At 33.6% G+C, this 72,089-nt stretch overlaps 1 protein-coding gene across 1 annotated transcript; it reads left to right on the plus strand.

Moving 5' to 3' along the window:
* The first annotated feature begins 7,144 nt into the window (after positions 1-7,144).
* On the plus strand, positions 7,145-50,742 carry LOC145241657 (chymotrypsin-like protease CTRL-1). Its single transcript, XM_080104792.1, has 7 exons — positions 7,145-7,213; positions 26,228-26,243; positions 30,315-30,498; positions 35,889-36,013; positions 40,464-40,598; positions 48,831-48,973; positions 50,535-50,742. The coding sequence occupies exons 1-7, from the start codon at positions 7,160-7,162 to the stop codon at positions 50,679-50,681; spliced, it is 804 nt and encodes a 267-aa protein (XP_079960918.1). The 5' UTR covers positions 7,145-7,159; the 3' UTR covers positions 50,682-50,742.
* Positions 50,743-72,089: the final 21,347 nt, after the last annotated feature.

A 72,089-nucleotide genomic window follows, 5' to 3' on the forward strand; every position in this document is an offset into this window, starting at 1 on the left:
GGAAGCCTTCATAAAGAATTAAGATAGTTTTTTATTTTTTTTATTTTATTACATTTTCACCCCAAACAAGGCAAATTGCCACTTTGGTGTAGGGGGCTACTATCAGGGGCAACAACTACTGGGGTACTATGTAGGGATTTGGGCAGCAAGGTGTCGGTTCACGTTACACTTGAACTTCTGCATGTCAGTACTGTTGGGGAAGCAGGGACCTGGAATGGAATTCCAGAGTCTTGCGGTTCTGGGGAAGAAACTATTGGAGTAAAAAGATCTTTTACATCTAGGGACCTCTACAGTGTGGGGGTGGGATCTAGTAGCCTGTCGGGTTTGTCGAGGGTGCTCGGGTCGTGGGGGCACAAGTGATTGCAGTTAGTCAGAGCATTCACCACTAAAATACTTGTAGAAAAGGCAGAGGGATGCAACATTTCGTCGATGGGACAGAGGCTGAAGCTTAGATGCCAGTTCAGGGCCTATCAGGTTTGCGACTCTCTTTTGAACCTTGTCAAGGAGCGAGAGACTAGTAGCAGATGCACCAGCCCAGATGTGGCAGCAATACTCCAAAAATGGGCGAATGGTGGCCTTATAGAGGTACAGGATACTTTCGGGTGTTAGTAGTTTTCTAGCACGGTAGAGAGAGCCTACCTTTCTTGCAGCGGCCCTGGCAATGCCTTCAATGTAATTGTTCCAACTCATGTTTCCTGTGAACGTTAGGCCAAGGAGTTTGAAAGATGGACTCTCAGATAAAGAGTCGTTGGCCATTGCTATGGGTGGTAGAGAGGGTTTCTTGTAATTATTGAATGAAACTAGTTTAGTCTTGGCAGCAGTTTTTCCATTTTTTAAAGAATCTAGAAGTTTTCCGATTTTTAAAGGGTCCAGATTCTGTTCTAATTTTTATGAAGTAGCTAGACGGCTGTACTTGTTAGTTTTTCAGGAGAGGCGTGGTTAGAGGTTGCGCAAGTCTTGCCACACAAATTTCACGCGCAGGCACCCTTACAGTGGGTATCCATAGTCTGTCAAGACTGATGGAAGCCTTCATAAAGAATTAAGATAGTTTTTCCATTTTTTAAAGAATCTAGAAGTTTTCCGATTTTTAAAGGGTCCAGATTCTGTTCTAATTTTTATGAAGTAGCTAGACGGCTGTACTTGTTAGTTTTATGATTCGAATGCTTTTATCTTTGAACATATTCCTAAAATTTCAGAAAAAAATCCAAAGCAAAGCTGGATTTGACTAACTTTTTCAACTATAAGATGTGTTATGCCCTGAAAAAAAAAAACATGTCTTTATTGCGTTTATTTAGATTACCAATATCACGAATGCATTTATTGATAAAAATACACAAATAAAATTACTCCACCCAGTCTACTGGAAAGCTAGCGTGACGATTTTTTTTGTACATTTGACCGTATTTTTAATTTCGGATTTTTTTTATACAATATATTTTTTATACAATATATTTTTTATACAATGTATTTTTTTATAAAATATATTTTTTTTATACAATACATTTTTTTATACAATATATTTTTTTATACAATATATTTTTTATACAATGTGAGAACCTATGATTTTATTACCATAAAACTGGCACGTCTAAAGTTTCAAATAGACAATAGACATTTATGATACAATCTATTTCCTCTCTGTTTGTTGATTTGCGTGTTCGTTCACAATTTGATCAACATATACAAAAGGTGCACTGTTTCACAAATTTATTTTCATACTGAAAACAGGCGCTTATATACTTCTTTTCCTGCATTATTTCTAAATATACTATCTATTCAAAGTTAAAGAAGTTACCTTATTTTCATATTACATAAAAGAAAATCGATTTAGTTAGTAATGATTATTAGTAATATAATCGTTTTAATTGTTTTGTTTAGAAATATTTTTTAAGAATGATTTATTTTATTTATCCCAAAGTTAAATTAAATGTAAATTAAATTATTATCAACTAACTGTACCCGGCCACGCGTTGCTGGGGCTTAGTGGAAATGGAAAAAAAAATGCGGACGGTAATCCACACAGAACACCTGGTTTTCTATTATCACGTTGATCTCATCGATTACAAACGTAACACTTATGAGTTAAAAAATAAAAAAATAAAGAACGTATTTTTTCAAATATTATTTTTACGATTTTCATGTTTTTGTTTTTGTTTTGTCAATGTGCCAACAGGAATACCCCGACCTAATCATCGCAAAAAATACTTCGCGCCTATCAAATTAAAGACCGAACTTGAAACTCGAAATGAAATGAAACGTAAATTATTTATTTATTTATTTATTTTTTTTTATTATTATTATTATTATTATTATTATTATTATTATTATCATCATCATCATCATCATCATCATCATCATCATCTTCTTTTTGCTGCACTGTTCTTTTTTAGGCACGCATTTACCAGAAAAGAACGAATTACTATTCTGTTATCCTTCTTACTGAAACAAAATTGTCATTTCTAGTATTTTTCCATCCGTACCTGCTCGAATTACTATTTCGGATTCTCCTGACCCTTTTTGACTCCAGATTTTTCTTCTGTTAAAATTGTAATAACGTGATTATGTTGTAGCGACAATAAAATAAACCATTCATTTAATTGCCGCTTGTTATAAATTAATCTGAATAGAATATTTAAAATCACTTTATTGGTACTTATGCACTTATGTTACCAGGCTGGCAGGTGTTTTTTTTAATTATTCTGTACTTCCCCCTAACAATTTAATAAACAAAAACGATATCTTGAATTTATATATAGGGATAATTATTTTATTATATATATATTCTTGGGGTGGGAGCGTGCGAGATAAATGACCGTTTGAATAAATTAACAATGATTTAAATTTGTAATTATAAAAAAGAAATCGGGTAAAACTTGCGGAGGGTGCTCTGTTGTACGGATGTTGTAAAAATGGAACGGAAATTTAAATTTCGTTTCGTTTTAATCTGTTTTTTATTGTATTTCCCCTCCCCCAAAAAAAAATGAAAGTAATCGAAAGAATAGCATTCAACAATCGTACTGTTTATATATATATATATATATATATATATATATATATATATATATATATATATATATATATAACGAAAGAGCTGATTTTTATCAAATAAAATCGAAATAGACACCCCCCCCCAACCTTGTCGGTATACATGAAAATCTATAAAAGTTTACATGTCGAATGTGAATGATGAGTTGGATGTACTGTAAAAATACTGCATGGGCAAAAATAAACGAATAAGGATATGGGGACATATAGTTTTGAAAGCCGATTTTTCATATTTTTTTTTTTTTTTGTGTAGGTTTCCGAATACTTTTTGATTGTATTTGAAAGATTAAGGACTAAATTTAATTTCCCAAAGAAAAAAATATATTTATACACGTGAAAAAAAAAAGTTATGAAAAATGTTTGCACGGCGAGCTAACCAATTTTGCTAAATTCAGCTAAATTTTGAAGTTAAATAAATTCATTGTAAAAATCCTTTTCGAGATAAATTAGTTTTCTACTTCAAAGATAATTAGTAAAGTAAAATACTAAGATATTGAATTAAATTAAAATAAACACCTTGTTTGCACAAAAAATAGCTGAATTAGACCTAAAACTGAGTGTTTTTGCCGTTCACAAAACCACAACAAACCATACTTTTGGAAATACAGAATATAATGCGGTCCAAATCTGAGAGAGTCGAAAAGTTTTCTGAGAATGACGTCATGTAATTAAAAGGAAGGAGAGTTGCTGGGTTTCGTTTTTACCCCCCAAACTGGCATCCGTACATTTCTATTGTAAATGTTGGTATAAATTTTACAATTTTTTAATTTAATTATTTTTCTATGTTCCTGTTTTTAAATTATTTTCTTTAATTATTGACCAATATTATATAAAAATTATGTTACGCCGAAAGTTTCACGTTCTTGCGAGCAAGGAAATTATTAAAATCTTGCATATAAAAATTATGCAAAAACACGCACAAAAGCAAACAAAAAAAAAGCAAGCGCACACGCGCATATATGTGCATTAACACCAACAAACGCGCGCCCAAGTTTACGCTGCTTAATAGTTTTATGATATAGACACACACACGTACACGTACACAAACGCACACACACACACACACAAACACAAACACAGACGTGCTGAATCAAATAAAAACAAACACGCACGCATACATGTATTATGTACATATGCACATGTATGTGTCTAAGCACAAACACGCGTGCGCAAGGTTTTGCGGCCTATTAGTTTAATGGCACGCACACACATGCGCAAATACAGGCACCCAAGTAAATAAAAACAAACATACACCCACACGTATGTGTATAAACACAATCAAATACGTGCGGAAGTTTATGCGTCCCACGCGTGCGGAAGTTTATGCGGCCTATCAGTGTAATGGCATACACATAGCAACGCGGTGTTTTTTAATGTGTAAATACATGTGTAATGCGTTGTCGGCGTGGTTAATGTCATTAGTAATAAGCTAGAGGGTTTCTCTTTCGTATGTATGTAGTCTGAAGAGGTCATATTGTAATGTAAGTGTTCGGTTTTGAGGCTGATCCTGGTAATGTCGAATGTAGGAATGTTTATCGGTCAGCCATTCGAAATACGGGGGATACGTCAAGGGAGACGTCACTATTTTTGTAGTTGGAAAGTTCTAAGAGTATGCGATGCGTATTAAATCAGTTGCCAGTTAATGGTGGCGTAGACACAAGAAAGTAGAAAAAAAAACAAATTCACGCGGTGAAGAATGAGACCGTAAGAGGCCTTATGGAATAGAGAAAAAATTAGAACCACTTCCTTTAAAGGTATTTGCAGTAGTGCCGATGTCGCTCCTAGGATGTAATGTACGATTTTTTATGAAGCTTAAATATGTCTGTAATGAAGTTGAAAAGTTACAGAATGTATAGTCTCGACATAATGGATTTGTGTGTGGTACATGTTGTTGCAAAGTTACGGTATTTTGTGCAAAGAGGAAAAACTACGTCGCTTTTATTATATATGGATTATTATTAACCGATATCAGTTGGGCTTCAAAAACGTAAGTACACTTTATTTATTTAAGCTATGAGAGGTGTTTCACCTTGAAGCTATGAGAGCAATTTACAAATGTTACATCGATCGAAGCGTTGCAAAAATCACACCCAGGATGAGTACAGTAGTCCGATGAATCCAAATAATACGAATAACCAATCCTCATTTATTCATGAGTATGTAGCTGGCTGACCGAAACATGCTCATGAATGTGTAGCGACATATAAACGTTTATGTAATATATATACATATATATATATATATATATATATATATATATATATATATATATATATATAATTATAAATATGTATGTAACCCACTTTCCGGTTTACGACATCCGGTTGCGCATGCGCGCATGACCTGCGCACTGATATATTAACGTTATTATTTCGAAATTATTATTTAACATGAAAAGAGTGGGGTTTAAAATACTTAAATGTAATACAGAAATGAATGATGTAAACAAAAAAAGCAGATACATCAAAATTTGAATTTAACTATAATATGTATTATGGTATCTGTTCAGTGCACATTTACCTATAATTATGGCCAACCACTCATAATTCAGTAACTGTAATTTTTTTTTCAAAAATAATCAATTATAATAAACAGAACGACTCATAGAAATCTATCTAGATTCTTTTTTCATTTTAATATACTTTCATAGAAATGTTTCTGTTACGTCAAAAAAAACTATTTTCTTTACGTCACAAGTGTCACGCTCATACATGAATTCTATAGCTAATATAACATACTGACCAAACGGGTCACGGGTAGTCTAGTATATATATATATATATATATATATATATATATATATATATATATATATATATATATATATATATATATACGAGGTGCCTTCAAGAAGTCACCAGGCTTTTTTCGTATAGGCACATGAATATATACTTATATATTATTATTATTACCAGTAGTAGTATTTACTATAATAATTATTAAATACTTACAGACACTAGTGCTTCATCCTTTCGGGAATCATCAGTGCAGGGTATCACGATTAACGCCAGTCGAGAGATTCGAATCCTAACAACAGAAGTCATGTCCGGCTTCATTAGAAAGGGCCCGAGCCACTAGGCTACCGTAAACCGCGAGAGATATAAGTTGAAATTAAATATTTATTATTATTAAATGCTTTTAGTAAGTCAGAGGAATCTTATCATTATATGACGATCTGCGCGTATTAGCTAAATTGATCAACTTTATTACAACTAAAAGTGCTCAATGATAAGATACAAGTTTCTTAAAGGGGCTGACATCATTATTTATTAAATTATTAAATTATTAAATACCTACAGATACTAGTGTTTCATCCTATCGGGAATCATCAGGGCATGGTGTCACGATTAACGCCAGTCGAGAGATTCGAACCCCGACAACAGAAGTCATGTCTGGCTTCATTAGCAAGGACCCGAACGAGCCACCAGGCTACCGTAAACACTACAAGTGACGTTTTGTGATATATATATATATATATATATATATATATATATATATATATATATATGTATATATATATACAGTAATTTGAAGTATCAAAATTTCTCTCCTTCATAGAACATCCCATTTGTATAACAAATTATATCGAGGCTGATTTCCAATTAACTACAACATGTTCATCGTCAATCTAATGTAAGCAAGTGCTTGTTCAGCCATCCTCTTGTATAATCAAGTCCTCTTAAGTAATCTTCTGTCCATTCCACCAATTGTCTCCGCTACTCTCGTGGTGGCGATCATCATTCAAGCCTCATTCTATTTAACCATTATCCTCAAGTGGCTGTCAGGCCTTGACAAGTGAATGACTCACCAGTAAAGGACGACTGCACCTTACGGATTGATATTCGCTTCGCCAATTATCTAAGGATACGTAGCTCCTCATACCTTTGACGAACACGATAAGATGTCAGCTGTTTTCGTTCTCCAGGGTTGATTATAGTAGTATTTGTTTTTATATTTGTCTATTTCATATTATCTAATCAGTGATCTTTATTCAATATTTGTTATCGCTGGATCGGGAGTGACGTGGATACAGAGGGGTAGACTGCGTCTATAAATTGCATGCACAGTTCGATTGCCCATAGAAGAAAGAGACGCCCGGAAATCAACCCTGAATCATGAAGTGGCTCATAGCAGTGTGCCTGGTGGCTTTGGCCTATGCCAACGATATTGTAAGTGATCAATCACAAAAACATACACATGCAAAATTACACACTTTCATGCACATAATCGCATACATATATATATATATATATATATATATATATATATATATATATATATATATATATATATATATAAAAGAATAACAGTATAGTTACATTCCACGATCCAAATATTTATTTTTTATACAAAACAGCTTCCCAAGCATGTTAAAATTTGGGTGCATTTTACAGATCCGTTTCGTTATGCGAAAACAATCGCTTATTATTATGTCAACACCGAATTTTTCGGGCATCTACCCTTCAAAAAATGTTTAAACACATTCTTTGCTTAGAAAAAAAAATGCGGTAAAATATAATGATGCAAAAAGAAAAATGACAGAAGAAAATAGAAATTATATATATATATATATATATATATATATATATATATATATATATATATATATATATATATATATATATATAAGGAGATGGGGGAAAGGAGAGAGAGACTTTTTCATTGTACCACTTCATTGGAAACAGATATTTTTATGCTCATCCGAAAAAGGTTCTACGTATTTACTATACAATCTTACAATAGTTTCTGTTTATATATTTTTGTATAAAATTCTTTGCATATGTGCTGTTTATTTTATTATATTAATAGAGGAACTCATCAGTGCTAAAAATTAATTACTGTAAACATTGAATATTTAATTTGTGTACCTATAAAAAACTGAAAACTTTATTTTATTTTATAAAAAAAATGATTCGTTATATAAGTGTATTTAGGCAATGTATTTTAATTAAGATAAACGTTATAGAACAATACTGAAAGCATTGGCTTTGAAAAATCTTCTTTTTCTGAATTTTGTCGCATGATCCATCTAGTACTTTTGTAAAATTGTCGTACATATGATCTGAAAGTTTTTTGTACGATTTTTCGCAACTACTTTCGATTGATCCATTAATTCGTCTTCAGTTGGGGTAGTAGTTTGTTTTGTTATATTTTCTGTTCGCTGGACGATGTGGCAATGAATGGAATTTTAAACGTAATCATGGCAAATGAAACCTAAAAACCTACGGATTCAACATGCGACAGTTTGACAAAAATACTCGATAGATCATCCGAAAGATCGAAATCGCAAAAAAAGTCTGATTAAGCGGAAACATTCCGTGTTGTTCAATAATGTTTGCCTTAATCATCATCTATCTATCTATCTATCTATCTTTCTTTCTTTCTCTCTTTTTTCTTTCTCTCTCTTTCTTTCTTTCAATCTCTCTCTCTTATATATATATATATATATATATATACACTAGCAAAAGTACACGTCGTTGATTGTGTTCAAAAACAGCCTACAGAAAATGGACTCTGATTTATGAAAATATGATAGGTTATGAAAAGGAAGCGTTGTAAAGAGATAGCTTCGAATGTGGGGGTATCAAAACCAAAGCAAAATATGATGAAAGTAAAAATAAAATAGATAAACCCCATAATTTAGTATACCATACCTGTTCGCACTGAAACACTTATCACAATATTCTGTGGATCTATATTAAAAAACTTTGTTTAACTTTGTGACATATTTACATTCTATGGAGGCAAGGCGCGAACGAACATCCCATAATTTTATTATACCATATTTCTTCAAACTGAAACATAATTATCAAAGTATACTTACACAGATAGATATGAAAAGTCTTTATTAAAGTGTGTGCCTATTTCCATTCTATGGAGGCCAGGCGCGAACACAGACCCCACAATTTTATTATACCATCCCTATTTAAGTTAAAACATAATTATCAAATTATTATTATGTACATCTATATCAAAAACCCTTGTAAACGTTTTTTTTTTTTTTTAATTTTAAAATTTTTTATTTCCATACTTTGTGGACCAGGCGCGAACGCAGACCCCACAATTTTAATGAATCACCGTTCTGCCAGAGCAAACATACCTATCCTTGTGTCTCGATACATCTTCTATCATTATATGTAATCAATTTATTAAAATAGTCAACGATATAGGAGCCTAGTCGTGACCAGACACACACAGGCATTCAGCTTTATATTATATATATATATATATATATATATATATATATATATATATATATATATATATATATATATATATATATATATATATATATATAGGAATAGGACTCATGGAAGGAAATCGATTTGATTTTTAACGGGCGGGTTCAAAATTTTCCACGCATGCGCCAATGTACCTCAATACATTTAACTGCGTAAATTTACAGCACACACCTCTCATAGGATTGTCGTGCCTGCCTTTTTTCATATGATTTACAAAACCATCTTTTGACGAAAGGAGCCAATCACTCCATTTTCTGTTGCATATTCTCTGATATAATATTTTCATTCTGCTTTTTTAAAGCACGCTTTAAGAAAGCAAGATCTACATGCCGCTTTTCAAACTCTTTACATCTTATTGTGATCGTTTTTCTCCATAATGATCAACATTTCTACTTGTCTGTAAATTTTAAAGACAATCTGTTCAGCTGTTTCGGAGTCTATAAGGAACGAACTCACACACACAAACACAGATAAAGGTGCATTTATATTTATCTATCTATCTATCTATATCTCTCTCTCTCTCTATATATATATATATATATATATATATATATATTTACATAACTGTTTATCAATAATAAATTTTACTTGAAAAGACCTCTATAGTGATCCACCGTGTGATACAGTATCTCATAATATATTTTAAGGAAAGTTCTCTATCAAATGGCGAGTGTTTAAAATCTCCTGAAAACCGTGTGAAGTTGAACTTGAGACTGGGTGTAAATGGAATAAGGTTATTTATTTGTTCATTTATATTTTTGTGAGAGGTTTATGTCAGATATTCACTGTGACATAGCTCCCAGTCACAATTTCAGTTACACACGGTTTTCAAGAGATTTGAACCACTTCTGGTTTGACGAGGAAATATATTATGGAACACTGATACACAGAGTAGATCACTGTGTAAAAGTTTAACTTTTCAAGTAAGATATATTATTGATAAAAATTATATATATGTTGCGCAGTCGTCGGTTCATATTTGTCTATCTATCTATATATCTATCTATATATATATATATATATATATATATATATATATATATATATATATATATATTTCTTCGGTGGTGAAAAAAACCCGGACGGGAGTGCTCAATGTGTAGCCAGAGCAGTATATAGGAAATTTATTGCTATGAATCTAGAATGAATTTCAATTTTGTTTCCGCTAGTCGGATCTCTCCTCATCTTCAGAGGATATCTTCCTAGCGCGAACAAAATGCAAATTCATTCTGGACTCACGGCAATAAATTTCCTATATATATATATATATATATATATATATATATATATATATATATATATATATATATATATATATATATATACGTTGTGTGTGTGTTATCTAACGGACTGTTTTCCTTATATCCTTAATATTTATTTCGTGTTTATTTTATCTAACGGCCTGTGACTCGTGTAGCGTTCGTGGGTGCGTGAGTGTATTACATATAATTCGCAGTACATTTATGAACGAGATATCTGTTCCTGCATGGCTTTCTAGAGAAGCTGGGCTCTGCTATAACGAATATATACGCATATATACGCATGCAATTCAGACACAAGACTGTGTATGTTTTATATTAGTTTATTTCAATCCCGGACATCTCATCTTCCACAGCATGGAGTGAAATCGACGATCTCGGACTTGCGGCGTTTCTCTGTATACATTTGAGACCGTCGCTCCTTTATCGGGAGACCCATCTTGCTTCCTCGGCTTCTCGGACCCAACTCTTTCATAAATGGAACCTTGACACGTCAGATCTAGTTCCTGCTTGGCCTACTTCCGTTGTAACTTACAGTTCATCCAGTTTGATCGATTGTCAGCTTCACCCCTTTGGCCTATGCACCTGTGTGTTTGCTTAAACCAGTTGCTTTCTTACGATTCACATTTCCGTTGTTTAATTACCCCTAGCCAGATAGATAGACAGATACACAGATAAATAGACAATAAATGATTGTTACCCGGCATTGACAGGTTATTACCTAACGCACACACACACACACACACACACACACACACACACACATATATATATATATATATATATATATATATATATATATATATATATATATATATATATATATTGCATTTTGCATGCACTTTGGGAGAGGGGTCTATTTTCCGGCTCTTAACTTTAGAAGACTGAACTTTAAAAATCGATACTAAACACCTATAATTATCTATATTGAAAAGGCATGCAGTGTCATATCTTATACCTATATACTATAGCTTATCAAGTGAATAAATACTCATTAGCCATAGTTTGTACTTATATTTAAAGTGATCTATATTAAGTAGAAACTCTTAGATGGACCAAAATTTATAGAAGCTAGAAGTAATTGTAATGAGGAAATAGCGACAGCTAAGCGAGAATATACCGAAACCACTAGAAAACGCATTGAAGCGCAGATATTAGGATCTCGTGATTTCTTTAAAATCTAAAACAGTGTAGTAAATAATGGGCAATCAACAATTCTCCCTCTATCCAACAATTTTGACGTTGTTTGCACGGCAACCGAGAAGGGTGACACGCTTGCCCGTCGGGGTGCCTCAAACTCTACTTTGAACCCAGCAAAATACTTTCTCCCTTATTTTCATTTGCGGACACAAACCACACTAGATGATTTGAAAATCACCCCTTCTCAGGTGCATGATATCATAAAAAACCTACTCACCTCAAAAGCATGTGGACCTGATCTCCCGGTTGTACTATTAAAATAATGCCTCGTTAAGGTTGCTCCAGTTCTCTCCAAACTTTTCAAACAATGCCTTTACGAATCTTGTTTTCCTGACTGCTGGAAAACTGCCAGTTTACAAGAATTCTGGCGAAAGAACTGGCTCATTAAATTATAGCTCCATTAGCCCCTTCCCTCGTTTCACCAAAAATATTTGAGTCTATAATTAATCCAGCTCTAGTCTATCACCTTACGGTTGCTAAACTTCTGCCTGATCAACAATACGGATTTAGGCAAGCACGTTCTATTACAGATATCCTTACTAAACCCTAGTCGTATATACCATGCAATTGATAAGGCAGGCAGGGAGGGGAGGGGAGTCGTCCTAGATATACCTAATACTTTTAACAGAGTATGGCACGATGGTCTTCTCATGAAAATAAAACCATATGGTATTACTTGACGAATACTTAACATAATTATATCCTTCTTAAAAAACGAATCCAAGTTGTCCTCGATGGCGTCCGTCAAATCAATATATATATATATATATATATATATATATATATATATATATATATATATATATATATATATGCGAGTGTACCTCAGGGGTCGATCTTGTAACGTTTATTATTCTTGATATTCAGGAATGACCTCCCTAGTTTCTGGGATGAGTATATTTGATGACGACATCACGCCCTATAAAAGGCACAATGGGAAAACGAATAAACACGTATCCAAGGCAATGACAGAAACCCTAGAGGAAGACCTCGAGTCTATAGTGGAATGTGGACAAAAATGGATGATAACATTTATGATGCCAAGACTAAGCTTGTCTCCTTACAATTAATTACAAGATAACTTCTAAACCGCCAATAGTTATAGAAAATCTAATATAGGGAATTTCTCAGTTAAAGTTTTAGAAGTTGTCCCAGACAGCCGTCAAGTAGTACTTGTATTTATCTTATTTGAGAGAATCGGTATTCGGAAGATATCAGCGACGACAGAACAATCGATAAGCACTTCGGGACAAGTTGTAAGGAAACGATCAAGAAGGTTTATGAAATATCTCTCAGCGTCAGACACGCGAGTAGGTTTCTCAACAATCGGCGTAAGATCATAGAAAAGGGGAAAACATAAAAAAACATACCTTCGTTATCGGTATGTGGACTAATCATTTATCATTGTAATCGTTCAAATCATTACAAACATGGACGCTGGCAAAAAGGGGAAACATATAGGAATATGGACAATTTTCTCAGAGATATTCTCAAAGATAGTTACTCCGTCATTGTGGGTACGATAGAAGGCAAAAATGAATGTTGTTCCGTGAATACGTGCTGCATAGAAACACATATAGGACAATTTGTGGTCTTTTGGGGAGGTGTCTATTTCATATGGAAACTCATCCTTAATAGAGGCACAAATTTTGTGTTCGTGGCGATTCTGGGGGTCGGGTTTTGATACAAAGTTCGAGTAACCTGCAATCATTGTCAGTGGAAGCTAACGGGCTAATGCCCGTTTCGTATTGGGTTTTTTCTCTACCGTGCTAGAAGGTTAATCACACCTGACACTATCCTATGTCTCTACAAAACCACAATTCGTCCATGCACGGATTATTGTTGCTACATCTGGGCTGGTGCCATGTATCTCTCCTTCTAAGACAGGATGCAAAAAACTCTCCAACCTTATAGGCCCCACATTATCAACAAAACTCGAACCCTTGTCACATCGGTAAAATGTTGCACCACTGTGCCTGTTTTATATATTCTTTTTAAAGGGATATGCCCTGACGAACTCATAGCACTTGTCCCCTTCGACCTAAAAACCCTCGATTAACGCGACAATCAGCAAACTAATATTCCTTCAGTATTTATGTCCTAATATGCTAGAAAAACTTATACTCTAAAAGTTTTCTAGACTTTGGGATTACCTCCGGTCTCCTGCTTCGTTAACTGCCCTGATATGCAGAAATTCCAGTGAAATGTGAACATAAATCTCACTGCTAAACTCCCTATATAGTGTCTCTCTAGATATGGTCCTAAAAAGTAGTGTCCAAGTGGCACTGTGCATTGATATGGGTAAATAGGAGTAAAATAAATTTTAATAATTTGGAAAAAAAAAGTTAAAATTAAAATTATTCTCCACCATTATATAAAAGCCACTTCGTGTGTGTGTGTGTGTTCGCATTAGTTTTTTCCACATCGATTCCGAAACGGCTGAGCCTATCTTTTGCAAATTTCACACAAAGGTAATTTACGAGGGGAGGGCAATAAGTAATGCCCCTGACCCACTTCCCATAGCAGTGGAGCAACGAAACTTGGCACAGTTATTAGTCTTTCTCTACATAGGAAGCACCTACAGTTATGCATTTCTCCCATCGTTTGATGCACCTCTGGAGACCGTTTTATATAATACCTCAGCTTGGTCCTCCAACCACGACATAACTTCAGAAATCAAGGCTGTATCATCTGGGAAACGCTTTCCTTTCAAAAACAACTTCATGGCTGGGAAGAGTTGAAAGTCAGAGGGTGCAAGGTCAGGAGAGTAGGGAGAATCATGGGAGGATTTCATAACAACACGCCCGTGCTTCTGGTCGGGCGACATGCCAGTTGTGGACCGGAGCGTTGTCCTGCAGGAGGAGGGTACCTTTGCTGATCTTGCCCCGCCTCTTGATTTTGATAGCTTCCCTTAATTTCCTCAAAAGTGAAGCATAATAGGCTCCTGTAATTGTGGTACCCTTTGCCAGGAAATCTGCCATCACTACTCCGTCCTGGTCCCAGAAGATTGTGCGCCCTTGCCTTCTTTGGAGGTGGTGAGTCCAAGTGCTTCCACTGCATTGACTGGGCTCTGGATCATAGTGATGGACCCAGGTTCCATCCTGTGTAATCAGTCTTTTGAAAACTTTGACTCATCTTCTTGGCACATCTCCAAATTCATCCTCGAGCACTCGATGCGTTCTCGCTTCTGGAATGGTGTGAGCAACCTAGGAATCCATCTGGCAGACCCCTTATGCATATGCAAATGGTAATGAATGATAGTTTCCACAGACTCTGTACTAATCTTGACATTTTGGGCTATTTGGCGAATAGTAATGCGCCGATCTTCCAAAATGGCAACCTCAAATTGACGGACAGATGCTTCATCAATGGCAGAATGAGGGCGACCTGGCGTGGGAGCTGTTCCCACAAACTTCCGGCCATGTTTCAATTCACGCTGCCAGCGACTTACAAGGTCATATGATGGGGCATTATCACCATAAGTTTCTTTCATTTCATCAAAAGTTTCCTGTGGTGTGCGTCCTTTCAAATACAAAAACCGGATCACTGCTCATACATTCAACAGGTTCCATTTCACACCTGACTCAGTTCAAACACCTGTAAAACAGAAACCACAATTAGTTCAGAGCTGTAATTTGCCACATAAGCCTTAGAGATATAAATCATTTCACATGCACAATTTCAGCTAGATCAGACTACTAGAAGTGGGTCAGGGGCATTACTTATTTTACGCCCCTCATATACTTCTGGCAGTATTCTTAGATATGTTCTGTACAGAAATTCATCCGATAAATATCGAAAATCGAAAAAATCCGATCTAAAATATAGTCTTTCTTCTCTTATATAGGTAATAAGAATTTTTACAGGGAAATATTTTACGTTACACCGGTGTAACTTTGGCCGCTGTAACGTAAAATATTCCCCTGTAAAAATTCTTCTCATCTATAAGAGAAGAATGACTATTTTTAAGCCCAAATATCAGCTGACCTGATATTGTAAACGAACACAGAATTTGATGAACGACATTATCATTATTATTTTTTTAATTTTTATTGCGAATTAGTCCACGGGGCAAATTATGCCTCGTAGTATAAAATATTCAATAGAGGATTGATTCTATAATAATACATAGGCAATTTGTATGTATTAAAATATCGTGTTTAAACCTATTATACGACCATGCAACGCCGAGTGCCCAGCTAATAAAAAATACGGACAACACATTTATTTTCTATTATTGTGTCACCATCTATCAAATGGACGCAGCTATTTGTGTAAATAAACTATTATAAGAAAAAGCATTCATGTTTTAATTCAAATCAATTCACGGCAATTTTCGAAAAACTGGTTTCGCCAAACTTGTAATTTTTGTTTCTATGGCATGATATCGCTAAATGCCAAACACTTTTTTAATGTATTAACAAGTCACCGCCTATTACGGCACAAAGGACACTCAAAGACAAGAGTAAATGAGTTTCAAATGGGTGATGAGACAGCACCGTGACGATTGGTACTGATTGTTGAAAGGCGACGGCTCAACAAAAACTTTGAAAAGCAATCCGTTGTAATAAGTATTACGGCCAGGTAGTAAGTTGAAAGAAACTTTGCTCACGATAGTTCTGTTTATATTTATATATCTTGGTTGTCGTGAGAGAAATGTTTTCTCATGAATGCTTACATGGGAAGCGACGTGTGTGTGTGTGTGTGTGTGTGTGTGTGTGTGTGTGTGTGTGTGTGTGTGTGTGTGTGTGTGTGTGTAGGGAGGCACAGTCAAAAACAATTTTTAAGCTAATATTATTCTATTTAGGCCTTATTTATTTAATGTCTATATATTTTTTTCCAATTCTCAGTGTGGGCGACCGAAAAATACAATTACGAATTACTTTTAGTAGGGTTATGAAAAATGGGGAAAAAAAACGTATCATTTTCAAATGGGGGCCCATGGAGTCTTAAAAAACGTTGTCTTTTTTTTTAATACCAAGTAAGAAATCCGAGTACTGATAGTACCTATTTACTATGCCTCCCCACGGGACAGAGTTAGACACCAGGGTCGTTTTTTAACGGGGAGAAAAGGTACAAAAATAAAAATTGTCTCAGTCGTGAAGGATTTCTCCTCCACCGAAAGAGAACAAGAAATAGAAGTGCAGCATCTGAAGAACAGATACTACACTTTGATCTTGTCCCGAAGGGCAAGCCACAAGTTAAAATAAATATTTTCATTCAGACTTTTATAAACTTAAAAATTAATGTGTCTCCATTTATTCGTTTTGACATGGATTCGAACCGACAAATTATTTTGGGAAGATACTCGTACTGAAGAATAAAGAAAGGCATACGAAGAATCAGATTTATAAAAATCTAAATGCAACTCAACTTTTTACTTGAAAAATGGTTTTCTTTATTATTATTTTTATATGGTAGATCAGGGGCCAAGATCACAGTGTAGTATATGCTACACTTCATCTTTTTCCCCCCTCGGTCAGTGGAGGAGAAATCCTTCATGACTGAGGCAATTTTATTTTTGTTCCTATGGAGAGTGCCCCTTTTCGGGAACTGGATTTTCCCACACTAAAAAAACCGACCTTGTATCTAACTCTGCCCTCGTGGAAAGGCAAGTAAATAGGAGTAATGATCGTGGTTTGCTATCGATACTAAAACACTTTATGGTGTTGCTGAAATTTTGAGATGAGGGTTGGTCATTCGTATTATTTGGATTCATTGGATTACTGTTCTCATCTTGAGTGTGGTTTTCACGACGTTTCGGTCGATGTAACCTCCAAATGTCTTTAGGTGTATCTTGTCGAATGTTTCTGTCAAACTCGCAAATTTTGATGGAATTTTGAATGGAACCTTTTATTTACTACACGGTGGAAGCATGCTTTTGTTCCATCAGTCATGATCGGATAGAGGTCCTAAGTAATTCGTAATTATATTTTTCGGTCACCCACACTGAGAATTGCAAATATATATATATATATATATATATATATATATATATATATATATATATATATATATATATATATTAAATAAATAAGGCCTAAATAGAATATTATTAGTTTAAAATTGTTTTTGACGCTGACTTCCTACATACGCGCGTGTGCGTTTTCATTTTTGTCTTTTGTGGATTGTTTTCATGTAGACGCAAAACTTTCAGAAAATTAGAAAAGGTATTATTTCAGGAGGAGATAATTATGTCATTCACTTCTCTCGCAAAAAATATTCTGATAATGAACCCAATCCTAATCTTCAGAAATTAAGCATTCAAAAATGTATTTTATATATGCACATGAAAGTGTGCAAAACTTTCCAATTTTATTCGGATTGCGAATATTTATTTCTATGTATGTAAAAACAGCGCATGACTAGAATGAAATTAAAGATGTAATGAAAAGAAAAAATGTGATGGTTTATAAAAATTATTTTAAAAAAACATTTTCTCATGAAAAAGCTTTAAAAATATGAGGTGAAGTATCGATTTCTCGATTTCTCCGCACATGTATCCGTGTTGATTTTAATTCTACAGGGTAGAAGGATAAAGTTGTCGCCCTAAAAAAAACAACACATTAGCTTTTTTTTTTAAACTTTTTTTTTAAATCAATTCAGGTAACAGTAGAGCTGATATGTATATTCAATCTAGCCGCCTTCAATCTCAATCACAGCCTCGATACGGGTCTGGAACTGGGAGCATGTCTTTTCCATAAGCGCCGGCTTAAGCTCGGCGAATACTCGGCAGATGGCGGCGATCAGGCTGGCTTTGGTAGTGTGGGAAGTCACGTTGGTGATGTTCTCGACATATGACAAAATGAAGTAGTTCAACGGGTTTATGTCGGGGGAGGCGGGGACACAATGAGAGAAGGGTACAAAATCGTAGCACTCCTTCTGAAGACAAGCCTGGGTCGGTACCGAGTCCTGCTGCCAAACCCAGGATCTATCAGCGGCCACGTGATTGCACCAGGGATCACCACACTCTTCAGCACATTTAGGTACACTTTGATGTTGACTTTCAAGCTGATTTCGAAGATGTGAGATAGCATGATGTGACTCTCACTTAAAACCACACCAAAGACCATAGTCGTGGCCGCAAACTTGGTTTTCATCACTCTAGACACGCCCCAGTTTTTTGTGGCAATCCAGCGATGTATTTAGAGGGCATTGGCAATTGTTCTCTTGTCATAACTTGGATCGGTAGAGAGCATGGGTTGTACAGCAGTGTATCTCCGATCTCGCTCGTTGAGCATTGTGTCACTTTCAGATGTGATAGAAGGATCCTATCGCTCTTGGGATTTGTACACAACTGGCCAACTAGTAGATGGTCTGCAGCAACAAAAAAAAGAAAACCGGTTTTCATCAAACGGAAATGGAATCATGGCGTCTTTCTTAAGCGATAATTTTACCGTTCCACCATGCATGTGTTATTTTCGGAAATAAGTCCCCAATTTTATACTTTTAACAATAATGCAGTAATTTTAGAACCTCTGGTATATTTCCTTTTATTTCATCTTTAATTCTATTCTAGTTGTGCGTTGTTTTAACATACATAGATATGAATATGCATAATCCGGATAAATATTTGAAAGTTTTGCCCCCTTCTTTTTTTAACTTTTAAAGGTTAAGACTTGTTTCATTAAAGAATCGTTTTACTATTACACTGAATGACGTCAGAGACATTGATTTATTTTCAAATTATTACGCAAATAACTTGAAAGTATCGCGTTTCGTCGATATCGCGTTTTTAAAAGTTAAAAATGTGCCAAACAACGAATGCGTACATGTAGAATTAAATTAAAGAGGCAATGAAAGAAAAAACATCGTATTGTTGGAGACGCATTTCCATGGGATTTCCATGGACTATCTTATGACGTCACTTCCTCTGGTGACGTCACTTCTGGTAACGAGTATCGGTGCCCGGGAGTCAAAGATTGGTACGCAGCCAACGAGGTCGTGTGCAAACGCCCAACAGTTGAGGAATGGTATTGCTCAAGCCGCCTTGCCTGTAATATATGTGAATACATGTTTGTTTCTAAAAGTCGTGTGTTCCTTTCGTTTTATTACCATTTAACACCATAACAATTATTTTATTACTGTTTAAAGTATTAAATTTGGGGGAATTATTTCTGAAAATAATTTTTTTTTTTAAATTAAAATCAGCACGGATACATTTTCCTAGAAATCGATATTTTGCCTCATATATTTAATAGTTCCGAAAACAATAAGAAGAATTTAAACAGAGAATGTATAGGTAAAACTAGAAAGGCACAGGAGGATTAAACGAATATATCCATGTTAAGCAAATAAAACACATTTCGAAGACATGTGCGGAAAAATCAATATTTCTACTAATATTCATTAAGATTTCCTTAGGAGAAAAAGACATGTAACAGAGAAAAACAATGTATTTATACATGCAAACACGGATCATGTAAATATTCACAGCAAAAACTCTTTTAGCTACAACCACGGTAATTAATTTTCCTTTCTGATTGTGTACCTAAATATAAACAGACCTTGTATAAGAGAAAATTTCTTTCCAAGAAATACTCGTCTGTGGAACAAAATGTCACAGGGTTGCTTTCTAGCTGACTAAAACATGGTCGATTTCGGGTCCAATATTAACAAGTTTATGCTGAGCCATCCTCTTTGATAATCAGGTTCTGCCAAATTTTAACCATCGTTACCAATCCTCACACTGTTGTCTCACCATCTGTCTCATCTGATCGTCATCTTTTTTTTTTTATCTGCTTCTTTCGAATTCTTATGATTTTTTTAATGCGATATTCGTTTTTTTATTACTTACTATTTACACTTTCCAACATTTGTCCGCTATAAAAGGATTTGACTATTTTCATTATTAGCATGATTTCTCTTCATATTATAGTGAAAGCGGTTGGAGGGAACGCAATTACTTGTATACAAGAATGTCATTCTTTTTTTTTTTTGTTCTTTTTTTGCGTTGTCCATAAGCAATAAATATGACAATGCTGTATCACTTTAAAAAAAAAGGTAGCCCCTGTGTCTGAATTACATTTTTTCAGCACCGTAAAACAAGAGAGAGGAATGAGTTGGACAGAAGATACGAAGGGGTTTACGGAGAAAGACGGTAAAAGGATGAGAGGAAAAGAGAGACCGGAGAAAGAAGAAGAGAAATAAATTTTAATATAAAGATGTTAAACATGATTTTACTACTATTTAATTTATATGATCCCAAACAACGCCGACTACTCCTGCTAGTCTATTTTATAAAAGGACCGTTGTATTGTGTATGCATCTATGTTTGTATGTCCACCTAACAGCACAAAACTACTAACCAAAGACCCACAAAGTTAATATCTTCTTGATCGGCGTTGCCTCGGAAGTTAATACCTAAAAAAAAACAGCATTATACATTGTTTGTGTGTCGACTAGGTTTTGTCAGAGTGGGTGATCTGTTTTTCAGGCATTTCCGTTATCTATTGTATGAGCGAGACCTGGGATAGAAGTTGGGAAGAGGTGTGCGGTAGAACAGGGAAAAGAGATAGATAGATAGATAGATAGACAGATAGATAGATAGATAGATAGATAGATAGATATTTTATTATTTTAACCAATTCCATTTTTATTGGCTCCTATCTACGCCGAATAGTTTTGGTAGTATTCGATATACAGCAATTAAGTCTGAAGTTTTTACGTTTATGTTGTTGTAGACTGCGATATTTGACTTATATGGGTGCTCGGCGTTGCGCAGGTGTTTGGAGGTGTGTATTGATCTATCTAGCTGAAAACACTATCAATAATTTCCCCCACTCTTTATCTGTGCCTAAACCTAAACATAGATTCCATGAACAAAGCTTCTTTCTTAGAACTGCACGCCTGTGGAACTCTGTTCCGTCTGCCTGCTTCCCTCCGGACTACAACTTGGATGTCTTCAAGTCCAATGTTAACAAATTCCTAATGAACCGCCCCCTTAAGTAAACACTTCATCCAATCTCCACACTAACGTACTGTACTTGCAATAACCCTTATCCCTAAGTTGCTTCCGGGCCTTGATAAATGATGACCACTGTGTAAAAAAAAAGGGATCAGAGTGTAAACGTGTTTAAGGATAAGCTACAAACATTGACTACTTAAGCCCGGAATTAAAATGTTTTTACCTTTCACAGCATTTTTTCGGACAAAAACGTCATTTGTCGTAATCGTCTGTTCACACTCATTTTTCCATCATTTTACTCCATGTAAGTGCATGCATTGCCCATCAGAATTGTCTAAATCGGAAAACCCTATTAAATAATCTTTATCTCTACCATCCTCATTATCATCCGATCTATCACTCCCCGATAGAGACGAAAGTTCGTCATCAGTATCCAAACATGACGAAGAACATCCTGTTCAGTAACACGATGCTTTTTTTGGAGCCGTCATCCTGTTCACTAAGGGAGTAAGAACTACTGCCAGCTGGTGTTAACTTGAAGAACTAAATCTGTATTTCACGTGGGGATTCCCCAGCTTGACGGAAAAATCGATTTTAGTGTAGGATTTCGCATAGACTTTTGCTGTGTACGTTTTGCGTATACACACGTAATACGGACTGCGGGAACGGTTTGCGTTTGAGTGTATATATATATATATATGATGATTGATGATTGCAACGTCTTGTCAGATGAGTGCCACTCCCTCAGACACTTAAAGTCTATGAGCCCAAAAATGACTTCCATCGCCACAGGACCATTTTAATAGACAAATGCCTCAGGAAGTATCTATACACAGATGATGTTACAGAGTCTTAGCTTTGTACGACAGCTAAATCTCTCTCTCGGTTCAAAATGTTGAGATCCAGCAACAAGCAAGAGCAAGATAGCCGTCAACAAATTAAACTGCAGACCAGCTTAATGCGGGTACTGGTTTCCCATTTTATGTTTTTTTTTTTAATCAGAGATTTTCTTCTCCTAGAAAGGTTGCCTTCACCACGGCTTACGGGAGCCCTCTCCACCCCAATACACACATACATCCACACAAACACACACGGTGCTAGTTGGCTGTTGATCCCGAAAAAGGGTTCATTATATATATATATATATATATATATATATATATATATATATATATATATATATAAAAGTGAACGTGTCTGTCTGTCTGTGTGTCTGTGTATATTTCCCTACGCAATAACTCTGTCAATTTTTAGTCTATAGACTCGAAATTTAGAATACCGGGTACTGAGATTTGGGAAAATCGATGTGACGGGTGTCAGCCAGAAATTTGGCTATTAAGGGGTCAAATTTCAACGATTTGACCTTTAAGAACTCTACCAAACTCCTCCGACAATTTTGGGTCTAGACACTTGAAATTTCAGATATAGGTTCCTTGAACCTGGATCTAACTTAATAAAGTGATTTGAGCCCGAAACTATGAATTTTAAGGGGTCATAATAGGGGTCAAAGTTTTAAAAAATTAACCATTTTTTTGTTTTTTTGCTTTTTTTGCACAGCATACACCTCCAAACACCCGAGCAACGCCGGGCACCCCTGCTAGTATATATATATATATGCATGTAAAATATTTTCCCATGCTTTTTCCACGTAAGGAAAATGGACTCTATACTGTTTATTGTTAAAGTGTTTTTATTCTATACGTCTGACGAAAGGTTGTTCTTGTGAAAATTTTCAAACGACATGAGGTTTGAATTTGTCCGAATAGTCTTGAAACAATTGTAACTAACGATGAAATACACTATTTGTTGCTATCAATCTATTCCTTGATGCCGGGATTTTGTTTACGGGCTTAACTGCATAAAATCGGTTGGGTTACAACGATTTTGGTTTTAACAATCATCGTATTAAAACCGATTTCATAAAAGCTCATTAATTAAATGTTTTAAAGTTGCAGCACCTCCTCCTGATGAGAGTCGGGCAACGGTTCGGTTGTGATGGTCAGAGTAGAGTTGCAACTAGTCCTTTCTTGGGTGCATCCACAAGTATGCGACTACTAGATATGAGAAAATTGTGCTCGTTTGACTCACTAGAACAGATTATAGCAATCCTGTTTATGGAAATGAGAGATCCGAGGATCGTTCCAAAAGTAAGGCCTCCTGTTTTTGTTGACTAAAAAAAATTGAGGATTAATATATCTGCTTATGACGCACAACTATGACAGAGGTTTCTTTCTTAGAGTCTCACACCGTCACTATCTGCAGCAGAACGGTGAAACTTTCCGGTCATAAATGCATACGTTTTATCATTATAAAAATGCAGTTTGATCCATTTGGATGGAATAAAAAAAATAGGAGACATTACTTTTCGAACACTCGTCGTATTAGCAGTAAACTAAAATGTCGCACAGAAGGAAAAAGAAAACCATTTTTAAACAGAACAACGGGAGGGTTTATTTAACTCGAAGAGTTGGACGATCTACATGGCGAGTTAGTCAACAATTGTCTTTACGCTAAGATCACAAACGCTGGAGCATCCAGTGGATATGAACAGGAAAAAAGAAGCGTTTATTTTCTTGTTGCTTCGACTGTGATTCCCAAAGAGACTGAAGAAGTTGTTCAGGGAATAGATGAAATTAATGCACTCAGAAAGCTAATTAGCCAGTGCGCAGCTTTGACTAGCATTGACATTTATCCGCGAGAGAAAATAACTTCTTGATTAATGACCGCTGTGTGTCTACTGAAGTGAGACGACGGAGAAGAACAAGACTCTTCTGGTAGATTAACTTCTCACCGGAGGTTATACAGCAAGTGCCGATTAACACAAATTCATACACAGCAGGTCGCCCTGGACCTGCAAAACACTGTATCTCGCTGTGACCGAGTGACTGACTTATTCCGTCGGTGGAAAAGATAAAAACAACTTTGCTACGTACACTTTCCGACATTCGTGCATGAATCAATAATTCTACTAATATGTTTTTAGTAGAAACGTATTTTATCGCGCCTCAAATTCATGAATAATTAGAAATTATATTTTTATGTCACTTTTTTAGTTGTTTCATTTATATACGTATATCTGCCTAGCTGTTAATATGTACATCTGCCTAGCTGTTAATATGTACATCTGCCTAGCTGTTAATATGTACATCTGCCTAGCTTTTAATATGTACATCTGCCTAGCTGTTAATATGTACATCTGCCTAGCTGTTAATATGTACATCTGCCTAGCTGTTAATATGTACATCTGCCTAGCTGTTAATATGTACAGCTGCCTAGCTGTTAATATGTACAGCTGCCTAGCTTTTAATATGTACATCTGCCTAGCTGTTAATATGTACATCTGCCTAGCTGTTAATATGTACATCTGCCTAGCTGTTAATATGTACATCTGCCTAGCTTTTAATACGTACATTTGCCCAACTTTTAATGCATATACCTGCCTAGATTTTAATACGTATATACGGCTAGCTTTTAATATGAACATCTGACTAGCTTTTAATGCTATGCGTATATCTGGCTAGCTTTTAATGCATATATGTGCCCAGCTTTTAATACGTACTAGCAGTTCAACCTCGTTTTGCTGGGCCCTGTGTACTGTTCATAACTTTATGTTTGACTCATGTCTAGGTAACCTACATCTAAAATTTCAAGTTTTTAGACCTAAAATTGGTGGAGGAGTTTAGTAGAATCTGCACAGGTCAACTCTTTCAACTTTGACCTCTTGGAAGACAATATTTTGCCCCAAAACTGATTAAAAAGCTTGCTGAATGTCTGAATACGTTTTATTTAAAATTTCAAATGTTTAAATACAAAATTAGCTGAATAGTTTGCTAGAGACTGCAAACGTCAAATCTTTTGAACTTTGAACCCTTGGCAGCCAAATTTTCGTTCAAAAAACGATTAAAAAGCTTGCCTTATGTCTGAATACACTTTATGTAAAATTTCAAATATTTAGACCAAAAATTGGCTGAGTAATTTGGTAAGGACCGCAGAGGTTAATTTTTTTAAAACTTTGACCCCAATTTTGACTCCTTTACATTTATTGTCTTGCGCTCAAATCATATTATAAAGTTTGGTCCATGTCTAAGTAACCTACATCTAAAATTTCAAGTGTTTTAACTCAAAATTGGCGGAGAAGTTTGGTAGAGTTTTCAAATGTCAAATCGTTGAACGTTGACCCCTTGACAGCCCAATTTCTGGACAAACCCCGATTAAAAAGATTTCCCAAATCTCAATACCCCTTATATCTAATCTCTAGTTTGTAGACTGAAAATTGAAAGAGTAGATTGATAGGGAACTGTACACACACAGACACACACAGACAATTTCACTTTTATAGATATATAGATATCTGCCTTGCTTTTAATACGTATATTTGAAATGTTTTTAATATGTATATCTGGTTAGCTTTTAGTACGTACATCTAGCTAGCTGGTAACAAATACTTTACCTAGCTAGTAATACGTATATCTGGCTAGCTTTTACTGTAAATATGTGCGCCTATTTACCCTGTTAAGGAGGCGAATTGTCACATTATGAATTGATTTTATGTATGTAATATTTTTATTATTTTAGGACACAGAAACCCTTGGTAAGTATATTTTTCTCTTTTTTTCATTGTGTTGTCTCTTTCTGCATTTTTTTGGCAATGGCCGTTTTCCAGTTTCTTTTTCTTATTTTCATTTATTTGTATGTGTTTTTTTTTATTACTTGCTATTTCCATTTTCCTGCATTTTACTTTACGATATTTGGATGTAATATTTCCTCCATCCCGTTATAGTTTCAATGTTAATATTTTCCCTTAAATATGTGCAATGAGAAACAAACGAGAATGCGATTCTTTGATTTAACATTATTATTAACAACTTGAAGAAACCTTCATAATAGAATCATTCTTTCTCTCGGCAATAAGTGTTCTCTCTCTTACCGGTAGAGTTTGGTTACATACAAAAAATAGCATATGGATCAAATAAAAAATATAATATAGAACAAATAAAAATCTACACGGAGACATTTGCCAGCAAAATCGATAGTTCGCTTCATATTAGTTAAAGCTTCTTCATGATAAAAGGTTGTTTAATATTTTCGAAAGATTAGAGCAGGTGAAAATAACGAGCATATATGTTGAACTAAAAAAACAAACATGGGGATTAAATGAACACCTCTAATTAATCCAATAATCATATAAAAGTTACTACGATGACATGCTTGTATATCAATATTTCTCGTAATATTTAATATTTATGAACGCTTTCTTATGAGAAAAGGGCATGTTATAGAGAAAAACAAGTATGTATATATATATATATATATATATATATATATATATATATATATATATATATATATATATATATATGATGAAAATAATGGAAATAGTATTCCAACGAAATAGAGAAATAAAAAAGAACAAAACCGAGTTATGTGTTCTTCAATGTTTCGTCTTTATTTGGAGATTTCTTCTGGATGAATGAAATTAAGATAACAGAAACACCAGTACAATTTTTTTTGTGAAAAGTGTGACGCTGTTCACTTTTAGAAACGGAAAAAGACATTGGAAATTCAAAAAAAGTGGAGTAGCTTGCATTGTTAAAGAGAGGGAGATTTTTAATAACGTTGTATAGTCGTTAATATATTTTGAGAAGATATGATGCAGTTAATATTCTTTCTAGAAAACCATGTCCGTTAAAATTCAAATATAGGTGTGTAACTGAAATGAAATAAGCGTGTTTTTGTTATGTAATTCATTGATTGAGAATATATGTATTAATTATTATAAGAGTTGTTTCTATGGCGTGAGAGGATTACTTTGTGTCTACAATTAAATTATGTTCTTTTAATAGAAGTGTTCTTCTGAGCTTCAATCTATGGTCCCCCTTCGCCAAACTTACACGAGAAGCATTCGTCTAGCTGAAGACACTATCAATAATTTCCCCCACTCTTTATCTGTGCCTAAACCTAAACATAGATTCCATGACCAAAGCTTCTTTCTTAGAACTGCACACCTGTGGAACTCTTTTCCATTTGCCTGCTTTCCTGCTTACTTCAATATGGTTGTTTTCAAGTCCAATGTAAACAAGTTCTTGATTAGCTGTTCCCCTTAAGTAATCTAATTTGCCAAATTTCCACAAACAATTACTACGACATTGCCCCATTGCCCACTGTACAATTATTAATCCTTATCCTCGAACGGCCTTTTGCCTTAATAAGTGGTGACTCCGCTTCTTTCGTATATCCATTTACCTGTATGCCATGTTCTTTTATTACTTAGTATTTACGCTTTCCCATATTTTACTTTACGATATTTTAATGTCATATTTCCTTTATCTCTTTATAGTTTCAACATTAATATTTTTGCTGACCAAGTTTGTCCTGAAGTGCTAATGAGAAATAATACAGAGTGCGATTCCTTGTTATTGCATTGTGTAGAAACTTGCGTAAAGGAGTTCATATTTTTCTTGCCAATGATTGTTCTCTCTTCTATTCACAGTTTGACTGCATATAAAACATAGAATACGGAACAAATGAATAAAATAAAAATGAAAACAGGACAAATAAAATCAACACGGATAACTTTGACGAGAACTCGATATTTCGCCTCATATTAATTAAAGCTTCATCAGAGGAAAAAAAGGTTGTTTAATATTTCCGGAAAAAATATAGAAAGAATGTAACGAGATAATGTATAAGTAAAATTAAAAAGAAATGCGAGAATTAAATGAATGTCTCCATAATAAACAAAGAAAAATTACCACGAATTAAGGAGGAGAGGACATGTTTCATAATATATATATATATATATATATATATATATATATATATATATATATATATATATATATATATATATATATGTATAACATACATACATGGATAATAAGCGATTCACCACCGTTATCTTTGGTAATGACCATTTTACAGCTGGTTTTGTATTCTCTTTTAATGCGTCATTTTCTTTTATGACTTACTGCTTACATTTTCCAATATTTTACTTTACGATATTTTAATCTATTTTTTTTTATCTCGTTATAGTTTCAACATTAATATTTTTGTTCATTGCTAATGAGAAAATAAAAGGGAAACTATTCTTTATATTTAACGTTGTTAATTAACTGTAAAGAATTATGCACAACAGAGTTATTCTTTTCTAGGCAAGAATTGTTCGCTCTCCAATCCACAGTTGGGTTACATACAGAAAAAAAAAATAGTGGATTGGTAAAACAAAACTAATGTAGAGAAATAAAAATCAACATTTAGTCCTCCAGACATGTTCCTTACTGTTTGAGCTATCAACAGATAGATGAGAAAGATTTAAAATAAAACTACTTCACACTATGAATGAATTTGCGCATGCACAAAAGTAATAAAAATATGTTGGCAAGTTGAAATGAACATTTTTGCATTTCAACTTGCCAATGTATTTCTATACGCTTTATCCATCCAAACAAAGATTTACTTGTCATAAATCATTCTCGGCGTATGATTAATATTTCCTGTTAATTTCAGTGTTATGTGACCAGTAGTTTAAGAATTTATCGGTTAAATATTTTCACACAGACATACATCTACATTTATCATATTTCTTAAGTTTCCTCATGAGAAAATGTTGTTTAGCATATATATATATATATATATATATATATATATATATATATATATATATATATACGTACATCTGCCTAACTTTTAATATGTACATCTGCCTAACTTTTAATACGTACATTTGCCTAACTTTTAATACGTACATTTGCCTAACTTTTAATATGTACATATGCCTAGCTTTTAAGACGTTATCATAATAACGCGGAGACATTTGTTAAGTTTACGATAGTTCGACTCATATTTGTTAAGCTTCTTCAGGAGAAAAGGTGTTTGGAATGTCCACAAACAATAGATAGCATATAAATAGAGAATATATAGCAAATAAAATTCAATACGGAGACATGCTTGAAGAAATTAATATACGCCTAATATTTATTAATGCTTTCACATGAAAAATACCATTTACCATTTAATATTTGCGAAAACAATAGAAAGAATGTTAGGATTAAAACAAATCAACACATGTGGAAGAACTGATATTTCGACTAATATTTTTTTTTAAGTTTCTTCATCAGAAAAAGCATTTACAATGATGGCTTAGTATTATCAAGATAGTAACATCTACGAATATTGTTGTGTTTAGAATGATATATATATATATATATATATATATATATATATATATATATATATATATATATACTCTGGGTTTTTTATTCAAAAGTAATGGACTAATGAATTCAACGAGGTTGTTAGATAGTGCCCAATAAAAAGAGCTGATAATACTTGTTTATTGTTACTTGACTTAGCAACTTGACTATTCAAAAGTTCAATGAATAACATTTATTATTACTTTATTATTATTCATTGAACTTTTGAATAGTCAAGTCGCTGCCTGATGATATCTGTTTTTTTATTTAAAAAAGTGGCTATTTGTAGCAGCAGGATGTGACCATGTTTATATAACAATAAACAAGTATATATATATATATATATATATATATATATATATATATATTATATATATATATATATATATATATATATATATATATATATATATATATATATATATATATATATATATTGCTTAATTAAACTTCTTGTTCTATTTTTATAGACTTAAAGAAAATCGAAGATCTTTTGGTAGCAAGGAACATGTCATACATTGTAGCTGGCCGATCGGCAGGTCGATGCGAATTCCCTTCTATTGTTTCCTTGATGATCACGAAGAATATGCGAGGATTTCTATGTGGCGGTACCATCATTGATGCGACACACGTTATTACAGCTGCTCATTGCGTGTAAGTTCAAATTTTATTAAGAACTAACAGGCCACCTAGCGTCGCCCGATCATAAAATACGCTTAAATATTATATTTTAATACATACAGAAACTGAGACATGTACAGGCGAGTAATGTGTTTTTTTCTAAACAGTTCACATCTTGTAAATAAAACAAAATACTCGAGCTGAGATCGGAACCAAAACCTACAGACGATGACCCAAGTATGATAACCATTAGCCCAGCTTGCCACTGTCTTTAACAAGTGTTTTCAAACCTACTTATTCTTAACATAATGAATCTGTCACATGGACGATTCACGCATGCGCATTCGTGAAACAATGGACAAACAGATAAATGCTCGATGACCCTCCCCACCACGTTTTAATTTGGTTTTAATTTTGACCCCTTAACAGCCCTTTGCCCGGATGAAAACAGACTGAAAGTTTTTACATGTCTGAATATCCTATATACCAAATTTCAAGGGTGTAGATCAAAAATTCGTTGAGTATATAGGTTGAGGAGTGTCCTATCACACGCACACACATTGTCACTTTTATAGATATATAGAATATGATTGTAGAATGTACTGCCAGATATTAAGTAAAATCCCCTGTCTACTCTCTTCGGAAGACGAGGAACTTTTCGCTTCCCTATTTCCTCTACCTAACAGAACAAACATTGTGGCTCTATCTCAGCTCTATCGTTATGTTCATGACAGGGGCTCGATAAATTTTATCTAAGCTCTTTGCGCAAACACTTGTCTAGCTACAACAATTACAAACAATTTCCCTTACTCTCTACCTGTGCCTAAAACTAAACGAAAATTCTATGAGCCAATTTTCTTTCCTAGTGCTGTCTGTCTGTGGAACGCAATAGAGTAGGGCTGCTTCCCAGCTGACTATAACATGACGTTATCAAGTCTAATGTAAACAAGTCCTTGTTGAGCCGCCCTCTTAAACAATTAAACCTACCCAAGTTCCACCATTACTGATCATCACGGTGTTGACTCTTCGTCGATCGGTTTCGATTTGCGCTCATGACATCTGCTATATTTGTTGGTAATTTATTATCTATAAACTTAAGCTCTCCTATTTAAAAAGAAAATTGTCACTGACAAACAAGTGAACAGACACGCAGAGAAAATGTCCCTTATAGTAAACTAGCATCGATACCCGACGTTGCCCGGATGACTATGAAGTTTGGTTTAGACACAGCTGGTGTACTAAATATATTGAGCAATCCCCAGAAAAGAACGGAATCGCCCAAAAAAAAAAACGAAGTAGGTGACAACTTCCCCACCAGATATTCCGGCAGCCCGTGCGCTGGTCTTCCCTCTCTCCCTCCCTTCAAAACATAAATGAATCAAAACAACTTTCCTTTCAATTAAAATAGCAGTGAGTGCCCATGCAGTCGCAAAAAAAAAACCCGCGGTAGGCCGTCTCGAATCTCAAACGCGGAAAAGTAAAAGAAGGGGGAAAAAAAGCTAGCACAACCACGACGACTTATGACGTCTTGACACTGAAGAATAACGGTTTTTAAACATGCTTTCAGTTTGCTACGCGTGCGTGGCTTGCGAAAATCGCGACGCGAAAATTGACCCTCCTTGCAAGAAATGGTCCAATTGACCACGCAGATAATTTTTTTTTTTCTAATTTTCACATATTGTACGTCCGAGACATGGTTCTTTCAGATGGTATCAGTTTTAACTTGGTCCGATGCGAATGATGAAAGGTTTTAGTAGACATAAACACCACACACACACACACACACACACACACACACACACACACACACACACTAACACACAGACATCTTGCCTTTATATAATAGATTATGTATATATCTATCTGGTGTCGCGACTATAATATTACTTCAATGTCTGAAACTGAAACTAAACTGTTACTATTTTTTAATATCCAATTCAGTTTATTCAGTTTATTATACTGCTTTAAGTTAATGTATTATCTCTCAAGGAGGTTAGTATAGTTTATATTCTGTTCTCAATATGACATCCTTTCAAGCATTATCTCCACCTTTTTAGAAAGGGGATAATTTAGCATCTGGTCTGTAGTCATGGTATCATATTATTTACAGTTTTTGAATAATTATCTGTAATGTTCAAATATCTCTATGAAAATTAATAAGATGATATGATCGTTCACGTACGCTTGTATTATTATATATTTTCTCTACCCTGCAACCTCTCTCCCACAGAAGAGACGTTGCGATCCTATCCTTGTTTTATCGTTATTTCCATGGCAGGTGCTCGTCTGAACTCCAATCTCTGGTCCCCCCTCGCCAATCTTTTACCAAAAACACCCGTCTAGCCGAATCCACTGTGAAAAATTTCCCCCACTCTTTATCTGTGCCTAAATCAAAACGTGGATTCCATGAACAAAGCTTCTTTCTTAGAACTGCACGCCTGTGGAACTCTGTTCCGTCTGCCTGCTTCCCACCTTACTACAACTCGGATGTGTTCAAGTCCAACGTTAACAAATTCCTAATGAACCGCCCCCTTAATTAAACACTTCATCAAATCTCCACACTAACGTAATATACTTGCAATAACCCTTATCCCTGAGTGGCTTCTGGGCCTTGATAAGTGGTGACCACTGTGTAAAAAAAAATTTATAGTATTTATATTATACTAGCAGGAAGACACGACGTTGCCCGGGATTGAATGGTGATGAACGAATATTCCACACTCCTATATTTTTATTGTCATCGAAATCCGTGAGATGACCCGGGAGGAAGCTTCACATCCCTCCATGCAGTAACTTAGTCTAAAATATATGATATTCTACATTGCACTCTAGAGAACCATACTGTTTCTTTTAGAAATTTATTTTTTATAAACTTCTTTCCAGTTAACGAAAAAAAAAACATTAGCAAATTTACGTGCAGGTTTGAACCTACAGATTATGTCATACAAAAAAAATACAAAAAAAACATGCTATCAACTTGCCCACAGTAGAATTTTCACGGCCCGTAGTTCTATCATTGTTGCTAAGCGACGACATGGAAAAAATGGGTTTATCGATTATAGATAAATTAAAATAACGGTTTCGATTATTGATTATCAGTAATTATCGGGGGTATTCTGAAAGAAAACTTAACTAAGATCGCTACCAGACTTATACACTAAAGTTCTCTAAATTTAAAAGAAAATCTGTTCAGCCGTTTCGGTGTCTATAAGGAACGAACTCACACACACACACAGAGCCAAAGTTGCATTTATATAATTGTCGAGATTATATTTTCTATTAATCGGTAATTAATATGAACAGGGCCGATAGCCATTAGTCGCGTGCTCCCATGTAATGAATGAATGCGTGAATGTAGGATTGACATGAAATTCTTAAAGATAAACTAAAATGACCGAAAAATGGGCTGAAATGACTTAAATAAATAAAAAGTAAATGATGACTTAGAATGACTTTAATGAACTTTAGGATTAATTGAATGACCTTAAGAATGACTTGAATGCTTAAAAAATAACTGAAATCCTTCAAAAACAACTTGAATCATTTGGAGAATGACTTGAATGGCCTTGAGATTGACAGTTTGTAAAGTGGGTGATCATTTTACATTAAATTAATACAGAAAAGTGATCCCCACTTTATATCACAAAAATTATTTGATTTACGGAATTTGAAACGCTATATTAGCTATGTGGCCAAGGAAAAGTTACAAATATAAGTACAGCATGGAGTAAGAACAGATACTACACTTTGATTTTGGCCAAAAGACCAAGAAAAGGGTATTTATTTGCTCCCCCATCGAACAAATTAGGTACAAGGCCGATTTTTAATGTGAGGAGTGGAGGGAAAATGGAGACCAACTCCCCGGGGAGTAGGGGAGCTGGATAGTGACAATTGGTATGAAGGGTTGCCCCTATATTGACCAAGGTCTGATATGTGAGGTTACCCGCACATATGGTATTTGCTTGCAGTATCTGCCGAAACAGATTGTATTTATTTGCTTCCCCACTGAGCAAATTAGGCACAAGGCCGTTTTTTAATGTGGAGATAGGGGGGGGGAGGGAAATGGGGGGACCAGCTCCCGAGAGGTGGGAAATGGGAGCTGGATTAGTAACTGTTGGTATGAAGGGTTTCCTCTACATTGACCAAGGTCCGATATGTGGAGTTACCCCCCACATATGGTCTTTGTTTGCAGTATCTGCCGAAACAGATGCTACACTTTGATCTCGGCTAAAAGGCCAAGAAAAACTTAAAAGGCTAAGAACAGCATCTATTAACAACAGACCTTTGATCTTAAACAAAAAGGCCAAGCACAAAAGTGTTACGGACAGACCGACAGACCGACCGATGGAGTGACTTATAGAGTCGCTTGCACGCGACTAAAAATGAATCTAACTCATGCTCAATCTCCTCTTGTGATATTAACCTATGTCCATCTAAATGGTTTTTGTAATCCTTAAAATAAATGATAATCTAAGAGAGCTTGGTCGTGAGAATACGCATGATGGGGAAAGACTTCCGAGCAAAATTCTCATAGGAGATATTTAGTCGACAGTGCTGTATAAGGGCGAGAATTATCATGATGAAAGATGTCTTATTTTCTGTTGACTAAAGAAGGTCGTTTTCAGGTCAACATATGTAAAAATATTCCAGAAAAATATGAAGGATGCTTTAATAATCTGAAAGAGTGTGTAAATTAATATCTTAAAGGGTATATAATTAATGTTTATCAAGCCTCCGTTCAGTCTCAGGAGACAATGGGCACCCCTGTAAGGGCAGCTGCGCATGTAATTGTGAGCAAGGACTGCGCAATCTCCAACCACACCTCTCCACCCTAACCCTAACCCTAACCTCTCCCGAATCGGAACTACTCGGATCCAGTGGCAAGGAGAGGCTCAAGTCTGTAAACAATGCCAAGATAAGCGGATAGCACATACAGCGCCTGGAATTCCAAAATGGTCACTCATTTTTGTACTGACCGGGCTAAACGTTGCTTAACTTCGGTTATATGATGGAACATGATTATGCCGTTAAGTCTCCGTTTGCACCGGTCTCCGCTTGGTACAACAGATAAAAGTGATGAGAATATTATCTCTAAATGGCAGTCCTCGGGGGAAGGGTTAAGATTTTATGATACTAACAATACAGTCTTCTACCCGGTAATGATATGATATTTACAATTAAATACTTGCCTCCCCCACCCTGCTCACGAGATCAGAGTTAAACACAAAATCAGTTGATGTTTTTTTTTTTTTTTTGTGGAGAAAATGAAGCTACCCGAGAAAAGATATTGAATTTGAATCAAAAGTTTCATTTGCTCAGTTTAAAAGATTTCACTGACTCTGCACATAACAGATACTGCACTTTGATTATATTGCGCGTCGATGATTTTAAACTGGTTGTTTTCCCCGTCTTTTCCTTAATAGCGCTTCCGGTGTGCAAAGGATTCTGGTCAACATGGGATCCAATTACAACCAAATGCCAAAATACGTCGGCCAGGTTACTAACATTGCCGTTCATCCAAGCTTTTACACGTCACCAAAAGCATTACGTACGTATTAGTCCTTTTTTATTTTTCGTTGATTACTCACTAGTAGAGCAACCCGCTGTTACCCGGGGCAAAAGTGTAGCATTTCTATTTAAACTTCTATCTCTCTACCTCTCTTTCTTTTACTCATCCCTGTTTTTCACTCCCACTCCCAAACCTATCTTCCTCCTATGCTCAGCCTATTCCTTTCTAGATGGACATACACACGCATACACACATACAACTCTCTTTTATGTTATAGCTTCCTCGTAAAATTAATTAGCATTTTATTTTCAAATTACTGCATAGTAATAACGAAACAAACAAAAAAATCCGACCACGTGACGAAATCTAGCGTAGTGGTCCGTCATTGTATAATAGCTGTGTTAACGGTGTTCGTGTTTAGAAATCTATGAATAGAATCTTCGTGTATGTGTATTATACGCGTATTGGCAAGGACTATTTCGCAAGCTTTTCTAAAAGTATTGTGAAATCGAATAAAAGGAAGCCAATTTAATAGGACGTTATGTCAAGACACTCTGTTTTCATGCTATTTGTATGCGAAGTCAGCCATTTCGGTGCAAGCTGAGGTGTTCGTTTTTGCGACAGTCTGCTATTCCTGAAACTTAGTATACGTAATCGTAATATGTATAGTTAGCTGCCGGGTTGCGTATAAACTGTGATTTCAATAAACGGTTAAGAATAAGGGAACAGTCATTAAATAAATATATAACCTAAATATATTATGTATAAAAGTAATATGTTGAAAGGGCTTGCTTCCGTAGAGTCTCACACGGTCAATATCTGCAATAAAGAGATGAAACTTTAAGGTCATGAATGCATAAGAATGCAATTTGCAATCTCCTTCAATCAATCCATGCCGATTACAAATAGGAGGTCTTACTTTTGGAGAGTGCTTTGTAATTATTTCGTTAGCTGATTTGTATCATTTCCATATATTTTTTAAATTTTGTTTTTCACATAGTTCAGACGGAAAGCGTTTACGGCTGATTTTAAATTTAACTCCTAGGTATTTAATACATACTGTTCCATTCGAAATGTACGGAACACATTAGTAAAAAAAAACAAAACAAAAAAAACACCACCAGCGCCAGCACCACCACCACCAACAACAACATAATAATAATAATAATAATAATAATAATAATAATAATAATAATGATATTCATAATAATCATCATAATAATAATAATAATAATAATCATAATAATCATAATAATCATAATAATAATGATAATGATGATAATAATAATCATAATAATAATAATAATAATAATCATAATAATAATAATTACATTAATCAAAATAATAATAATAATAATAATAAGACTGATAATCATAATAATAATAATAATTATCATAATAATAATAATAATAATAATCATAATAATAATCATAATAATAATCATAATGATGATCATAATAATAATCATAATAATAATAATAATAATAATAATTATAATCATAATAATGATAATAATAATAATCAGAATAATAATAATAATAATAATCATAATAATAATAATAATAAACATAATAATAATAAACATAATAATAATAATAATAAACATAATAATGATAATAATAATAATAAGCGCGAAGAACAATACCGAAAAAAATTGAAAAAAAAATAGAATGAGGGAGATACAACCGATACAACCGATAACAGTAATGAAAATCAGAAATATTAAGGAAACCCCTTGAGTGCGGAGACAAATACCACACATAAACTGCAGACACAAATCGGACACGCAGAAACAGCTACAAATGTAAAGCATAAAGAAACATCACATGGAATCATGAAAACTACACTAAAATGCTCCCTTTTGTGTGTGTGTGTGTGTGTGTGTGTGTGTGTGTGTGTGTGTGTGTGTGTGTGTGTGTGAGGGAGACAGTGACCATGAACGGGCACAACACCAAATAGTGAAGAGGGTCAAGAATGATGGAAAGACCAAGGAGATAAAGCACTAGCCAGAGCTCCGTTGATTGAGTGAAAGAGGACTGGGACCGGATGGAAGGCTTATTGCCATCCAAATCCTAGTGAAGACTCGTTGGTCAATGATAAGCAGCTGTTGCGATAGCGTAAATTCTGATGCAAAGGTTATCAAAAGAGGTGGAGAATGCTAAAAATCTGAGGAGACTTATTGTCCCTCGGACTCCACAGAAAACAACGAGTTGTTCTCAAAAGAGCAATCTTTGATGGCCGTTGTGACTACTTCTAGTGAGTAAATAACAATCTACATGAATGGCAATCGTATACCAGTCATATAGAAAGTGCAACAAAAGTAAAATAAAAATAAAATCAAGAAAACTGAAACTGCCAAGTTGTAGGCTGACTACGCTTTCCCCTGCTCACTCTTATCCTCTTCCCTCTTCCTCCCTCTTCCCCCCTCTCCTCTTCCTCTACACCTTCCTTCCTTCTTCACCTTCCTCTTCACTTCCTTTCTCCCCCCCCCTTCAATCCTATAGCCCCCCCCCCACAAAAAAAATTATAATGCTGGCACCGTCTGGTACATATCGAATAATCGAAGGGTCAAGGAGGATGAAAAGACCGAGGAGTGAAAGCACTTGCGCGACCTCCACTGGATAAGGAGACTGGGACTTTGGAGACGCTTATTGCCACCCGAATTTCAGAAAAGACCAATGACCATTGCCAGCGAGAAATCAACAGTAAACGATTATTGCGATTACGCAAATTTATTTTCCAAGTTTATTGAACGAGGTGAAAGGCAAATCTGTGGAGACCTGTTCTTACCCAAATTCTGGGAACACCACCTGTTGTTATCAGTGAGCAGTCTCTGATGATGAACAGTGTGAGAACTAGTGACTGAAATAATAATAATAATAATAATAACAATAATAATAATAATAATAATAATAATAATAACAAGGGAGATCTGTGGAAATTCCACAGGGACTCATTCATATGTAATATATTGAAGTTGGCATTCTGTAGATGGTCAGTGTAAATTACGACGCTCTGATATTATTGTAGCTTTTTCGTTAAAACTGCCAAAGTATTTATCCAAGCTAATACGAACACCCAGCAAAGCCCGGTCGTAAAGCACGCTTAAATATGATACTTTAATTCTTGCAAATTTCGTATATATTATTATAGAGGTGATGTTCTATCGATTTTTATATATTATAAAGTTGCGATTTCAAAAATAAACAAAATATATCCATATGACTTGGGTGCATTAGCTTGAATCGAAACCGAAATGAAAACTCATGAAAAAAAAAAATATATATATATATATATATATATATATAACTTGAGTTCCTTGCTAATGCAGTCAGAGATGGCTTTGTGGCCGGGTCCGAATCTCTCGACCGGTGATAATCGTGACTCCTTGCACTAATGATTCCCGAAAGAATGAAACGCTAATGTCTGTAGGTATGAAAAAAAAATAATTATAGTAATAATAAATAATTTTAGTGATAATTACATATATATATATATATATATATATATATATATATATATATGTATATATATATAAGTGAACGTATCTATGTGTCTGTCTGTGTACATTTCCCTACGCAATAACTACGCAATAACTCTGTCAATTTTCAGTCTACAGACTCGAAATTTGATATACAGCGTAGTGAGATTTGGGAAAATCTATGTGATCGGTTTTCGGCCAGAAATTTGGCTACTAAGGGGTCAAAGTTCAACGATTTGACCTTTGAGAACTCTACCAAACTCCTCCGCCAATTTTAGGTCTAAACACTTGAAATTTTAGATATAGACATGGATCTAACTTAATAACTCGATTTGAGCCCAAGACAATAAATTTTAAGGGGTCATAATAGGGGTAAAAAATTGACCGTTTTTTTTTATTTGTTTTTCTTTTTCTTTTTTTGCTCAGCATACACCTCCAAATACTCTGGCAAGGCCGCGCACCCATGTTAGTATATCTATAAAAGTAAACGTGTCTGTGTGTCTGTCTGTGTACATTTCCCTACGCAATAACTCTGTCAATTTTCAGTCTACAGACGCGAAATTTGATATACAGGGTACTGAGATTTGGGAAAGTCTATGTGATCGGTTTTCGGCCAGAAATTGGGCTGTTAAGGGGTCAAAGTTCAACGATTTGACCTTTGAGAACTCTACCAAACTCCTCCAACAATTTTGGGTCTAAACACTTGAAATTTTAGATATAGGTTCCTTGGACATGGATCTAACTTAATAATTTGATTTGAGCCAAAAACACTAAATGTTAAGGGATCATAATAGGGGTCAAAGTTAAAAAATTGACCGTTTTTTTTTTGCTCAACATACACCTCCAAACGGGCTGAAATGCTAGTATATATATATATATATATATATATATATATATATATATATATATATATATATATATATATATATATATATATTTTTTAAAGTTGAAAAACTTCCAAGACTAAACATATAAATGTGTTTTATTCTTTTTTTTTTATTGGGCAGATAATGATGTAGCCATGCTGACTTTAGCGAGACCAATTCCATTCACTGGTTGTATTCGACCCATTGCTATGGCAAGGGCTTCTGACTCATTTGAAGGCAAAACATGCGTTACTGCCGGATGGGGGAAAACTGGATGTGAGTAGAAAATATTTTCTCCGTGTTTAATTTTTATTTATTTTTATTTATTTTTGTCTTTTTTTTATCGTTTTTTTTTTCTGTTTTTATTTATTCATTTTTTATTATTATTATTATTATTTTACTCCTATTCACTCCCAAAGAAGTCCGGTGCCAATTGCAACTGATTTTTTTTTTCTAGTACTCAAAAAACTTCTACACGAGTCCTTACGTTGATTGGAAAAAGCAATTGTGAAAATGATATTCTCCGGAAGGTTGAAGGTTCAATTCTCAGTGTGGGTGACCGAAAAATATAATTGCAAATTACTTAAGATCTCTATCCGGTCATGACTGATAAGAAAGAAAGTATGCTACTTTTTTTTTTTTTTTTTTTTTTACATTTTCACCCCAAACAAGGCGCATTGCCACTTTGGTTTAGGGGGCTACTATCAGGGGCAGCAACTACTGTGGGCACTATGTTGGGATTTGGGCAGCAAGATGTCGGTTCACGTTGCACTTGGACTTCTGCGTGGCAGTACAGTTGGGGAAGCAGGAACTTGGAATGGAATTCCAGAGTCTAGCGGTTCTGGGGAAGAAACTACTGGAGTAGAAAGATCTTTTACATCTAGGGACCTCTACTGTGTGGGGGTGGGATTTAGCTGCCTGTCGGGTTTGTCGAGGGTGTCTACGTCGTGGAGGCACCAGTGTCTGCACTTCGTCAGAGCATTCACCATTAAAATACTTGTAGAACAGGCAGAGGGATGCAACGTTTCGTCGATGGGACAGAGGCTGAAACTTAGATGCCAGTTCAGGGCCTATCAGATTCAGAGACTAGTAGCAGATGCACCAGCCCAAATGTGACAACAATACTCCATACATGGGCCAATGGTGGCCTTATAGAGGTACATGATACTTTCAGGTGTCAGCAGTTTTCTAGCACGGTAGAGAGAGCCTACCTTTTTCGCAGCGGCCCTGGCAATGTTTTCAATATAATTGTTCCAACTCATGTTTCCTGTGAACGTTAGGCCGAGGAGTTTGGAAGATGTACTCTCAGACAGGGAGTCGCTGGCCATTGCTATTGGTGGCAGAGAAGGTTTCTTGTAATTATTGAAGGAAACCAGTTTAATCTTGGCAACATTGAATGTGACCATCCATTTATGTCCCCATTCCACTCCAGATTGGAGATCATCCTCTAGTGTTTTTGCCATTTCTTTAGATATGTGTTCACTTGTTTTCCTGTCATGCCTGTTATAGAGTGTAGTGTCATCAGCATATATACCCATCTCAGAGGCAGTTTTGTCGGGGAGGTCATTAATAAATATTAGGAATAACAGAGGTCCAAGGATAGACCCCTGAGGCACTCCCGCATTTATATCACACTGTTTAGATGTACGACCGTCGAGGATAACCTGGATTTTTCTCTTATCTAAGAAGGATTTAATTATGTAAAGTGATACCGTATGATTTAATTTTCCTGAGGAGATCCTTGTGCCATACCCTTTCAAAAGCCTTAGATATATCTAGAGCTACCGCTCTGCCCTCCCCCGCTTTGTCCAGTGAATGGTATATACGTTCAGAGATTACAGTGAGGATGTCAGCTGTGGAACGGGCATGTCTAAATCCATATTGTTTGTCAGTCAGAAGTTTAGCATCTGTAAGGTGTCGGACTAGAGCATGGATAATTATGGTCTCAAATATTTTGGCAAAAAGTGGGAGGAGGTTAATGGGGCGATAATTTGATGGGTCAGTTCTTTCACCAGAATTCTTAAATATTGGTACCACAGAAGCAGTTTTCCAACAGCCCGGAAAGCATGATTCATTAAGGCATTTGTTGTAGAGTTTGGAGAGAACTGGGGCTACTTCGGCTGAGCACCTTTTTAATAGCACAGCTGGGATGAGATCAGGTCCACATGGTTTTGAAGTGTCAAGGTTTTTTATGATAGCAGGGGTGATTTTTAGATCGTCTAGCAGGGCGTCTGTCCGCAAAGGCAGGGGTGGTTGGTAGGCTCCAGTGTGGAGTTTGAGGCAAACCGGCTGGCAAGCATATTAGCCTTGTCGCTTGCTGAGCAAACAACCTCGTGATTGTTGGTTAGTGGGGGAATTGTTGATTGCCCATTATTTTCTACACTGTTGTAGATTTTCCAGAAGTTACGATTTCCTCATTTTTGTGCTTCGATGAGTTTTTTAGTGGTTTCAGTCAATTCTCTCTTAGCTGTCGCTATTTCTTTCTTAACGTTACTTCTAGCTTCTATATACTTCTGTTTGTTTGAACTGGACCTATGTCGGTTAAATCTGCGGTATGCATGCTGCCTTTGAGCAATGGCAGTTGCGCAAGTCGAAGTAAACCATTGGGGAGAGTGGGGCTTGCTATAAAATTTCCGCATGGGAACATGTGCTTCCATTGCTGTTTTGAACCATTCAGTGGTCTCATTTGCGCTCTGTACAGCAGTGAAGTAATTAAATGTTCCGTTCGACGTTCCGTCCAAATTCCCGAGTCCGACAGAAACATTTCCGAGTTCGACAAGATGCACTTGAAGAAGGTCGGAGGTTACATCGACCAAGACGTTATGAAAATGGCACTAAAAATTAGAACAGTAGGCCGATAAACCCAAATAATAGGAATAACAAACTTGTATCTCCAAAATTCAGAACATCGTGCTTAAAATAATGACATTAACTATGAAATTATATAAAGCGCCAAATAAACAAATAACTAAACAAAAGAAGAAAAAAGTATATACGTATTGATGTATACGTGGATTTGTATGTATGGACATGCGTTTTTTTTGTTTGTTTGTTTGTTTTTACATAGGGGTAAGCGCTTCTCAAGGCCCGGAAGCAACTCAAGGATAAGGATTAATGAATTGTAGCTGGAAGATGAGACAGCACCTCGATGATCAGTAATGGTGGCACTTGGGAAGGATTAAAGTATATAAGACGACGGCGAAACAAAAACTTATTTATGGGTGCATATGTGAGCACACACACACACACACACATGTATATATATATATATATATACATATATATATATATATATACTAGCAGAAGTACCCGTCGTTGACTGGGTTCAAAAAGAGCCTACATAAAATGGATTGTGATTGATGAAAGTATGATAGGTTATGAAAAGGAGGTAGTTGTAAAGAGATAGGTTTTGATACTCAAAAATTTTACCCTAAGCAAAATATGATGAAAGTAAAGATAATTTTCGCGAAAATATATTTTTATATCAACTTTGTTTCCATTCGTAGCCAAGAGTGACCAACAAAATGATGTTTCCTTACAAAGAGATATGTTATATATATATATATATATATATATATATATATATATATATATATATATAAATATACAAGAAATAAATGTTACCATAGTCAATAAGATTTACTTTTATGGTAGAAAAGTTCGTTGGTTTGTATTTTTAAGTAGTTTGTAAAAAAAAATTTTTTTCAATTCAGGAACAGGTTTTAAAAAAATCAAATGACAGCGACTTTTAAATGGAGAGCCCCGTTTTCCATTTGAAGGAGAGGCACCTGAGCATTCTGTGTTAACAATTTAAGAGAGTTCCGCCAACATAAGGAATATTTATAAACATATTTTAATGTTTTCCGTTATTTTATGCTTGAGGAATATTCGATTATGGCATGTGTAGTTTATATAAAAATTCATTTAAGTAGTTATCGCCTCAAATTTAAATTAAAAAATATTTCAAAACAAAAAAAAACATGAACTGAACTTTTACTGACTATGGTAACATTTATTTCTTGTATATTTATTTTTTAGGGTAGTCGTTCGTTGGCTTTTCTGCTAAACACTCTTACTAAATAATATTAACGAAATAACAAACAAAGCAACAACAACAGTTTTGACAAATAATGAAGCTTTACTTTCTTTAGTAAAATAATTCAGAACAGCAAAATGGGACATCAAAAAAGTAAACACGTAATTACTTTAGTTTTTTAAAGAAAGAATTGATATAAATATGAATGAGAAGAAAATGGCGCCCTTTTCATGCAGAACAGCTTCGTTCAGTTTTATAGTATTGAACGGTGTAGTATTGTACCTTCGTATTCAGGTTTGTACTATTGTAATGTAAAGAACACACAGAAAGGATTGTAATCTACTGAATTCATTCTAGTACACTGACCAAAAAGCTTAAACAGATATATAAATAAAAATAAAAAGGTTATGTAAATGTTTTTAAAAAGAAACGTAATCACGTGAGCAGGAATTTTTCCTGCTTTTACATGATAAAAAGTAATGTTCTTATATTTTATTATTTATCTATTTATCTATTTTCGAAAGATTGCCACGTGCACGTGGAGAAGGAAAAAAAACAGAGTTATGCACAATTTGTGTCGAGAATTGTTTAAAGTTCCGACTATTGTTTTTTTTTTTTTGGCTTTCACTTTAATAAAAACGTGAATTTATGAGGTGAATTTATTCGACACAATATGATTCAACTAAAAAAATAAATAAAAGCTAATGTGAATTAAGATTAAAGTTAACGTGTTATTAAACATTATTTATTATTTAAAAACCTTGTTAAACTTTGTGACATATTTACATTCTATGGAGGTCAGCGCGAACGAACACCTAATAATTTTATTATACCATATTTCTTCAAACTGAAACATAATTATCAAAGTATACTTTCGCAAATAGATATCAAAAGTGTTCGTTAAAGTTTGTGCCATATTTCAATGGAGTACAGGCGCGAACGCAGACCCCACAATTTTATTATACCATCCCTATTAAAGTTGAAACATATTATCAAAGTATTCTTGTGTACATCTATATTAAAAACCCTTGTGAACGTTTTTTTTGTTGTTGTTGTTCATTTTTTATTTCCATACTTTTGGGGCAGGCGCGAACACAGACCCCACGATTTTTATGAACCACCTATCTGCCAGATCAAACATACCCATTCCTGATCCTCGATACATATCCATATATATATACATATATATGCATATATATACTTATATATATTCATATATATACATATATATGCATATATATTCATATATATATGCATATATATACATATATATGCATATATATACATATATATATGCATATATATACATATATATGCATATATACATATATATATGCATATATATATATACATATACGTATGCATATATATACATATATATACATATATATATGCATATATGAATATATATGCATATATATGCATATATATATACATATATGAATATATATATACATCTTTATACATATATGCATATATATATGCATATACATATATGAATATATATACATATATATACATATATGCATATATAAACAGATATATACATATATGCATATATATACATATATATACATATATGCATATATATACATATATATATATACATATGTATACATATATGCATATATATACATATATATATGCATATATATACATATATACATATATATACATATATACATATATATACATATATATGCATATATATACATATATATGCATATATATGCATATATATACATATATATGCATATATAGAGAGATATATATGCATATATATACATATATATGCATATATATACATATATATATACAATATATATATTTATATACATACATTATATATATGTATATATACATAGATATATAAATGAAATTAGAATTACAATTAAGTTTACAAAGATAATCTAAAATAGCAAACTTAAAATATATTATAAATATTAAAGACTTAATATTTATAAAATAATTCTAACCATATATATATATATATATATATATATATATATATTACAATAGAAAAATGTGAGCATGAAAAGTAAAGGACTAGTTGTTAAAACTAAAAAAGTAAAGGACAAGATATTCTAGTATTAATAAATTTATAACATGAAATAATGCAGCATTATAATTGATTAATGTTACAAATTGAATTTATAAAAATCTTTATGCTGCAATATTTTGTTATAAATTTATTATATTTTTTCTAAAATACCTTGCGCTTTTTTCTATTGTAATCCATGGTTTTCCAGGCTTCCAGTAAATTCACTTGTTCTTTGTTTAATTTCAGTCTTATTTTTTGCCCCCATAAACATAACATTCGCATATGTAACAATAATGTACGACACTCGTCTGCTTTCAATAAAATCACACCAATTATCCCCCTTTCATTCTTCCATTATCTCTGTTTCACTTGTTACTTCTCTTTTCGTGAGAGCGATGAATTGGTAGCGACTGTAGTCGCTGAAGCAATGGTTGCTTTGGAAACCAATCATAAACAACGTCGCTCACATCCTGACGTTTTTTTTTACGATTTTGAACACGGGTAAATTCATCATAACTTTTGTTTTACTGAACAAAAATTTTTTTCATAATATCGCTGAGAAGGTGCTCTATAAACTGCAATAATTGTTTGAAATTTGTTCGAAAAATGAGTGAGCGGTGAAGCTTTAAATCAGTTCGAAATCACTAAAACTGCCACTTAACCTTATATTCAAACACAGTAGTGTTTGAATTATATATATATATATATATATATATATATATATATATATATATATATATACGGGGAAATTCTTTTTTGGTAAAATATGTTTTTATTCAATTATATTTCACGCTTTATGTATACCAATCCTTTTTGAGTAGAAGCTCAATTTATCCTAAATATTATAACAGAAAAATAAGAAAAATAAATATTTGGATCTTTGAATCTAACTATACTGTTATTCTTTATATATATATATATATATATATATATATATATATATATATATATATATATATATATATATATGCTAGCAAATGTACCCGTCGTTGACTGGGTTCAAAAACAGCCTACAGAAAATGGACTCTGATTAATGAAAGTATGATAGGTTATGAAAAGGAAGGGTTGTAAATTTGGGTTGAATTTGGGAGTATCAAAACCGAAGCAAAATATCTATATTAAAAAACTTTGTTAAACTTTGTGACATATTTCCATTCTATGGAGGTCAGGTGCGAACGAACACCCCCCCATAATTTTATTATACCATATTTCTACAAACTGAAACATAATTATCAAAGTATACTTACGCAGATTGATATGAAAGGTCTTTATTAAAGTTTGTGCCTATTTCCATTCTATGGAGGTCAGGCGCGAACGCAGACCGCACAATTTTATCATACCATCCCTATTTAAGTTAAAACATACTTATCAAAGTATTATTATGTACATCTATATCAAAAACACTTGTAAACGTTTTTTTTTTATTTTAAAATTTTTATTTCCATACTTTGTGGACCAGGCGCGAACGCAGACCCCACAATTTTAATGAACCACCGTTCTGCCAGATCAAACATACCCATTCCTGTGTCTCGATACATCTATCATTATATGTAATCAGTTTATTAAAATAGTCAACGATATAGGAGCCTATTCGTGACCAGACACACACGGTATTTATTTGCACCCCCACCGAGCAAATTAGGCACAAGGCCGATTTTTAATGTGAGGAGTAAAGGGGAAATGGGGACCAACTCCGCGGGGAGTAGGGGAGCTGGATAGTGACAATTGGTATGAAGGGTTGCCCCTACATTGACCAAGGTCTTATATGTGGGGTCGCCCCCACATATGGTCTTTGCATGCAGTATGTGCCAGAACAGATACTACACTTTTGATTTATTTGCTTCCCCACTGAGCAAATTAGGCACAAGGCCGTTTTTTAATGTGGAGAGAGAGGGAGGGAAAGGGGGATCCAGCTCCCGAAAGGTGGGAAATGGGAGCTGGATAGTAACTGTGGTCTGTAGGGTGATCCCTACATTGACCAAGTTCAGATATGTGGGGTTACCCCCACATATGATCATAGCTAGTCATTGCTTGCAGCATCTGTTGGAACAGATACTACACTTTGATCTCGGCCAAAAGGCCATGGAGGTGGCCTAGTCGTGACCAGGCACACACGCGCGCGCGCGCAGACATTCAGCTTTATATTATAGATATATATACATATATCACTTTGGCCACTTTGGGACATGGAATAACAACCAATATTGAAATGCCATTTAAATTAAACAACTAATTAATCATGCGTACTTTAACAAATGGTCGTGTTGTAAGGCAAAACTATTATTTATTTTTTCATGCGGGAGCTGAGATGTGTGGAGACATTCGTGTAATATTTAGTTATAATAATATGCCAAAGGACAACGTTATTTTATGATAATTGTTTTCATTTCACACTTGTTCTAATAAGATTAATAATTTTTTTTTCTTTCAGGGGTCATGCCTACAAGTCAGGTTTTGATGAAAGTATCCCTGCCTATAATGTCTTACAGAGAATGTCATAATACCTGGCCTCATATAGGACATGAGCATATCTGTGCCGGTGATTGGGTCAATGGTGGTGCTAGCCCGTGCCAGGTATGTCCGAACAACAAACTTGCTGGGAAATTTATTTTCTCTGTGTCCTTTTTTATTTTTTTTTTCGTTTAGCGATAATTATTAATTTTTTATTTATTTTCTGTGTTCGTTTTTTATTTTTTCGTTTACTAATAATATTAAATATTAAAGGGTATGATCGCTTGCACATATTCAATGAGTTAAGTGCGCAAAACAACGTTAGCACGACACGGGAATTCGGGACAAGGAGGTCAGGTTATGTCACCTCAACCTGCTATTGCTAGAAAGCACGTGATGTAACATGGCTAAAAGAGAGCATCAAGGAGGGAAGTAACAAGTCCGTTGGGAAGTTTAAAGCGGGCAAATGACTTAAAAATAAAATATAAAGCCTAAGACTCAGCTATTTGTAACCCCAGTACATAAAGTTACAACTATAGCCAGTCGGGAGATTCGAACCCGGTCAGGAAGCTAGCTATGACTCCATTAGCCAGGAACAAACCACGCGGCCAACGTCCTCCTCTTCAATCGCTAGCACGACGTAAGAAATGACACAAGAATTGATTAAAAACTAAGTTGCAAATATCCTAAATGTACGTAATCACGTAATGTTCTCTCCTAGTTGTTAGCAGAAAAAAAGCAACGTAAACAGTTTAATAAATGGTTGCTGTCCAAATTCAAAATATTATTTTTTTTCTCTGGTTGCTGTGAAATTTTGATTCCAGTATGTAAATGAGGTATGATTTAGTTGTGTTGTTTTGTGATTTGTTGATTTGCATTAAATAATAAACGCGTATTTTATATTATCGTGATGTACGAGACATTAAACCACCTGTTCGGTGGAAGGTCTATGAAACAATAACAGGTGAGTTAGGTGAGGTATCTATGGCTTTCCCAATCGTACCAGAGTAAGTGCCTCAATAGTTTTAACGGAATATGAACCTATTATCTCTTCGTATTTTTTGGATTATTTGTAATACTGTTCTCATACTGAGTGTTATGTTCACAACATTGAGCTCGATGCAACCTCCGACCTTCTTCAGGTGTATCATGTTGAACTCTGGAATCTTTCTGTCCACCTCGGGTGTCTGCACAGAATTTTGAACGGAGTCCTTTATTAAATCTACGGTTGTAGGTTATACTTTCTGGAGAATAGTGAGAAGGTCAAGAGGGGGGGGAGACCGAAGAGAGAAACGTCTTCACCTTATCAAGAAACGTTAAATCTAAACGTTTCTGCACCTTAACAAGAACCGTGAAATCCACGGTGCGGGCGACACTCAAAATATAATTGTATGTTACTTAAGACTTCTATGTAGTCTTGGCTGATGGCGCGACAGCATGCTACTCCCGTGGATTAAATAAAGGGTTCCCTTCCAAATTCCGTGCGGATTCTCGATTTCGACAGAAACATTCCTGACTTTGACAATATAGATTTAAAGAAGGTCAAAGGTTACATATTACCCGAAATGGAGTGGAAATAACCCTGAACATGTGAACAGTAGTCCTACTAATCCAAATAATACGAATTCTTTATCCTCATCTAAAAAATTCGGAAATGCAATTATCATTTGTTCTTTTCTTGTAGGGTGATTCCGGTGGTCCTCTTTATTGTCAAGCGCATGGACAATGGGTTTTGGCAGGACTCACTTCCTTTGGTTTGAAATGTGAATTTGGACCTGCTCTTTACACAAACGTCGCATATTTCAGAAACTGGATCGATCGTCACCACTAAAAAACAAAACAGTACATTTCCGAATGAAAATAAATTTCCTTTTCAAATGACACAAGTTCAATGGTCTTTTATTTGTTTTACTTCGTTGTTGTTATATCACGATTGAAAAGTTTCCGCAAATAATCCATGCTTTCCATTTATACTCTGTTAGAAACGTTTTCTTGTAGAACGAATCTCAAAGAAAAGAAAAATGTCTACATCAACAAACCTGATATTTCGCTGTAATTGAAGGAGAATAAAGTCGGGGAATGAAATCCTGCAATCTATCATGGATAATGTTCTGGCCAGGACACTAATTTGTGAATCTGTAAATGAAAAACATTTTTTTTTACAAACTACTTAAAAATACAAACCAATAAACTTTTCTACCATAAAAGTAACTTTTATTAACTATGGTAACATTTATTTCTTGTATATTTATATTATTATAGATATAACATTTTCTCTTTGTAAGGAAATATCATTTTGTTGGTCACTCTTGGCTACGAATGGAAACAAACACGATATAAAAAATATATTTTCGCGAAAATTATCTTTACTTTTATCATATTTTGCTTAGGGTAAAATTTTTGAGTATCAAAACCTATCTCTTTACAACCCCCTCCTTTTCATAACCTACCATACTTTAATCAATCACAGTCCATTTTCTGTAGGCTGTTTTTGAACCCAGTCAAGGCGGTTACTTCTACTAGTATATATATATATATATGTGTATATATATATATATATATATATATATATATATATATATATATATATTCTGCATTTATGACGAAGAATAATGGTCGAATATTTTAGTAAAAAAATATTTTTTTTACGTTACCACAACTCAATTCCACACTAAAACATCCGACTCTCACATCTACATTCTATTTCTCTTAGCCTGCCTGTCTGTCCATCTGTCTGACTGCTTGTTTTTCAAATCCATTTTCTCGGGAACTACTGAGCCAGTTTGGCCGAAATTTTGTATGGAGCTTTATAAAGTCAAGTTTTTTGGAATGGGAGAGTCCCCCCAAATTTTATATATATATATATATATATATATATATATATATATATATATATATATATATATATATATATATATATATATATATATTTAAGAAAATACGTTAAAATATGTTTACGAAAAGCGTAAATTGTTAGATGAAAGTACAGGAAAAAAAATTTTTTTTCAAGAAAACTTAATATTTTTATTTTTTTATGGCTGTTTATCGTTAATGATATGCATCATTGTAGTGTAACAAAGGCGAAAAAAGATCTTATCAAGGTTTTATTGAACTGAATTTTAACAGCCATTACCATCTAAGACAAAAGGCCAAACGCATATCTATCTATATATCTATAAAAGTGAAATTGCCTCTGTGTGTGTGTGTGCCTGTTTGTATATTTCCCTACCAAACTACTCTGTCAATTTTCAGTCTACAAACACGAGATTTGATATAAGGGGTATTAAGATTCAGGAAAGTATTTTTAATCGGTTTTTGGCCAGAAATGTGGCTGTCAAGGGGTCAAAGTTAAATGATTTGACCTTTGAAAGCTCTACCAAACTCCTCCGCCAATTTTAGGTCTAAATGCTTGAAATTTTAGATGTAGCTTACTTGGGCATGGATATGACTTTTTAATTTGATTTGAGCCCAAAATAATAAATGTTAAGAGGTAAAAATAGAGGTCAAAGTTTAAAAAGTTTGACCTCTGCGGTCTCTGCCAAATAACTCAGCCAATTTTTAGTCTAAACATTTGATATTTTACATAAAGTGTATTCAGATATGGGGCAAGCATTTTAATTAGTTTTTGGGCGTAGACTTTGCTGCTTAAGGGTGAAAGTTCAAAAAATGTTACCTTTGCGTTCTCTAGCAAACTATTCAGCAAATTTTGGGTCTAAACATTTGAAATTTTACATAAAGGGTATTCAGACATGCAGCAGACTTTTTAATGTTTTGGGGCGAACATTTGGCTGCTAAGAGGTCAAAGTTGAAAGAGTTGACTTTTGCAGACTCTACCAAACTACTCCGCCAATTTTGGGTCTAAACACTTGAAAATTTAGATGTAGGTTACTGGACATGACTCAAACTTTTTAATATGTATATACATATGCGCATAAAGTTATGAACAGTACATAGGGTCCGTGTAAAGCCGGACTGAACTTCTAGTATGTAAAAAGTACGTGTTTAAAATACGTGTTTAAAATTTTCCAATACATCGGTAAACACTGCATGTTTTTCGAGCTGAATAAACATGTTACACTGAATAAAAACCCAAAAAATATATCCAGTTAGGTAGAAAAGTAACTTATCTTGCCTTTGATAACATTTATTTGTTATATATTTGTTTTTTCACAACTTTTTCCAATCTATGTGTACAGTAATACAAACCCGTAAAGTAAAATAATTTTGTATTCCAACATTGGTAATACTGATGTGTTCTGAATAAGTAACCTTTGAACTTTGAACTGGGAATTAAACTATGCTAAGCAGTTCTGTTAACTCCCGTGCTTTCGTCCCTTGTCTGAACTTAAGTAATTAAATTCTCCCTTATACAATACGCTTGTCCCAAAAATTTAGCGTCGTGGGAGAACTTATGATTAGTGTCGATAACGTGTCATTTTGAAACAAAAATCTGAATAATATAAAACTGTTGCGAATATCTCAAAGAATTAAAAAATATATATTAAGTTGTTAGATATGTAGTTTTATTATAAAGGCCCGCTATGTAGGTACCTCCGAATTCAATCAATTTTCTTTGATTGAAAAAGAAAACACAGTAAAATCAGACTATTTTAAAGAAAAGGTGTTATAAGATGCAAATGTACAGAGTGTTTTAATGTAACACTATAGGCATAATATATATAATTAACAGGAATCTTGGAAATTCGATGGAATGAGCAATATATTAAATGAACAAATATGTTTTGATAAAGCTGATATTTTTTCCCGATAGCGCAAAAAATAATTTTCGGGACAAAAAAACTAACAACACGCAGCAAATATGAGTTTATAAACATTTCTTTGAAAATAGTTTCCATTGTATTTAAAATATAGAACTGACCCAAATTAAATAAATTAAGAAGTAGTAATATATACCCAGAAAGTAATATTGTGTTTTATAGTCCAATCTATCTATATATCTATAAAAGTGAACGTGTCTGTCTGTCTGTCTGTCTGTCTGTCTGTGTGTCTGTCTGTCTGTGTACATTTCCCTACGTAATAACTCTGTCAATTTTTAGTCTATAGACTCGAAATTTGAAATACCGGGTACTGAGATTTGGGAAAATCGATGTGACGGGTGTCAGCAGAAATTTGACTGTTAAGGGGTCAAATTTCAACGATTTGACCTTTAAGAACTCTACCAAACTCCTCCGATAATTTTGGGTCTAGACACTTGAAATTTTAGATATAGGTTCCTTGAACCTGGATCTAACTTAATAAAGTGATTTGAGCCCGAAACTATAAATTTTAAGGGGTCATAATAGGGGTCAAAGTTTTAAAAAATTAACCATTTTTTTTGTTTTTTTGCTTTTTTTGCACAGCATACACCTCCAAACACCCAAGCAACGCCGGGCACCCCTGCTAGTATATCTATAAAAGTGAACGTGTCTGTCTGTGTGTCTGTGTGTCTGTGTGTCTGCCTGTCTGTGTACATTTCCCTACACAATAACTCTGTCAAATTTTAGTCTATAGACTCGAAATTTGAAATACCGGGTACTGAGATTTGGGAAAATCGATGTGACGGGTGTCAGCCAGAAATTTGACTGTTAAGGGGTCAAATTTCAACGATTTGACCTTTAAGAACTCTACCAAACTCCTCCGACAATTTTGGGTCTAGACACTTGAAATTTTAGATATAGGTTCCTTGAACCTGGATCTAACTTAATAAAGTGATTTGAGCCCGAAACTATAAATTTTAAGGGGTCATAATAGGGGTCAAAGTTTAAAAAAATTAACCATTTTTTTTTTGTTTTTTGGCTTTTTTTGCACAGCATACACCTCCAAACACCCGAGCAACGCCGGGCACCCCTGCTAGTATATCTATAAAAGTGAACGTGTCTGTGTATCTGTGTGTCTGTGTACATTTCCCTACGCAATAATTCTGTCAATTTTTAGTCTACAGACACGAAATTTGATATACCGAGCACTGAGATTTGGGAAAATCGATGTGATCCGTTTTCGGCCAGAAATTTGGCTGTTAAGGGGTCAAAGTTCAACGATTTGACCCTTGAGAACTCTACCAAACTCCTCCGACAATTTTTGGTCTACGCACTTGAAATTTTAGATATAGGTTCCTTGGACATGGATCTAACTTAATAAAGGGATTTGAGCCAAAAACAATAAATTTTAAGGGGTCATAATAGGGGTCAAAGTTAATAAAAATTCAACCTATTCGGTCTCTTCCAGATTACTCAGGCAATTTCTGGTCCAAATATTTGATTTTACATAAAGGGTATTCAGAGATAGGGCAAGGTCTTTTTATCTATTTGGGTCGAAAATTTTTAGTTACCAATATATAAATGTATGTATGTATGTCTGTTTGCATGTCTGCCTTAAACTTTCAATAGAGGCGACTGATTTTACCAAGATCAGTATCGTTTTAAAGTTCGATCTTTCATACGACAAATATCGAAGAATTGGCTAAAAATATTAATAGCTTCCCCTTCAACAAGGCACTTTTCTAAAAGGGGGGGTCACTTTTTTCGCCGATATTTTTGCAAGTTATCCTCTCCTTTAGATTGTCTAGCCTTAATTTAAAAAAAAAATGTCGCTTCCGGTTTGGCGGTGGTCGTAACAGCATAAACGTTAGGTTTTACTCCGTTCTATTTCTCCTTTGCGATACGGGTTCGAGTCTGTCTTCCTACTACAACTTTTTTTTTTTTTTTTTTTGCTCAACATACACATCCAAACACCCGGGCAACGCCGGGCTGAAATGCTAGTACAAATAATAAAATCATATTGTAAGAGAAAATCGTTTCTTCCTTCAGTCGCGCACCTCTTGGCATACAATACTCTTTTTGTTGTTGTTGTTGTTGTTGTTGTTGTTGTCTTGTTGCTTTCTAATGCTCCCCATCGGTGAAGAACAGCTGCACGTAAAATTACTAGGTGTTTCTTCCTCATATTATTACAGTTATACTAACACTGAATTTTGTTCTATGTAAATTTAAAAAGTAAATAGTTATATGAAATTAAAACTAAATGATTATCATCTTTATTACAAGAAGATCGGATTAGTTTTTAATCGTAATTTCTATAATTTAACTCTGCTTTTACTTCGACACAAATAGTATCAATAGTTCACACGGGGGGGGGGAATATTGAATTAAAATATAAAATTACAACTTGATTCCGGCTAAGCATAGTGCCAAAGTTTTATTGGTGTTTGGCAAGATTCAAAATACATTGACCAAAGCGAAGAGTCACATATTTAAAAGTCCGTAATAAAAAAACTTATTTCCGGTTAAGTTGTATCAAACAGAGAAAAGTAAAATTAACCTAAACTTTTTCATTAACATACGTATTTAAAAGAAATGATGATAATCTTCATTACAAGAAGACCAGAAAGGCTTCCAATACTAATTACTCATTTCCATGTAAAATTTGTTGCAATGAGAGAAGTATAATTCACGAAAACAGGGAATATCTATTTACAGACAATGGCGATAAGAACTGATCTATCAAACGGAGCTACGTTCTGTTTGCAACCAATCAAAAACCAGAATCACTTCATAAAAATACTGGATCATGTAGCATTCTAGCACGAGAAAGCTCTTTGCTCTTCGTCAGCAAACTTTTTAAGTTCAAACTTATACAGATTATACCGAAAATCCAATTTTTCAGCTAAGGACTTATACAGATTAGCTAACCATCGGAAACTCTTCAAAAATTAAACAAAGTTTTCAATTAAAATCTACTTCGCTTCCCACAAAAATAGTTATCGTCTTTATGCCAACTGGAGTTATGTATGTGTGTCCAAAGAGAGTGATATTCAATTTTGTACATTGTTCAAACACACATAGCTGAATTTAAAACAAAACCTCAGGTCAAAATGGCCAGTTAATTTAAATGAAAATAAGGTTGAAGGCTTTAAATTTTATTTATCACGTGTAATCAGAAAATTAAATCAACTTCTAGCTAATTGAAATCTCGTAAAATGACCAGTTACTTAACTTAGATAACCGGGGATGTAGATAACGGCTAGGCGAACATTTTAATCCAGGGCCCACATAGGCTTTATAAAATTGACACACGGGTCCACATATATATGTAAGATGAACAGAAAATAAAGAAATACTGTGTTAATGCTTATATTTATGTTTAACTAGCGGGGCTACCCGGCGTTGCTCGGGACCGTATAAACAATGAAAAAATTGAAATTGGTTTTGTTATATATTTATTATTCTTATGAGAGAGGAATTTTGCATGTTTATATATCATTTGCTATTTCGAGCAAAAGAATATTTTACCTACATAAGACGGGTATTACACATGAAATAATTGTATCTTACCTAGGGTAGGTAATTTACAGCATGTATATGCAAGGACAGGTAATATGCAACACATTTATCTCATCAAATCCCAAGCGATGCCAGGTATTTTGCTAATATATATTCTCACCTATTTCATTCAATCCCGGGCAATTCTGGGTGTTTTGCTAGTATATATCTTAATCAATCTCATGAAATCCTGGGCGACGCAAGGTATTCTGTTAGTATATATTTCAATCAATCTAATTCAATCTAAGGCAACGCCAAGTATTCTGCTAGTATATATTTGCATCTATCTCATTTCATCCCAGGTGACCATGTATTCTGCTTGCATACATTTGCATGTATCTCATTGAATCCAGGGTGACTCCTGGTAATCTGTAAGTATATATGTTGACGTATCTCGTTGAATCCCATAATTCTTGAATTGTTGCACATTTCGACAATGTAATCCACATTATTGCTCACCTGTCTAAAATAATAACTTTAAAACATTGTCTTTGCAGGTTTTTCATTACAAACACATCATCCAAATAACTCATATAATTTTTTGATATGTTACTAATTTCAACAACCATATCACATGATTTAACTTACATTGTCGCCTCCACTCTTACTAAACTGAAAACATTGATACATAGGCTATGGTATTTTACTAATTTCTGCTATCATTTTTCATGAGTAACTCCACATTATCGCCCCCTTCTATCACTAAAATAATAACTTTTAGACATTGTATGGCTGGTTATTTCATTACAAACCCACCAACAAAGTAACTCACATTATATCATTTCGACAATCGTTTTTTTATAATTTAACCCACATAATATCATTTCCTTTTGCTAAAATAATTACTTTGTTAGATTGTCTGACTGGTTATTTCATTATAAACACATTAATCAAATACCTCACATTTTATCATATTTCATAATTCTTGGATATGTTACTAATTTTGACAATCATTTTTCATGATTTAACCCACATAATCCCTTTTCCTCTTACTAAAATTATAACTGACAGATATTATCTGGCTAGTTATTTTATTACAAACACACCAATCACATAACTCACATTTCATCATTTTTCATAATTCCTGGATATGTTACTAATTTCAACAGTCATTTTTCATGATTAACCCCACATAATTTACCCCGTCTTCCTAAAGAAATAACTCTGAGGCTTTTTCTCGGCTGTTTATTTCATTATAAAAACAGAAATGAAATAACTTACATTTCATAACTTTTCATAATTCTTGGATATGTTACTTATTTGTACAATCATGTTTCATGAGTTATCCAACATTATCGCCCACCTCTTACTAAAATAATACATTTGAGAAATTGTCTGGGCTGCTTATTTAATTACAAACACACTAATAAAATTACTCACATGTCATCATTTTTCATAATTCTTGGATATTTTACTAATTTCGATAACCATTTTCTTGATCTAACACTAATTATAGCCCCGTTCTTACTAAAATTATAATTTTAATACATCATCTTGGCTTTCTATTTTATTAAGAACACACTAAACAAATAACTCAAATTTACTCATTTTTAATAATTCTTGGATGTGGTACTAATTTTTACGATCATTTTTTATCATGTAACCCACATAATTACCCCCTTCTTACTAAAATAATAAATTTCAGACTATATAAGAGCTGTTTATTTCATTATAAACACATATAGCTTACATTTAATCACTTTTCATATTTCTTGGATATGTTGCTAATTTCGACAATAATTTTTTCATGATTTAACCCACATAATACCCTTCCTCTTACTAAAATAATAACTTTGAGACATTGTCTGGCTGTTTTTTTTTGTTTTTTTTTGTTTTTTTTTCATTACTAAAATACTAACTTTATGACAATATCTGGGCTGTTTATTTCATTACAAACATACCAATCAAATAACTTATAGTTCATCATTTTTCATAATTCTTGGATATGTTACTTATTTGGACAATAATTTTCATGATTTTACGACATAATCGCCCCAACTTCCTATATAGGGTATTCTGTTATCACAAATATCCACCTATCTTATCCGATCCCAGGTATTCTCCTAAGAAACAAACCACCTATCTCATCCAATCCCAGGCAATGTCGGGTATTTGGCCTGTCTTATCCAATCACCGGCAACTCTTGGTATTCTGCTAGTACAAATATCTAGCTATGAAGCCACATGAAAGAGTGTTCACTGGCATAATATTACAATAATTGTATATTAATCTAATGGTATTCGACAATAAAGCTACATCCAAGAGAGGTCACTTGCATATTATAACAATGATTGTATATTATTCTAATGGTATTCGACAATGAAGCTACATCCAAGGGAGATCACTTGCATAATCTAATGGTAGTCGACAATGAAGTTACATTCAGGGGAGCTCACTCGCATATTATAACAATGATTGTATATTTATGTAATGATATTCGACAATGAAGCTACATAAAAGGGAGGTCACTTAAATATTATAACAATGATCGTATATCATTCTAATGGTATTCGACAATGAAGCTACACCCAAGGGATCTCACTTATATAATATAACAATGATTTTATATTAATCTAATGGTATTCGACAATGAAGCTGCACCCAAGGGAGGTCACTTACATATTATAACAACAATTGTATATTAATCTAATGGAATTCGACAATGAAGCTAAACCCAGGGGAGGTCACTCGCATAATATGACAATAATTGTATACTTTTCTAATCGTTTTTCATGATTTAACCCACATAATCCCCTCTCCTTATTCTAAAATAAAAACTTTGAGACATTGATACTGGTTATTTCATGATAAACACACCAATCAAATAACTCACATTTTATCATTTTTCATAATTCTTGGATATGTTACTAATGTTTTAATGGTGTAACCCACATAATCGACCCCCTCTTAATAAAATATTAACTTTAAGACTATATCTGGGCTGTTCATTTCATTATAAAAACACCAATCCAATAACTTATATTTAATCACTTTTCATAATTCTTGGATATGTTACTAATTTCGACAATCGTTTTTCATAATTTAACCCACATAATATCCTTTCCTTTTGCTAAAATAATTATTTGTGACATTGTCTGGCGTGTTATTTCATTATAAACACACCAACAAATAACTCGCATTTCATCATTTTTCATAATTCTTGGATATGTTACTAATCTGGACAATAATTTTTCATGATTTTACGACATAATCGCACCATCTTCCTATATGAGGTATTCTGTTAGCACAAATATCCTCCCATCTAATCCAATCCCAGGTAGTCTCCTAGGAAACATCCCACCTATCTCATCCAATCCCAGGCAACGTCGGGTATTTTGCTAGTACATATATCCACCTTTCTTATACAATCCCCGGCAACGCTGGGTATTATGCTAGTACAAATATCCAACTATGAAGCCATATGCAAGAGCGTTCACTGGCATAATATTACATTGAGTGCATATTAATCTAATGGTATTCGACAATGAAGCTACATCCAGGGGAGGTCACTTGCATATTATAACAATGATTGTATATTAATCTAATTATATATGTGAGGCCACTTGCGTAATCTAATGGTAGTCGACAATGAAGTTACATCAAAGGGAGTTCACTCGCATATTATGACGATGAATGTATATTAATCTAATAGTTTTCGAGAAGGAAGCTACATCTAAGGGAGGTCACTTTCATATGACAATAATTGTATATTAATATAATGGAATTCTAGAATGAAGCTACACTCAATGGAGGTCGCTTATATATTATGACAACAATTGCATATTAATCTAATGGTATTCGAAAATGAAGGTACACTCTATGGAAGTCACTTGCGTATTACACCAATGATTTTATATTATCCTAAAGGTATTCGACAAAGATGCTACATCCAAGGGTGGTCACTTACATATTGTGGCAATGATTGTATATTATTCTAATGAAATTAGACAATAACTATACATTCAAGGGAGATCACTTGCATATTGTAACAATGATTGTATATTAATCTAATGGAATTCGACAATGAATCTACACCCAAGGGAGGTCATTTGCATATTATAATGATTGTATTATTCTAATAGATTTTGACTATGAAGCTACATCCAAGGGAGGTAACTTACATATCATAACAATTATTTCATATTAATCTAATTATATTCGACAATGAAGCTACATCCAAAGGAGGTCACTTACATATTATGAGAATGATTGTATATTAATCTAATAGTATTTCCCAACGAAGCTACATCCGAGGGAGGTCACTTACATATTATGACAATGATTGTATATTATTCGAATGGTATTCAACAATGAAGCTACGCCCAAGGGCGGTTACTTACATATTATGACAATGATTGTGTATTAATTTATTGGAATTCGACAATAAGGCTACACCCAAGGTGGTTCACTGCATATTATAACAATGATTGTATATTAATCTAATGGTATTCGACAATGAAGCTACACCAAAGAGAGGTCACTCGCATATTATAATGATTGTATATTATTCTAACAGAATTTGACAATGTAGCTACATCCAAGGGAGGTAACTTACATATAACAATTATTTTATATTAATCTAGTGGTATTCGACAATGAAGCTACATCCAAGGGAGGTCACTTATATATTATGACAATGTATATAATTCTAATGGTATTCGACAATGAAGCTATATCCAAGGGAGGTCACTTTCATATTATGACAATGTATATTAATCTAATGGAATTCTACAATGGAGGTCACTTGCATATTACCCCAACGATTGTATATTATTCTAATAGTATTCGACAATGACGCTTAATCCAAGTGAGGTAAGTTGAATATTATAACAATGATTGTATACTAATCTAATGGTATTCAACAACGAAGCTACATCCAAGGGAGGTCACTTGCATATAATAAGAATGATTGTATATTAATCTAAATGAATTCGACAATGAAGCCAAATCCAAGAGAGGTCACTTGCCTATTCTGACAATGATTGTATATTAATCTAATGGAATTCGACAATGAAGCTACACTCAAGGGAGGTCAATTGCATATTGTAAACAATGATTGTATATTAATCTAATGGAATTCGACAATGAAGCTACACTCAAGGGAGGTCACTTGCATATTATAACAATGAGTGTATATTAATATAATGGAATTTGACAATGAAGCTACATCCAAGGGAGATCACTTGCATATTATAGCAATGATTGTATATTAATCTAATGGAATCTGATAATGAAGCTACATCCAAGGGAGGTCACTTGCATATTGTAACATATATACTGCGCAAGCACCTTCTAAATTTTATCAATCGGACCTATAATGCACAAGCACCTTCAAAATTTTTCAAATTGGACCTATACTGCACAAGCACCGTCTTAATTTTTTTTTTTTTTTTTAATATAACCGTTTCAGTCAACGGTGTGTCGGCATCTTACGGCCGGACTCGAGATACGTCCAATAGTAATGATGTAATACGTTCAGTTTATGTAAAAACAGCGTATTGTTTTTTTTTGTTTGTTTTTTTATTTTTTTAGCAATGATTGATTTAGAGTTATTTCAAATACGCACATCAAACAAATAAATAAATAAACCAATAAATAACAACCGATTTGTTATTATAAATATACAGAATTTAAATTAACGTATACTGTTTTCACCGTAAGAAATATATCACAACAAAATGTAAATAGTAATTGTCTGTATTTATGAGATGAGGTGTTTTCATTGATTGAGATTGTCGGACTGACTTCCTCATCTTGGTTGTTATTGTCACAACGTTTCGGCCGTTTTGCCCTTCGGCCTCCGTCAGGTGTTTTGTATCGAACCGGGGAACCGTTTGTTAGGAGTCTCGAACCCAACTCTTTATTATTACGGGGGTACCGTGTTCGGACTCCGGCAAGGCTTTGGGACATAGTTGCTGATTCTCTGTTTTGAATGCTACTTTTTCACTGCCTTCGTTCAGGATTGAACTCAGCACCTTTGGGTAACTGTAAACTTTGAAACAACGTCTAGGACCACTCGGCCATATGTCACTAGGACAATTCTTAGTTGGTTTGCTCCATCCCATGCAGTTGCAGAAAGATTTACAAGGGTGAAACATGCCGCCCCCTTAAAGTAAGGGTGGAAGAACACCGAAAAGCGGTAACTAAAGGGAAGACGGAAAAATCGGGTATAGCCAACCATGTCTGGATGGAGAGGGGGGACCATCGCCCCCTATGGAATGAAGTAAAAATAATAAACAGAGAGGCCCACTGGAAAGTGAGAAAACTTAAAGAAAGGAAACAGCTCACATGCTCGGACATAACAACCTACTGAGCAAACCAAGCATAGAGCTGAATGCAATTTGGACACCTCTGATAGAGAGAGAAAACCTTGAATAACAACATAGGTTTAACATTAACAAAAAGAACTATATTTTATGAAATCCTTTTTGTACAGTGGATAGTTAACTCCTAATGAGTAACCCCTTAAAATAACAATAAACTCAAAAATTATAATTGCTTGCCGAATAAAACTGTTCAAAAATTTTCCATACTATATGTTAATACTTCGTAATACATTGTGTTAATTATAGCTGAACTAACGGGACCTGCGGAAATTCCAGAGCGGACTCTTTCATATGTAATATATTGATGTTGGCATTTTGTGGATATTCAGCGTAAATGGACACGCACTGATATTATAGCTTTTTTTATTAAAACCGCAAAAGTATTTATCTAAGCTAGCAAGGACACCCGGCGTATCATGGTCGTTAAAATACGCTTAAATATAATATTTTAATTTTTGAAGATTTCGCATATATTATTATGGCCAATTTTCTATCGATTTTTATATATCATAAAGTTGTGATTTCAAAAAATATATCCATATGACTTGGGTACATGAGCTTGAATCGAAACCGAAACCAAAATTTCTGAAGAAAAAAAATATATATATACATATATATATATATATATATATGTGTGTGTGTGTGTGTGTGTGTGTGTGTGTGTGTGTGTGTGTGTGTGTGTGTGTGTGTGTGCGTGTATATATATATATATATATATATATATATATATAACCTGAGGGCCATCAGCTATAATCGAAACCGAAACCAAAACTTATGAAGAATTCTTGGTAAAATTATTCATTACAAGAAATAGAAGGTCATAACACTTAACTGACAGTAACCCGGATAAAAAAAAAAAGATGTAAACATGACGCAGAAAATAACACACACGCTTTCGTATAAACATATAAATTAATAAGAGATAATATCTCGTAGAAATGGCCAGTTAAGTAGCTAAAATGAAATTATATATTCATTTTTATAAGATACATTTTCAATCTTTTCGCAGGGCTTAACTTCAAATATGAATGTAGAAATCAGACTAAGGAATCTTGAGAATAGACGCGATTAAACGTTTTAGTTTGTTGTAGGCTTGCATCGACATTTAATTAGTGTCTGCCGAGATTCAAGAGACATCGATCAAAATATCATATTAAAATGTCCCTAATAAGAGGAAAAATAATCCATTAAGTAAATTTAATCAACTAAAGAAAAATATTTTTCCTAACCGTGTTTTGATTTATGACAATCGCACTAGAACAAAAATTATAAATACAAAATAAAAGAACGTGCTTTAATTGCAATCGAATGATATACAATAGACACTGCAGAGTTTCAAATAAAATAAACATTTTTTTTTTAAATTGGCAAAGCTGAAAAATAAAGAAAACAGTCTATTCTGCCTTGACAGAGTACAAAATAGACTTCGTGGCTTAGTGGAAGATGCTCTTCCCTGTACCCTCTCTCCTACAGAAGAGGCATTGCCAGCCTGTCTTTGTTTATCGTTATTTCCATGGCAAGTGCTCGTCTGAGCTCCAATCTCTGGTCCCCCCTCGCCAATTTTTTGCGAAAAACACCCGTCTAGCTGAAACCACTGTACATAATTTTCCCCATTCTTTATCTGTGTCTAAATCAAAACGCAGATTCCATGAACAAAGCTTCTTTCTTAGAGGTGCATGCCTGTGGAACTCTCTTCCGCTTGCCTGTTTCCCACCTGACTACAACTTCAAGCCCAACACAAACAAATTCCTGATAAACCGCTCCCTTAAGTAAGACACATTATCAAATCTTCATTACTAACGATTACTACGATATTATCCCATTGATTACTGTACACGCAATAATCCTTAGCGCCGAGTGGCGTCCGGGCCTTGATAAGTGGTGACTACCATGTAAAAAACAAAAAGTAATTTGTGCAATAAAAAATATTAAACTAAAATATACATTTCCAGCTTTATATCGGCTTAGATTTATCAATAATAAATCTTAAAACGTGCCAAAAATTGGAAAACCAATTTTAATAAGAACTAGACTACTCGTGACCCGTTGGGTCAGTATGTTATATTAGCTATGGAATTCATATATGAGCGTGACACTTGTGACGTATAGGAAATAGTTTTTTTTTTTGTTTTTTTTTTGACATAACAGAAACATTTCTATAAAAGTATATTAAAATGAAAAAAGAATATAGATAGATTTCTATGAGTCGTTCTATTTATTATAATTGATTATTTTTGAAAAAAGATTTGTACAGTTACTGAATTATAAGTGGTTGGCCATACTTATAGGTAAATGTGCACTGAACATATACCATAATACTTATTATAGTTAAATTCTAGTTTTGATATATCTGTTTTTTTTTACATCGTTCATTTCTTATTACGTTTAAGTTATTTCAAACCCCACTCTTCCCATGTTAAATAATAATTTCGAAATAATAATGTTAATATTTCAGCGTCCCAATTGTTCTTTTGTTTTTTGTTTATTTAAAACCCCACTCTTCCCATGTTACATAATAATTTCGAAATAATGACGTTAATATTTCAGCGTCCCAATTGTTCTTTTGGGTTTTTTTTTTCGTGTTTAAATTATCCAAATAAATAATTGTTAATACTGTCTACTTTTTTTTTTACGTCGTTCATTTATGTATTACGTTATTAAAAACAACCCATGACTATGGATTCAAATTGAAGGAGAAAAATATAAAATATCTTAGTTAAAATTAGGACAAAGTAGATTAAAAAAAAAAAACGAGAAAAACAAATCATATATGCACGAAGCATTAAAAACAACCCATGACTGGTTGGTTTTAATGTGGTTAAATTCGGCTTTTCTATAAAAAAAAGGGGGGTGCCCTAGATTAATACGAACCTCAGATACTGAAAATGTTCTTACGTGTTACTCGTATCCTCAAAGACTAAAATTGGAAATCTTCCTAGACGGGGTAATATTTATATATTACCCCGTCTAGGGAGATTTCTCTTTGCTGACAGAAATCTGAACATCTTTTATACTTTGAACATCGCACGTTTGTGATAGTTTTTTTTATTATTATTATTAAGTTTGCCGTGCGGTTTCGGTAAGAAGCACAAGCTAGTTGAAACCATGGATTCACATGGGACGACCCTGAATGAAACTGCACGAGATAAAGAAAGAGGGTGAAAGAGAAAGCATAAGACAGACAGACAAGCAAACAAAGAAGAAACGCTGATCTGTTTTATATATTACACACGAAATATTGTCACACGTGGAGGCAAATATTTCTACGCCTCTGATCAGCTGAAAGAAAATGTATAAATTTTGTCGAATCGATAACTGATGTCCAGTAACAACGCCTGCTAGCAATATGGATGCGCCGTCCTTCTTCATGTATCTGTTTTTCTTTTCAGCTCTGTTGTAACGAATAAAAATTCTCAGTTATAATAGATAACACTGGTTAATTATTAAAAAAAATTATTTATGAAAGTCTCCTGAGTTCAAAAGAAGATTCCCGACTTCGAAAACACACACTTGAAGAAGGGCTGAGGTTACATCGGCCGAAATGTTGTGAAGTAAGCAGAAAAAAAAACGTGTACATACGAACCTAAACTTGAAGCCAAGCCTTATTACAATATCGGCTTTTGAATTTCCTAGACTTAATTAGTCTTCTCTAAAGTATTCTATGCATTTTCACAGTAGGATTGATATGAATGGCATGAAGCCATGCATTAAAAAAAACATAGTTTGTGTTCGGTCGAGCACATCCTTTCTCCAAGTTCTGTCCTAATTCCAATTTTAGTCTCTGTGGATACGAGTAACACATAAGAACATTTTCAGTATCTGAGGTAATTGTAATTTTTTTCTACGTTTACTACTTTTGGTACCGTAGTTTATTTTGCCATATTGCTTAGCGTGCTAGGTCGGGTGTTCAATTCGGTCGAGTCAAACCAAATAAAAGATGTTGCTTTTAAAATCATATTCAAACACACAGCATATTTCTGAAGTTTTATTGTTTAAAAAAATTATATTTCAAAATCAAGGTAACAATGATTTTGTATCGTTTGAATTAATCGCAATTTTGTTAAGATTTTGGATGTTATTCTCACTACGTTTTTGGCTGATGGATTCTCCAAACTTTTGGAGGTAAAATTCTTATCAACGTCAAAACGGATAATGGTGCAATGTTATAATAAGTTATATATTACAGTCTTTTACAGGTCAATGTTAACAATATAATAAAAATAAATTGAAAAACTTATAGTCAGTCATGTTTAATAATTAAAGGTCTTTGTTCAAAATTCCGTGCATATTTCAGAGTTTGACAAAAGCACCTGGCGGTGGTCGGCGGTTTTATCGGCTGGAACGCTATGAAAATAACATTCAATATCTTAATATAACAAACTAGGATTAACTTTAAAATATGCATTGGTCGTGCAATAAATAAAAATCCAGACAAAAATTATCCTGTAGGAAAAGGAGTCAACTATGTCACAATACGGATGAGTTATTTTACTTTGTTTACTCCAAAAAGGTTAGGAATAAAAACGTAATTCGTAGACTAACGTCTAACCGAATGAAGAATGGCTGGATTATCCAAGTATCTATATCCTACTTTAAAAAATGTAGATAACTGCAACTACACGAGTATAAAAACTATCTTTATTGATGAAGTATATAATGTTATGCGTACGTGTTGTTTTTATATGTTATCAACAATAAATATAATGAAAATTTTAGATGTGTTGGCTTCATTGGAAATGTCCCCTGTGTAAGTACACCAAGTTTATTAATGATAAAAAAACGGTGTTTTCAGATTACTCTAATTAAACAGTATTATGAGATTACGAAAAACATTCAAATGTAATGCTTTCAATTATTTATCCCGCCCAAATGGATCAGCGACTGTCGAACGTTTACGAAGCCGAGTCAGTAGATGTTTACATAGTTAGAAGATGGATTCGTCGATTTCAAACTGGCGACAGAAATATGAGTGACAACGCGCACATCGGACTTTTATGGCCGAAGCATAAAGAGTGGCTTGAAAAAGTGCATTGAGAATGTTTTTTACTATATAGAAAATTAAATTTTGAAGCACAGAATGTCGCTCGTTTTAACGGTATCACTCCCATCTTCGTAGTGCCTCAATGTTTTTTGTTTTTTTAAATAACTGGACTTATTTTTTAAACAACCCTTGTATTTAAAAGAGCAACATTACCCAACTGTTTTAAAAAATAATAGAGTATTTTAAAGCAACCAGACTATTTTTAATTTTAAAGCAACCAGACTATTTTTAATTTAAAGCAACCAGACTATTTTTAATTTAAAAACAAAAAAATACGTGTAACCAGACTATTTACAAAGAATCACTATTACCTGATTTTTTTTATCAGCAGGGTCCGTGGAAATCCACGAATGAGAATTATATTTAATGAACTAATATGTTTTGATAAATCTTCTATTTTTTCTGGGTAGCGGGAAAATAGTTTGGGGGAAAGAAAAACCGAAAAAAAAAACGCAGCAAATATGAGTTTATATAATTTCTATGAAAACTGTGTCCATTGTAATTTAAATATAAAACTGACCCAAATGAGATAAATTATTAATAGGGCTGTGACAACAGCATATTCTTTTCATTGTTTTTACTCTTTAGTATATATCCGTTAATATCTTATATGCTTTTCGATAGACGAATGTGATTCTCGGTTGATTTAAGTGTGTCTGTGTCGGATATATACCCGAGAGTCAAAAGAATGAAAAGAATAGTCTATTGTCACAGCTCTAATTATTAAATACAAACAAATACTCAGAAAGTAATATTGTACTGCATAGCTAAATACATATAATAAAATCACATTGTCAGAGACTATCTATAATTTACTTTTTCAGTTCAGCACCTCTGGAAAAATAATATTTTTTTTCCTTGTTTCTTTCAAATTTCCCCATTTTTTATGTAATCTTTTGCTGACATCTTCCTGTAAATTCTGAAACGGTTGAGCCGAGGTTTTTATAATTTTACACAAATGTAATTTCTGTGTCTGAGAGTGTTCTTATAAAGGTTTTGTATCCGAATGCCTCTAATATGCATCGAAAATCGATAATCAAAAAATTTGATTTAAGAAAGAACAGTTCCATTTTGGCCGAAGTTAACACCCTTGTACAGCCTAACTTCACAAGTGTATTTGAAAAGGTTTTTAACCGCAAGAACAGAAGAGCCCGGCATATAAAATTAACAGTAGATTCTTTGATACGACATGGACGCTTTTGAAATAAATGATTTTGTTAAGATCACAATTTAAACATCATATTTGACTTTTGCATTTTAATGCAAGCAATTTTAATTTTATTTCAAGATATTCTTTCAAAATAATTTTATAAAATCGATAAGTATTCTACAGCGCAATGTAGACTACGATTTATTATAGACTAAGTCGCTGCGCGGAGGTATGTGAATCTTCGTTTCGGTGCACCGTAGTGAGTCCCCGACTAGAGCTCACAATTAATCTATTTAATTGAAAAATCGGCAATTTCACTGATTTATACGACAATAAAATATTGTAATAAATCTTTAGACGTATAAATAGCTCTTAAGGAACCAAATTGGAACTTAGTTGGCGTTATTCGACTTAAAATGTGTCTATACGGATGCGCAAATATACATTTATAGGGTAAATAACGTTGTTTAAAAGTTTTTATATACGTGTGGAATTAATAACGGCTAAGGCTGGAGCTCTAAATGTTTTCGATTCTAGATGATAACGTCCAAATCATTTTTTTTTTTTTTACTTTGGAAATCACTACTGCATATTGAGTACAATATAATAACCAATAGAGTATTAGCTCTATAATAATAAATACGAAATCTCCATGAATTAAAATATAATTAAGCGTATTTTACGACCGGTCAACGCCAGGTGGCTTGCTAGTATATATATATATATATATATATATATATATATATATATATATATATATATATATATATATATACAAATTACTTTTTCTGTATTTCTGCGGAACAGTCGCTATCGAACTACTATGTTAAATTTTCGTTTAGATACTTAAAATCTGATATATATGGTATTTGGACCGATGGAACAAATTGGATTTGGTTTAAGTTGGTGAAAATAACTGCTAAGGGGTTAAAATTGAAAATAAAAACTGGAATTTAACAGGCCTAAGTTTGACTGAACGTGTATTTTTTACGTATGCGCAAATATACATACATTAATTTTTCACGTTTTTATATAAAGATGGACGGAGCTCAGATGGTAGCAAATAAAGATGGAGAGCTATATATTTCGGTTTCAGTTCTTACTAATATCAGCCAATTTATATATTTTTCAAACTTTTGAAATAACTGTTACATATTGAGTACAATATAATAATCAATGGAATAATTGGCTCTATAATAATAAGTCCAAAATCGGCATGAATTAAAACATCATACTCAAACGTATTTTACGATCGGGCTAGCATATATATATATATATATATATATATATATATATATATATATATATATGCATGTATGTATGTATGCATGTATGTATGTATATATACAAGTTAGAAAAGCATTTCATCTAAGGCATAAAAATTATTAAACAAAATATTTTTACTATAGGCTTTAAAAATAAAGCTACAAAATTCAATTTGAAATGTATTTATCTTCAAAGTGCACTTTATACATTTTACAAAGTAAGGTATTAAATTTTTATACCTTACTTTGTAAAATGTATAAAAGTGCATTTTGAAGATAAATAAATTTCAAATTGAATCTTGTACCTTTATTTTTAAAGCCTATACTAAAAACATTTTGTTTAACAATTTTCATGCCTTGGATTAAATACTTTTCTAACTTATATCATATCTTTTTAAGATTATATTTTATTTAATTTATTAATTTGGATTTATAAAAAATGAATGTGGTTTTGCATGTATTTATAAAAACTCTCCTACTCTCTATTTCAGTTTATATTTCTCCTCACACCACAACTCATTTTTTGCAACCCCCTCTTTGTATTATTACAGGTCTAAATATTCTCTCTATTTCAGTTTGTATTTCTTCTCACACCACAACTCTTTTTTGCGACTCCCTGTTTGTCATACACGTCTGAATAATGAGAAAATCTGATTTTTTTTTAACAAAAACTTAAAAAAGAACATTTTTAGATTAAATTTTTTTAAACTTCATCGGAATAGAAAATCTTTACAATTTAATAAGGAACATATATCATATAGGTTTCATGAACAAATATTCAGTACATAACGAGAAAAATAGAGATGAAAATTTCAAAAGGACTGTATAACTTGTTATGCTCAATAATATCCCTGGCCAGCGAAAGGCTTTGTTATTGTTATTCTATTATTATTATTATTTAAAACATTTTGTGTCCTGCTCTTTCGCGCGAGGACTAATATAAATATATATATATATATATATATATATATATATATATATATATATATATATACATATACATATATATGTATGTATGTATGTATATATATGTATGTATATATATGTATATGTGTATATATATAAATGTATAATGTATATGTGCATATATATGTATGTATGTATATGTTTATATATATATGTATGTATATGTATATATATGT

The sequence above is a fragment of the Euprymna scolopes genome, chromosome 20 (assembly GCF_053919585.1).
Source record: "Euprymna scolopes isolate OS-2025 chromosome 20, ASM5391958v1, whole genome shotgun sequence".
Taxonomy (NCBI): domain Eukaryota; kingdom Metazoa; phylum Mollusca; class Cephalopoda; order Sepiida; family Sepiolidae; genus Euprymna; species Euprymna scolopes.

Coding starts and splice junctions, on each gene's coding strand:
- LOC145241657 (XM_080104792.1), top strand. CDS start 7,160: ATGAAGTGGCTCATAGCAGTGTGCCTGGTGGCTTTGGCCTATGCCAAC. Junction 36,014..40,463: donor CACGTCACCAAAAGCATTAC/GTACGTATTAGT, acceptor TTTATTGGGCAG/ATAATGATGTAGCCATGCTG. Junction 48,974..50,534: donor GTGGTGCTAGCCCGTGCCAG/GTATGTCCGAAC, acceptor CTTTTCTTGTAG/GGTGATTCCGGTGGTCCTCT.